Raw genomic sequence first — 68,620 nt, forward strand, 5'->3', positions numbered from 1 at the left:
GCATTTCTCCAGGCTCTGGGAAGGGCTGGGAAAAGGCCTGGCTGCTTCCAGACTGAGGGTGCAGCCCTAAATCTACTGGGGAAGGAAGGAGAGGTGGAAGAAGAATCAGGAATGCTCCCACCTGGGGCTGTTTCTTGGGGAGCAGAGGGGCTGAGAGCTGAGATTCCCGGTGGGAAAAGGGTTTGTCCCCTGATGAAGATGTTTTGGGTGTGTTCCTGAAGGATTTGGCCCTTAGGGGATAAAAAAGCAGGGTCAGAAAGGATCCAGGGACATCTCAGAGAGGGACTGGCTGCACCAGTGGCCAGAGACTGGAGTTACCCGAGCCCAGGGAGGGGAGGGTGACAGATCCATGGCCGGTGTAGGTGGGATCAGATGGAGGGATGAGTTCCTCATCTTGGGAACTGTTTCGCCTTCCCAGAGTCCAGGTGTGGGGGGGGGGGGGGCTCTGGAGCGAGGGCAATGAGTCTGGGAGCAATGGAGCAGCCAGGCTGGATCCCAGGAGCCATTCCCACCTGGATGGGAGTTCCTGCTGGAGGAGAAACACCCTTTGGATCACAGAATCATGGAATGGTTCAGGTGGGAAGATTAAAGCCCATCCACTGGGCAGGTCCCACCATGGCAGGGTGCTCCAAACCCCAGCCAGGGATGGGGCAGCCATGGCTGCTCTGGGCAGCAGGATCCCCTGTAGGGTCCCCTGTGGGGTCCCCTTTAGGATCCCCTGTAGGGTACCCTTTGGGGTCCCCTTTAGAACCCCCTGTAGGGTCCCCTTTAGGATCCCCTGTAGGGTCCCCTGTAGGGTCCCCTGTAGAATCCCCTGTAGGGTCCCCTCCGTGTCTCGCTCCTGGGGAGCTGTTTCCCTTTCTTTGCAGGCCGGGCGTGTGGAAAGAAGCCGGGAATTGTTGGGGATTTGGGGAGGCGCCGCATCGGCGGCACCTGCCCGGCAGAGGGAGCCCGGAGCTCATTCCTGGCCGCTCCAGTGTGCGGATCCCGGGGTGCGCCCCGGCAGCCGTTTTCCTCCGTGCTCCGGCCTCCAGCCCGGACTGATTCCCTGCCGCTCTTCCCGAAATCCCCGCAGCCCCGGCTCCCCGCGCCCCGGGATTCGCCCCTGGGATGTCTCACGTCCAGGACCTCCAGGACATCTGACATGTCCAGTCCTGGAGAGGCTCCAGGCGGGGATGGGATCATCCCTGGGAGCGCCTGGAGCTGATACGGCGTCGCCTGGAGGGGGCTGTGCCGTGGATTCCTGAGGGGCCTGGCAGATAAGAGGGATAAATATCTTTTGATCCCACAGATCCCCTCAGCAGCTCCCAAATCCCCGTGGGGAATGTGCCCCGGCACCCCGGGGGTGACTGATTGAGGGGGATCACTGGAACCAGCCATAAACACCATTATTGAGCCATGAATGGGGAAATGCTGTTAATTATCCCATTTATTCCCGTTTATTAGTTAATTACCCTCTCTAACCCTGGTTTTCCCAGCAATCCTCAGGCTCTGATCCGTTTTTCACATGGGTCTGAGAAGGAGAGCGAAGCCTCAACCCCCCCCCCCCCCCAAGCACCCTCTTACCACACACAGCCATCCCTTTTTCCATAAAACCCGGGATTTTCCATCAACCTCCCCATCCCCCCGCCCCAATTCAGGATTCTTTGAGTTCTTAGGGCATTTTAGGAACCAGCCAGGTGGGATTTTGTGGCATTTTGAGCCAAAACAAGGGACGTGACATTCCTGGCACTTTCTGGGGCTGCCCTTCACCACTGCATCCTTCTCTGTTTCCCCTTTTTATTCACATTCTATCCCTAAGAAAAGGTAAATCCAGTGTATGATCTGGACAACACGGGGAGTGCAGCCAGGACCTTTTGTGAAGGGCTGGGATAGGGATTTGGGGGGGGAGGTCCTAAGCTGATGGCGCTGCCTGGAACCTTCAGCAATTCCCTGGGGAATTTACAGCTGGAATTGGGGCTGGCTGTGACTCTGGGCTAAGAACAGCAACAGGAATTTGCCCTGAGGAAGAGGCTGGGCTCTAATGAGGGAGAGATGGTGGAGGGGCCAGGATGGGCGTCCCAAAGCCATGGATCATCCCAGGCAGAGCTCAGCTCCTGTTAATGGAGGGCAGGAACTCTGCTGGATGGATCCATTCATTCCCTGGTGCCCTCGGGAACTGCTCCGTGGGAATTGAGGCTGGGAGCAGTGGGACAGGGGAATGCTGGGTTAGGTCTGTCCCTTCTGTGTCCCAGAACAGGACCTGAGTCCAGGAATGCCACCAAAATCCCAAATATCAAACCAACCCTTTGATCCCCTGCTGTGGCCTCAGGGATATCTCCCAATCCCATGGGTGGTGAAGGCTCAGAAACAGCAAAAAGATCCCCAAAATCCAATGGCAGGTAGGAAAAGCAGTAGGAAAGTCTCAGCTGAGCCCCAGCCCTCCCTGAGGTCCCCCAGTTGTGGTGTCCCAGGTTCCCATTCCAGCCTCATCTGGGACAACATTCCCTGTTCCTGCTCCTGGGAATGCTCAGGGAATGGGGCTGCTCTGAGCACAGACCCTGCTTTCTTCCTCTCCCTGGGAAAGGCTTATTCCAAGCACTTTTCCCAAGGGCTCTGCAGGCTGCCGGCTCCAGAGGCAGCCCTGCACTAACCCTGCCCAACTGGGAGCTGCTCAGAGCTCCCTCTTCCCCATCCTGCCAGGTTGGGAAATGGGATTTAACTTTTTCCTTTGGTCTGGAATGTCCTTCCCATCCTCTGTGTCCCATCCCCTTGCCCTGGACTGTTGTAGGACACAAAGGAAAGATGAGAGACTCCAAATATTTCAGAAGGCAAAGAGCATAGAAAAAAGCCTTTATTGTCTAATTCTTAGTACTGTTTATAAGGTGTTCCCATACAGACTTAACATGGTTGGTGAATAGGAACGACACCTCTCTGATCCCATTGGTTAAACCAGAGAAACAGCAAAACACCACCTGGAGAAAGATTGTTCTGAGAAAGGAGAGTTGTTTGCCAAGATTGTTTTGAGAAGAAACTTTTTTGAAAAATTTTTCCTTGGGAAAAAAGTTAGCAGCTGTTAGCAGGCTAAAAATCTCTCAGACCCAGAAATATCTGGGCCTGGAGAGCTGCTTCCAAATTTGGGTCCTCCAGTATCCTGAGAGCCGGGGGCTGCTTTGGATCTCCCAGGAAAGTCCCCCAGGGAAACAAGGAGCATCTGTGATCCAAAGGGGCATCTCTGGAATGAAGGGCCGCAGGGAAATGAGGGTGCCCAGGATGGACCTGGCCCAGGTGTGCAGAAATTCCCCTTTGGAGAGGGCAGGGGGAGTTTGGGAAGGGGAAGCTGACCCTGGAAGGGCAGAGTGTCTGCCAGGTGAGCAGCAAACAACAAAGCTGCCCCCACATTTGAGTCCTCCAGCACCCCAGGGAACCTGGCCTGTTTGGATTTCCCAAGGAAGTCCTTCTGGGGATAAAGGAGCACCAAAGGGACACCTCTGGAATGAGGGGTTGCAGGGAAATTCAGTGCCCAGGGGTGCAGGAATTCCCCTTTGGAGAAGGGCAGGGGGAGTTTGGGGAGGGGAAGCTGAGCAGTGCTGAGTGTGTTCCCCTCATTCCCAGAACTGGTCCCCAAGGCCTTGGATCCCATAGCATGTCTGCCCCTCTGGCCCTGCCCTTCATCCCAGGGATGTGCCCAAGCCAGTCCCTGGGAAGCAATTCCAGCCTGGCCTGGCTGCCAGAACTCAGCCAGAGCCCCCAGGTGAGTCCTGCTGGGAAGGAGCTGCTGCTCCAGGTGCCTGTGATGGAAAGCTGGGAGAAAACCAAGGACAGGATGGATTTCAAGTGACAGAACTTTATTGTAACAGCCAAACCCCGCGAGCCAGAGCTGTGCTTCCTATCCTATGGGAATGTGGGAATGGGGACCCAGAATCTGGGAAGTCAGGGGGGGCTGAGTGGCATTGGCTGGAGCCAGGAAGGAAAATACTGCAGGATTCTAGGTGAGGTCGGGAAGAGGCTGCAGGGATGGCTGTGCCAAGGCCACAGCGTCCCCCACTTGGCACTTCCAGGACTGGCTCTGGGAGCTCTGGAGCATCAGGATTGGGATGAGCCAGTGGGGGCAGCTGGGTCAGGTACAAGCTGAGGTCAATAAATACAAAGGCAAGGGAGTTTTCCAGCTTTAGGCTGAAAGAGGGAAGATTTGGATTCAATTTTAGGAAGGAAATTCTTCCCTATGAGGGTGGTGAGGCCCTGGAATGGATTTCCCATAGAAGCTGTGGCTGCCTCTGGATCCCTGGCAGTGTCCAAGGCCAGGCTGGACGGAGCTTGGAGCAGCCTGGGACAGTGGGAGGTGTCCCTGCCCATGGCAGGGGTGGGAATGGGATGAGCTTTGAGGTCCCTTCCCAACCAAACTAGGCTGTTCCCAGTGCAGTTAAATAGGAACCAATACTCCAATTTTAGGAGCTGGAACTGCTGTGGGGAGCCTGAAGAGAGGGGGGGATTATGAAATCAAGAATTTTGAGGCATTTTAGCTTTGGTGAAGGAATGAGGGGCCCCTCAAAGGCAGGGAAATGCCCAGAGGTGGCTAAGGGTTCCCCAGGATGTCACCAGATCTGTCAGTCCTGGGGTTGTTTTCATCCCTCTTCCCCAGTATGGAAACGTGGATGGTGCTTTCCCTTGAAGCCCTGTCAGGGATCACCCTTGGAGCAGGTAAAGAGTTTGGCAGCACCAGGAAAGGCACCAATGGCAGTCACTAAAACTGGGGTAGGGACCCTTTCCTCCTGATGGGCACATTCCAAGGGGTGACTGCAAATCCCCCGGGAAGGGAGCCCTGGAGAGGAAGGTGAAGGGAATGGGAGAGTCCCTAAAGTCCTGGGCTGGTTCCTGCTCTAACTGGGAATGGAGCTGTGAACTGATGGTGGATAGAGATGGGACAGCCTGGACAGGATGCTCATCCTTCATCCCCTGGATGTGGGCTGGAATTCAGGAGGAAGAGCTTCCCAGGTGCCTTGTGTGTGCGTCCATCCCATTCTCCTAGGAACATTCCTCAGGGGCCCCAGGGCTGAGCTTGGGCCGGGTCCCGGTGTCCAGAGTGCCCAGGGCTCTCCCGGGGCTCCTGGTGCCGCCTCCGCTGGGCTCCGTGGCAAACAGCCGGGAATTCCGCAGGGTGCTGGCAGACACTGGGACAAGGGGCAAGGTTAAAACCCTTTCATCCATTCCCCCATTTCCTGGGTCAGAGGGATCAAAGCACTTACGGGGCTTTGGGCGGGAGTGGACAGCGCTGATGACGGTGGGGATGGGCTGCTCCATGCTGGGAAGGGAAGGACACAGCGTGAGGACATGGCTTCAGCTCTCCCAGAGGGGTGGAAAGGGCTGGAATTTGGCCTGGGGGAGTTGGGATAGTGCTAAGACCAAGGGTGTGGTTGGACCAGGAAGAGCTTCAACAGCCCCTGGGCAAAGCACCTGGAGAAGGTCTGGAACCTCAGCCTGGGGAGTGTGACGAAGACTTGGGAGCAAGAAATGGGATTGAACTGCTGGGAACCATCAAGATTTGTTCCTTCTTTGACCAAACCTTCAGCACCCGACTCAGAACTTGGGATTTGGGAAAGCTGGGCTTTGAGGGTGTCCCTGCCCATGGAAGGTGTCCCTACCCATGACAGGGGGTGGGACTGTGTGGACCATCCCAAAACATTCCATGATTCCATGATGTCTCCACCCCCCCAGGTGTCCTGGTGCGTCCCTTCCCCATCTGAGACGGAGGAATCCCGGCTCACCTGTTCTCCTCCCCTTCCATGAGCTTCCTGTAGGTGAGGATCTCCACATCCAGGGCCAGTTTGATGTTCATGAGCTCCTGGTACTCCCGGACCAGGTGAGCCATGTGCTCCCGGCTGCGCTGCAAGGCCTCTTCCAGCCCGGCCACCTTGGCCTTGGCATCCCTGAGGGTGCCCTCCCCCTGCTCGCCAGCCTCACGGATGTGCTCCTCCAGGTACAGGCACTGGAGTGTGGGAAAGGGAGCTCAGGGGGCTTGGGGGAGGGAATTCCACACCTGTCCTGTTATCCCACCCCAGGACACATCTGTCCTGTTATCCCAGCCCAGGATAAAACCTGTCTGGTTGTCCCCCCTCCAGAACACAGCTGTCCCGTTATCTCCCCCAGGACACACCTGTCTGGTTGTCCCCCACAGGACACACCTGTCTGGTTGTCCCCCCAGGACACACCTGTCCCGTTATCCCCCCCCCAGGACACACCTGGCTCTTCTGGGACACAATGCAGGAGCGCAGTTTCTGGATGCGGATGTTGAGATCGGCGATCTCCCGCCGGCCATCCAGGAGGTGCCCCCCGAAGGAGCCGCACTGGGAGCTGCTGTCGGTGAGCTGTGGAGACAGGCAGGGGTGCCCTGGGATCACCTGGGTTACTTGGGGAAAGATTTGGGGCTTGTTCCCGTCCTCTCTGGCTGTGGCTGTGCCAGGCTCACCTGGCTCCTAGAATTATCACATTCCTGCTCTTTGGAGAGCTGGAAGGACATTTCCATCTCCACTGGGAGATGTCCTGGCTTCCTCCAGTGCAGAAAGCCTGAGGTACCAAAACTCCAGATTTACTGTCCGGAGCTGATCTGGGATAGCACCTTGTCCCTCCCTCCATTCCCAGGGCCGGCCCATCCCTCCCATCCAGCTGATCCAGCCATTCCCATGCCAGTCCCTCTTGTCCCTTCCCTGCCTCTCCCAGCACAGAGCACGGATCTGGTACCTTCCTCCGGGTGAGGGCCTCGGCCTCCTCCCAGCTCCGCAGGGCCAGAGCCTCGTACTGGGCCCTGACGTCCTCCACGATCCTGCCCAGGTCTGGCCGGGAGCAGCTGTCGATTCCCAGCACCACGGAAATGTCCTTGATTTCTGTCAGCAGCTCCTCCAGCTCCTGCAGGGCCAAGGGATGGCAGGAAAGAGAACATGGAGCTGGAAATCCATGGAATGGTTTGGGTGGGAGGGAGCCTCAAAGCTCATCCCATTCCCAACCCCTGCCACGGGCAGGGACAACTCCCACTGTCCCAGGCTGCTCCGAGGCCTGGCCTTGGACACTGCCAGGAATGGGGCAGCCACAGCTGCTCTGGGAAATCCATTCCAGGGCCTCACCACCCTCACAGGGAAGAACTTCTTCCCAGGATCTGGTCATATCCAGATTCCCAGTAGTCAGAGAGAGCTGGACCCTCCAGGCAGGCTGTGCTTGGCAGAGCAGCTTCCATGTGGAGATGGGGAGAATTCCCAAGTTTTTACTCTCTGGAGTTGGGGATCTGGTATTATTTGGTCCATAAAATCCAGACTCAGGTTAAGTTGGAGTTTGGGATCTTTGGATACAATCTGGTAAAAATCTGACAAAACTGCGCCTTTGGACTACTCCAGGAGCAGGGAGTAGTCCAGGGGATCCTTAAGGCTGGAAAAGACCTGTAGGATCACCAGGTTCCAACTGTTCCTCAGCACTGCCAAGGCCATCCCTGACTCTGTCCCCGGGTGGCACATCCTCATATTCCTTGGGCACTTCCAGGGATGGGTATGCCACGCCTGTCCTGGACAGCTATGCCAGGGCTGGACAACCTTTCCAGGAAGGAATTTTCCCTAATATCCAACCTAAACCTCCCCTGGCATTCTCTCTTGTCCAGTCAGTTGTTCTCCAGGGGAAGAGCTGGAGCTGATGATCATGACCCAATATCCATCGATATCCATGATGGATGTGAGAGTTTTGGGAAAACAAAGGTAGTGTGGATCATTCCACAGCCTGGGGAGGCTGGAAAATGCCCTTTCCAGGCTCTGCTGTGGGATCCAGCAAGGCTGTGGCTGCTCTTTGGGATGCCAGAGCCTGATTTATGGCTCCTCAGGGAACCAGGAGCCTTCCCTGGACACATCCATGGCTGGCAGAGCTGCTCCACTCCTCTATCCTGGGAATGTCAGCATGGGGGAGGCAGGAACGCCCCCGGGATCACCCACTGGGATATTTGCTCTGGATAAGTCACAGCAGGAGAAAACAGAGCCCAGAGTGGAGAATTCCCCTCCCTGAGCCTGGAAGGGCCCCTGGATCCAGGTTTGTATCCAGGCTTGCTCAGGAGCAGCTGCTCCCTTATCTCAGGCACAGTTCCTGCTTTGCACCAGGAATTCCTTCTCCTCCTCCCCTTCCACTGTCCTTCCCTTTGTGCTCAGGTCCCTTCGGAGCAGGAATTATGTTCCTTGATTCCCTTCCCTGCCTCGCAAAGGGCTGTGGCTCAGGGATAGCATAGAAATACCCCTCAAAAGCAGGATGATTGGGAGATTTTATCCACTGGTGTTTAATCCATGAGTTTCTTTGTTAATCTTGATGCAGGTGAGAAAATTTGTGTTTATTTGGAATATTGGATCATTTGGTGAATAAAACCTCCAAACTGGTCATTTATTACTGAGAAACGAGAGTGGGATTTTCTCCTGATCCATTCCAACAAGCAAAGTTTTCCTCATTTTCCCTCCCTGTGGGAATGTGCCTGTACCTGATGTCATTGAATCCACAGAGAAGATGAGACAGGAGAGGTTGGGGATGAGATTTTTACATGAATTGGGGGTTAAAAAATGCAGCTTTTTGTGGGACCCACGGGAAATGATCTGGAGGTCCTGAAGCAGGGCCTGATTTCCAAAAAAACTGGGCTAAAATTGCCTAGCACAAGGAATAATCTCATTTCAGAGCACATCAGGCTCCCTGGGCAGTTGTGCTGGGAAGCAGCTCCAGCCTCCTCCGTGCCTCAGTTTTCCACAAGGAATGTTAATATTCCTCCATCAGGCATTGTAATTGTTTGGATTGCTGGACTTTAGATAAATCCTGAGTGTTCCCACACTGCTGATCCTGCCAGGTGACATTTTCCAGGCCCTGAGTCAGTGTTCTGATGGAGGCCCTTCCCCCCTGGCTGGAATCATTCCTGACTGGGAACCCCTCATTTTCCTAGACTGTGTTTCAGAGCATCCAAATTCTACAGGTGTCTTGGTTTTTGGGTTCTTCCTGAAGTCTGAACATTTGGCTCACCTGGGCCAAGGTCTGGGGCAAACCCCATCCCTGGGGGCAGCAGCTGAGCCCCAACAGCCAGTTTGGGATGAGGTTGGAATTCTTGGCTGTTCCTGGGGGATCCCAGGCCCTGCAGAGACTCTGGGGTAGAGGGAATGTCCTGGCCCAATTCCAACGTTGTTTTTAGGGGAAGGATCAACTCCTCAGGCCCTGCTTAAGCCATGGAATGGCTGTGACACCCTGGCCAAGCTCCCATGTGGGTGGAAATCCAGGATCTGTCCCCAAAATGCCTCCCCACAGCGTCCCAGCTCTCTCCAGGAGTGTTCCCACCTGCTCGTAGATGGTTTTCTTCAGCTCCAGCAGCTCCTGCAGCCCTTTGAGCTTCACCTCCAGCTCTGTGCGGTGCAAGGTGCTTACATCCAAATCCTGCACGAGGGGAAAGGGATTCATCAGTCCACACTGGGATTTATAGCAAGTCATTCCCACTACTCCCCCTCCCCAGGGAGTACCCTCCTTGCTCCATCCCTGGGAATGTTCCAGGACACGTTGGACAGGGCTTGGAGCACCGTGGACAGGGAAGGTGTCTCTGCCCAGGGAGGGGTGGAATGGGACGAGCTCCTTCCCACCCAACCCATTCCTGGATTTATTAGCAGGGATGTTTGGAACTGCTCTCCAGGTGGGGAGGCTCCTTTGAGGACCTTTTCCCTTTGTTTTGTGGGATTTGCTGGTGGGAGGATCCGCTGGGCTAGGCAGGGCTGGGCCATCCCCTCCCAGCTTTTGTTCCCCACAAAAGGCTCCACTGACTGAAAACTCGGGAGCCATCCATGGGAGTATCCAGGAATGCCTTTCCTGGCTGGGGAGTGTGCCATGGAATTAGCCAGGATGGATATTTGTGGGGAACATTCCCTCTCTCCCAACACCCTTATCCTGCCCCCAAATCGGGGTTTTTGATATAAAATCTCAGTTCCAGCTGATTCCCACTGGCTCCTCCTGGAGTGAGAGCTTTGCCCGGGGGTTGCCCAGGGCGTGGCCCCTCCCCAGGCAACAAAGCAAATCCTTTATCAATTCCAGCCTTTCCCAACCCTAATGGCACCTGGAGGGGACACAGGGAGGAGGGGGCAGCCTGGGAAGGGTTTGGACTCCTCAGGCCAGGAAAAGCCCAGGGTGCAGGGATGGGGACAGTCTGACCAGGAAATCAATCCCAGGATGAAGGGATGGGGACAGTCTGACCAGGAAGTCCCAGGGTGCAGGGATGGGGATGCTCAGTCCCCAGGTGCTCCCGGGGGATTTTCAGGAGCCATTTCAGACTCACTCCTCTGTGGAACTGGGACTCATCCCCTCCCTGTCCTTCTCCAGACCCTGTCCTATCCCAAACCAGCTGAGCCTGGATCACCTCCAGGCCCTTCCCTGACTGTGCAGGGCTGGGTAGAGCCAATCCACCTGGAAACTTCTCCCTCCTGCTGACCTTTTTGAGCTCCATGAAGGTGAATTCCATCCCGCTGCAGAGGCGAATTTCATCCTCGTACCTGCAGAGTGCCCAAAGCATGGGATCAACCACAGGGAAACCCAGGGACACCCGGGGTTGTCTTGAGACCCCACAAAGCACCCAAACTTTCTGCTTTCCCTGCAATGTCCCCCCTCCTTGAGGCATCATGGGCAGGAGTGAGGAGAAGCTGCCACATTCCAGCTGCCCTGGAATACCAGGATCACTTTTGGGATGAAGAATCCCAGAGCAGAGAGGAGGGAGCCTTAACTGGGATTTAATTTGGGAGCTGAGCAGCCTCAGGTTCTTCCCAAAGGGATGGGGGTGGGAATTTGGATTAGAGTTGGGTTTGGGCTCTGCCCAAGCTCAATTTTCCCAAGCCTTTTCCATTCTGCTCATGTTTCTTCAGTTTCCCTTCCAGGGTCAGAGTCTACCCAAGGAAGAAAACATTGGCTTGTGGAAATTCCGAGAATCCTGGAGGGGAGTCACAACTCAGCCCAGGTGATTTGTGAAGGCACACAGGTAAAGGAATTAATGGAAAACTGCCCATGGAGTGGAAGGGAACCAAACCAGGATGGGGCAGAGTCCTAAGTGTCCCTTTGAGGAATGAGCCTCGCAGGTGTTTAAATCCAGGTGAGATAGAGGGCAGGGCCAGGGAGGAAAGCCCCAGTCCATGGATATGAGTGGGAATTAGGGAATACTCCAACCCTTGCTGGCTCCTGCGACGGGGGTGTGGTGATCCCAAATCCCAGGGACATAACCAGGAGAGCCACAGGGTCCATTTTGGGCCCAGCAGTGCTTGGTCAGAGCAGGAGAGCGATGGGATGAGTGGGAGTAATGGGAGTGATGGATCAGAGCAGACTGAGCTCACAGGGAGGTCGTGGCTCCCCTGCTCTTCCATGATCCCTCACGTTCCTCTGAGCCTAAGGGGCATGTGACATTCCGTGGAATCAGGGAATCATAAAGGTTGGAAAAACCCTTGGAAAGCATCCAGTCCAACTATTCTCCCAGCACTGCCAGGGCTACCCCTGACCATGTCCCCAAGTGTAATATCCACACAGCTTTGGTGACTCCACCCCTGCCCTGAGCAGCTGTGCCAGTGCCTGGACATCCTTCCAGTGAGGAATCTTTCCCAATATCCAACTAAACCTCCCCTGGTAGAGCCTGAGGCCATTTCCCTTGTCCTGCTATTCCCTGGGAGCAGAGCCTGACCCGCCCCACCCCCCAGCTGTCCCCTCCTGTCAGGGAGTTGTGCAGAGCCAGAAGGTCCCCCCAGAATCTCCTTTTCTGCAGACTGAGCCCCCCAGGTCCCTCAGGAGTTCTCCAGCCCCTTCCCTTGACCTCCAGCCCTTTCCCTGCTCCATTCCCAGCTCTGGACATGCTCCAGCCCCTCAGGGTCTTTCTTGGTGGAAGAGGCCCTAAAGTGACTCCCATTTCCAGGCTGTGAACTCAGACTTTCAGTGCTGCTTGGACACATCACCAAATAGACCTGGGGGAGGCTGAGACCTTTGGGAATGAGGTAAAATGGGATCTCCCCATAGACTGAGGATAGGAATATCAAGAATGCAGCCATGTGCTGCTGTTTGGGGTCTGGTGCATCCAGTCAGAAAGTTCTTAGGAGCCCAGAATGTTTTTGGGAAACTTCCCTGATGTGTACAAAGTGTGGAAATGGGGAGCTGAGCCTGGGGAAGGGGAGCAGATGTTGGGAAAGGAGGGAAGCTGTGCTCGGGAGCAGACCTGGAATATCCAAAGCAGCTCCCTGGGGCTGCAGCTCCCTCACTGAGGGGACCGTGAGGGCAGGGGGTGTGTGACAGTCACAGCTTTGGACACTCCTGGGGTTCCTCCTGAGCCCCCCTTGGTGCTGAACTTGCCCTCTCCTTCCCTGCTTTTCAAAAGCTGGGCAGCAGCAGCTGACAGGATTTACCTGTCTGGTCCGTGCCCCTCACCTGGAATGTCAGTTCTGCTGGAATACTGTCAGCCAGGCAGGAGTACTGACAGCCAGGCAGGAATACGTCACTCCTGCTGCACTGGGACCAAGCTTAGCGCCTGCCTGCAGCCCCCCTTCCTCCTCCTCACAGCTCAGCTCAGCCCAGCCCCAGTGTGCCCCAGTGTGCCCCCACACCCCTGGGCGCTGGCAGAGCCCTGCTCCCGGCGGGGCAGAGCCGGCCCAGCCAGCCCAACGCGCTCCTGCCACGCTCCAGGACTGTGACTCACCCGGGGCTGGAGCATTCCACGGGCACATCCCAGCGTTTATCTCCTGGGAGATAATCCCGGGGCACTGCGGGAGGGCAAATCCAGCCCTTTCTGCATTTAGCACACTTGAGACAGCGTCTGCTCGCCCCGGGCTCCTTTGGATGGACCAAAATCCAGGGAACCAGAGCTCAGGTAGGCTTAGTTCCCTCCTGGATGTGCCTGTTCTCCATCCATCCATCCATCCATCCATCCATCCATCCATCCATCCATCCATCCATCCATCCATCCATCCATCCATCCATCCATCCCATCGGAATTGCTGGTCCATGGCAGCATCATTTGAGGAGAAGGTGGGAGTGTCCCAGTGAGTCCCACCCAGGTGAGTTTGGGAAGAAGTCCCTGGCTTGGGATGAATTTAGGGCCTTATGGGAGGACTCCCCCAGGCACATTTCCCATCCTGGAGGACTTGGGGTGTTCTTGTGCCCATGGTGTGTTCCAGCCAGAATGCCACAGCCTGGCTGAAGGCATCACTCCCATGGGAAATCCAACTGGTTCTTTGTTTTTCCTCCCCCAGGAGTCCCTGGGGAAAAGAAACCTCCTGGATTTGCCTGGTTTGTAGAGATTTGTTCCAGAAATGCCCCTGGGCTGGGCCAGGGCTGGATGGGGCCTGGGAATTCTCTCCCCAAAATCACTTTTGAGGGGTGAAGCATCCCAGCTGTGCCTTATCTTGTTGTCCAAGTCACTAGAAAAGACACAAGAAATCCACTGGGGAGAACTCTCAGGCAGCCCGTTCCTGGGAGCACCATCATCCCTCAGAAATCAGGTTGGAAAACCTGGTAGTGCTGGGAGCTGGGAATTCCTGCAGCAATTCCTGAGTGCAGATCTGAGCACAGATTCGGGCTGCCCCATCCCTGGAAGTGTCCAAGGCCAGGCTGGATAGAGCTTAGGACACCCTGGGATAGTGGAAGGTGCCCCTGCCCATGGCAGGGTCCTTTTCCCACCCAAACCAGTTTGGGATTTTGCTTCCTCAGGGGAGTGCAGCGGGGGAGGGGGGGGAGCAGGTGCTCCAGACAGGGATGGCAGGTCCTAACCTTTGCATTATCCAAATAAAGAGCAGGCAGGCACCTCCCATGAGGAATTTAGGACTTTTTAGGCACCTAGGTGTCACTTGAAGGACTCCAGGGAGGATGATTTCAGTGTAAGGTAAAGAATCAAACTTCTGGTTCTTATTCCTGTCAAATTCCTCACAACATTCCCTGTCCTTGGCACTGCTAAGGCCCCTGGAATCCTGGGGTTTGGGTACCTCACAACAAGAAAGACCCTCAGGGGCTGGAGCCAGTCCAGAGATGGGAATGGGGCAAGAGCACCAGGGAAGGGTCTGGAGAACTCCTGAGAGACCTGGAGGGGGATGAGCCTGGAGGAGGCCCTGGAGGGACTTTCTGGCTCTGCACAACTCCTGGACAGGAGGAAGCAGCCAGGTGGGATTCAGGATCCACTGACAGGGAACAAAGGCCTCAAGTTCCACCAGAGGAGGTTTAAGTTGGATATTTGGAAAAATTTCCATGGAAAGAGTTGTCCAGCCCTGGCACAGGGTGTCCCCACCCCTGGAAGTGTCAAAACTGTGTGAATGTGACACTTGGAGACTTGGTGACCACAGTTGTGGATTGATGGTTGGACCTGATGGTTTCCAAGGGCTTTTCCAAGTGATTCCATGATTGTGACCTGCCCTGAGCTGATTAAGGGATTTCACTGCTGTGTCTCTGTTAGAAGGAGCTGTCAGCCCTTCCCTAATTTGCAGCCACCTCAAGCAGGGCTTAAGGAGCTGGAGAATCCTTGGCCTGAACTCCCTGGATCGTTTGTGCCTCACCTCAGGACTGGGTTTGGATCCCAGCAAGGATTTCTGCCTCACCAGTCCCTTGGCACCACTTTGGGTTGGACGTCTCTGCACAGCCCAAATCCCCACGGGAGCCTCCAGAGCTTGGGGAAGGTGCTGGGTGTCATGGGGAGGGAAAGAAGCTCATTTGGGATTCTCGTGTGGGATGCAAATGAGCCCCATAATGAGGGAGGCATTGTGTGCTCCTGACCCGGGCATGGCCCAGCTGCTCTCTCTTATCTCTACATCTCCAGAGATAAGAGGAGCTCCCCAGAGATAAGAGACAGCTGCGCCTCCCCCGACCTTTGGCTGCCTCCCTTTTCTTGGTCAGGACCATTTGGGGCACAATTCTGACCTTTTGGTTAAAGCAGAGTTTGGCAGAAATGCTTTGAGTGAAGAGGGAAAGGAAGAAATCCCACAGTCATGGAATAGAATATTCCTTCTTTATGAAGGAATTCCTTCCTGTGAGACTGATGAGGGTCTGGAGTAGATTTCCCTGCGGCTGCCCCACCCCTGGAAGTGTCCAAGGCCAGGTCAGATGGAGCAGCCTGGGACAGTGGGAGGTGTGGGATGGGTGTGTGTGAGCCCAAAGAGGAAAAAGCTCCAGGAAGAACTTAGAGCCCCTTCCAGTGTCTAGAGGGACCCCAGGGGAGCTGAGAGGAGCTTGGGGCAAGGGATGGAGGGAGAGGACACAGGGAATGGCTTCCCACTGCCAAAGGACATGGATAGGTGGGATATTGGGAAGGAATTCCTCCCTGTGAGGGTGGTGAGCCTTTGGAATGGATTTCCCTGTGGCTGTCCCATCCCTCGAAGTGTCCAGGGTTGGACAGGGCTTTGAGTGGAAAGTGTCACCATGGCAAGGATGGCACTGGATGATCCTAAAGGTCCCTCCTAACCCATTCTAGGATGATGAATATCCTGAGTTGGAAGACACCCACAGGAATCATCAAATCCAACTCCTCACCCTTCCCAGAACACCCCAATATTCCCACCATGTACCCAGGATTGTTGTTTTTTGTACTGAGCAGCCTGGTCCAGAAATCACTTTGGGGACAAAGTTCTGGTTTGTGATAATTGTGTGGAGAACAAACATTCCCTGTTTTCATGGCTGTCACTCCAGCAATGCCCCTCCCTGAGTTGTTCTCCAGCAGAGGCTCCTCTCAGACCCTGCTCTCCTTGGAATTTCATTGCTATGGCTTTCCTTTCCAATCTCCTTAACCAGGAGGAGGTTCTGATCCTAAATTCTCAAATCCATACTTCTGTGCACACTAAACCAGGCATATTTCCCTGGGAATCTCAGGCTGGCTGAGTTAACTCAATCCCACACTGTTCCCTGTGCCCCAGCTGAATCCCCCTGGATACAGACAGACACCTACTTGCTCCGGAACGTGTCCATGGTGCTCAGGACCTTTGCCAGCTCCGACTCCAGGTTTTCCTGCTCATAGTTGAGCGCCTTCATCTCCTGGTTCATTTTGCTCATGTACTGCTCGTAGATGGCCTTGATGTCCGACTCAGAGTGGGAATTGTCCTGGTCTTTCAGGAAGTTCCACCTGGTCGTCAGGATCTTGTTCTGCTGCTCCAAGCTCTGGACCTATGGGAGGGGTTTCAGAGGTGTCAGTGACACTGAGAGCCACAATCAAAGCATGGAAGGGCAGGAGATGTTGGACACCTTCAGAGGAGATGCTGGAATCAGCAGATTTCCAGAGAAGAATGAGAAATCCTTCAAAATTAGGCCTGATGATGGAGGGTTATGGAATCATGGAATGGTTTGGGTTGGAAGAGACCTTAAAGATCACCCAGGTCCACTCCCTGGCATGGGCAGGGACACCTCCCTCTTTTAGGGGTTACATGTTATCCACTAATTATTCATACAGAATTTCTGTAATTTCTCAATAGAACACAGTGACATCAAAATAAACATGTTCACATTGGGATAAACACAGTGACATTGCGATAAAAGAGTCACTGGCAGTAGGAATGGTCAGTTCTGTCCCTTTTGCCTGTGACCACAGACTCCTGGAGACACCTCAGGATCACCACATCCAGGTGCTGAGTCCAACACGGTGAAGCCCAGGCTGGGATCCACCCCAGGTCACGCAGGGATGTCCAGGGTCAGCAAAGGGCAGATTTCCTACTCCAGAGAGCACAAAGAGAGGAAACCCTCTGGACTGCAAGTAAGTACAGCATGGAGAGGCTCAGGGAATGAATCAGTTTTATTGCAGAGCAGCTCAGACAAATCTCTGGAGAACACCCCAGGTAATTACAGACTCTGGATAAGCTCCCTGTGCTGGCTCTGAGAGGACAACGCTGCCCTTCCACCTCCTGCCTTTGAGGAACCTGCTCCTCTTTCCCAATATTCCCAATCTCACCAGTAAATGCTGCAAGTTTAACAGTCCTCATCTTCAAAGCTCTTGGCCAACTCCAATTAATTGGCTAATTGCTACCTCTGGGAGCAACCCCAGTCACGTTTTGGCTCGAGATGCTGGAGTTGCCTTCAAGTTTCCTGTGTTGCCTCCTGGGATGACTCAGGGCCGATGCCATGCCGGGCACTGGGAGCACTGGGGGCAGGAGCCATCAGACCTCCAGCCTTGGCCTGGTGTCCAAAGGAGAGGCAGAATTCCAGCTGAAAGATGTGGCACCATCTTTCTCCAAATCCTTCTTATCTGAACAGAGAGAGCAGCCAAGCAAAGCAAAACCATTCCAGTGCTTGGGAGTTTCCAGCAGGAGGGATGGGAGTGTTGGGATGTTCCAGGTCTCACTCTTGGAGGCCTCATACTTCCCTCCTGGGATAGGAATGGATTGTGTTTGCTGTTGTTCCAAGTCCATCTCTGACCTTTAATTAATTCCTGACCTCTTTCCTAACCCTCAGCTGCTCCTTTTTATCCCTCACATTCCAGTTCACAAACCATCACTAGGCTGAACTGGTTCCACCTTGGCTTCCAACATCTGCTTGGAGCTGGATGACCGTTAAGGTCCCACCTGACCCATTCCATGATTCCGTGACTCCTGCAATGTCCCCCTCAGTGGAAATCCTCCCTTGCAGAGCCTTTTAGCAGGAGCTTTGCAGAGGGGTCACCCAGATTTGGCCTCATTCCCTGGAATTTCATGCCTGAACGCAGAAGTGGACAAAGTTTGGTCCTCACAGGCCTTCCCCTCTGGGCTGCTTAGGACAAAGGCAGGGCCTCAAACAGGGGCTCCAGGGCTTGGCTTTTCCTCATCTTCTTTTCCATTTGTCTGGAAAATAAATGCCAGCAGATCTGGAACAGCTGGAAAACCACCAGCACCAAACTCCCGTAGCTGTGTGGTCAATTATCCCTGGAATCACCTGCTGGGGATCAAGAACATCTGAATCCCTGATTACAAAGCCAAGTTCTCTTTGAGAAGGAAGTGTCATTCCCTTCCACTGGAATGAGGGCCTGGGGCAGGTGCCTGAAGTTGCCACTTGATGCAGCTCTTGAAGCCTTCAAAGAAGCTCAGGAGCTGCAGTCAGAGACCTCGGCCCGGGGGCTGTCTCTGTTCCCTGAGCCCCCTGTGCAGGGGGTGTCCCTGTCCCCCAAGCCCCCTGTGCAGGGGGTGTCCCTGTCCCCCAAGCCCCCTGTGCAGGGGCTGTCCCTGTCCCCCGAGCCCCCTGTGCAGGGGCTGTCCCTGTCCCCCGAGCCCCCTGTGCAGGGGCTGTCCCTGTCCCCCGAGCCCCCTGTGCAGGGGCTGTCCCTGTCCCCCGAGCCCCCTGTGCAGGGGCTGTCCCTGTCCCCCGAGCCCCCTGTGCAGGGGGTGTCCCTGTCCCCCGAGCCCCCACTGCAGGGGCTGTCCGGGAACAGGCCTGGCTCAGGCACTAGGCATTCTGTCCCTTTTCCCTACTCCCATTCCTGCTCTGAGGGCCCAGCAAACCTCGACCTCTCCACCTGGACACTCCAAATTCCAGCCTCCACCACGTGGGTGTTTCCTACACCAGGTGTTCTCCAAATTCCAATTCTCCAATGCCACGATCTTGGAAAGGCTCAGAGGCCCATCCATGAGAGCCAGGCCCTGCTGGCACTGCCAGGTGTGACTGACCACTACTGTCCCCTTGGAGACATCCATTGGAGATGTTCCCACGGCCTTCTCCTTCTCCGTGTGAATTCAGGTCCTCGGAGAGTTAAAATGAATCAATGCCGGGCCGCTGGAGGTTGGCAGGAAGAGCTGCATGAAGCAATCTCGGAGATTACATCTGTTTATGGAGCAGGGCTCTGCAGGAACCTGCCTGCTCTGGGAGTTGTTTTCCTTGGAGAAACTTCTGCTTCTCCGCGCTCCGCAGAGATGAAAGCAACGCTTTGTTGGCCCCTCTCCCCAGAAGCTGGGAGGCTGTGGGTGGGGGGTCCCCCTGGCCCCCCGCGCTGCCCAGGTGGAGGTGGGGATGGGACTCTGGGGATGAGATTCCAGCTCCCTGCAGCAGCCGGCATTGGAGCTGCCGCCATCACCGGCATCTCTGCCCGTGGCTGTTTGGCCAGCCCGGGAGCCGAGGCCTCCTGTCCTGTCCCCGGTGCCAACGCCGGGGCTGCTCTGGGGGTCCCCCGGAGCTCCCCGGGGTGACGGGCACAGCCCCCGGCCGCGCCTCCCCAGGGATGCTGCCGAACCCTCGTTAGGCAGAGAGCTTGGAAGGAATAACTAATTGGGTAATTAGGCGGATGTTCCCGGCCTCGCCGGGGGTGGCTTCAGGCTCTCCAGAGCCCGAGCAGTGCCTGCGCCCCCTCCCCACGCCGGCCGGGAGCCGTCCCTACCTTCTCGATCAGGGTCACGAACTGGTTGTTGAGCGCTTTGATGTCCTCCTTCTCCTGCTGCCGCACGGCCTGGAACTCGGTGTCGATGTCCAGGCGCACGGGGCCCGGGATCCTCCCGTCCGCGGAGAACGGGGCGAAGGGCGAGCAGCGCAGGCTGCCCAGGGAGCCGAGCCCACCATCGCTGCCCACCGAGCCCGGGCCGTCGCTGGCCCCGCCGTCGGGGCTGCGGCGCTCCGGGGACGGGCTCCCGGCGGCCGTGCCGCGGCTCATCCTCCCCGACGCCTCCCCGGAGCACAGGGAGCCGCTGGAGAAGGCAGAGCAGGGGTTGGTCATGCCCGGGCCGCGGCTCCGGGGAAGGGAAAGGCAGAGGGAGAAAAGGGCTGGAGGTTTGTGGCTGCTGCCGCCTCCAAGAGAGGGAGAGCAGTGGAGCTCGGCTGCTGCAATTCCCGTCTCCTGGGCTCGTGGGCTGGTAATGAATTCCAAACACCTGTTCTGCGATGTTCATTAAACGGAGGAGGGTGGAACCCTTGATGGAAATCCAGATCAACCTGTTGGCTTTTTTTTTTTTTTTTTTTTTTTTTTTTTTTTTTTTTTTCTTCTTCTTCTTCTTCTTCTTCTTCTTCTCCTTCCCTCCTCTTACTGTTCCCTCCTTTCTTCAGGAGCTTGTTTGTGTGAGGAGGACTCAGGCCCTCGCAGCAAAACCAAATCCTCCCAGGTAATTCCGGGCCCCAGCAGCTGCTTCCCTCATCCTTAAAAGGTGAGGAAAGGAATTGGAGGTGCCGGGCTTGGGAAGGACTGCTCTAGGCATAGCTCTGCACAGGGACTTGGCACAAGGAGTCAGCATCAGCCCCTGGCTGCTTTCCAGTCCAAATTTGCAGGAAATAACAGTGATACTTTTTTTTTTTTTTTTTTTTTTTTTTAATACAGGAGGGTTTAAAACCATAAAGAGTGTGAATTAGCTAAAGAAGGAGTTGGGAAATGCATCCCAAGCTTGGTGTGGCTGGAGCTGCTCCTGCTCTGTCACCACATGGGCACAGCATGGAAGGGTCTGGTGTTTGGGTGTTTTAGCGAGGATAGGTCTGGTTTTAGGGATGTCAGGTCCAGTTTATGGATGATAGGTCTGGTTTCAGGGAAGATAAATTTGTTTTTAGAAATGGTAGGCCTGGCTTTAGGGAAGATAGGTCTGGTTTAGGGAGGATAGGCCTGATTTTGAGACCCCTGGGAGTGGGGTCTAAGAGTGCTGAGGTTATTCACTCATCTGCTCTGGCAGCACCAGAGACCCTCAGAACCTCCGGACACCGAGGTGGATCTCAGGTGCCCAAGTCCATCTTTGACTGCCCCATTTCCCAAAAGCCCTATAAAAGCTGGAGATATCAAACCCCTCTGAATTTCAATGAGTTCTGGTGTCCCACCCTTAAATCCCTGTTTGGTACAAACCCACCCTGGACATGGTTTCCTGCTTTGGCTCCGTTTCTCCTGTGAAACTTGGGAAAGAAGAACTCCCATCTATGCCTTGTTTTGTGGCACCCTTGGGAAGGGGGATGTCTCCTCTGGCCATCCCAATTTCCATTCAGCGGGAAAGCTGCTGCATTGCTGCTCTGCTTCTGCTCCACACAGGAACTTCCCTGCCAAGGGAAGTGAGGGAAGGTGAGGTTGGATCTGTCATGGACGTGCTCTGACAAGAAATGTCTGCTGAGGAGCAGCTGTAGTTTGGGAAGGGGACCCATTCCTGTGGGGTTGACCTTTCCTTCAGGTGGAATTGCAATATATTGTCAGGAATGGGGTGTTTTCCAGCTTCCCAAAACATCCTTTCCACGGAAAATGCATTTGATCACCCGGTCACTCACTCAGTGGGTCCTTGGCAGGACTTCTCAGGGTAATCCTGATGGCTTATTTTAATGATTAAGCCCAAATTCCTGGTTGGGAGCAGCCATCGCTCGTGGCCCCTCCTCAGGGGTTTCTCCAATGGTTCTGTGGCTACAGGCATGGCTGGGATCCCCATGGGCATCAGGTTAGGGGTCACCCTTGGCCTTGGGGCTGCCAGTGGGGCTGAGGGCACTGGCACAGCCCTGGGAAGGCTGGATCCCTCTGAGGGAAGCAGGTGCAGGTGGAATGAGGGCACTTTGGTACAGTAGAGGCTGGTAGCAGGGTCTGCTCTGATCCTGGTGGGATGTTTCATGATCCCAGGTCATCCCATCCCTCCAAGCAACAATCCCTGCTCCTTCCTCCTTCAAGGATCAATTCTTTCCCTCATATTTTTTCTTCCATGAAATGAGATTTCCAAACCTAGGTCCAGCCTGTGGGAACAAGAAGTTTGGCTCAAAGAGCATCTCACAGTCCACAGAGGCCCAGGAAACCTCTCCAGGTGGTCAGATCTAAATGGATCTTGATGTCTTTTGATTCCCAGTTCCTGCACAGCATCGTGTCCTGTGTTCACATCCTTCCCATCCCTGGAAGTATCCAAGGATAGAGCTTGAAGCAACATGAACTAGTGGAAGGGGGTGGAATGGGATGAGCTTTGATGTCCCTTCCCACCCAAACCACTCCATAATTCCATTATTAGATGCTGGAGATGCTGGGCCCAAATCCCTGTGCCACAGAAAGGTGCAGAAGGATGATGGTTCAGGGTGAAAACTGCCTTTAATTCTTGGGAAAAGCAGCATAGAACCCTATTTTTCACTAGGATCACTGGAGCCACTCTGCTCTGAGATGGATGAGGCTTTTCCAAGTGCTGTGTCCTTCCAGCAGGATGGGTTTGATTTGCAGGTGACATAGTATGTGTGGGAAGAGGGTTCAGCCTCTCCTTTCCAGGCTGAAGCTCCTGCTGGCCCACCTGGCAAGCAGAGGGCTCGGTGGAGTTCTGTGGAGAGGGGACACTCTGGGGAACCCTGGTTTCAGTGCCCCTGGTGCTACTCCTATAGGCATTTTTGGTGTTTGTAGGGAAGGATCCTGTGGCTCCCTGGAGAAGGGAGGACCTGCCCCTCGTTCCTGCCCCTGCTGCCCTCCCTGCCCGGGGGAGAGGCTGAGCTGACTCAGGCAGCTCCTGCCCTTCCTGATGTTCTCAGTGCTCCTCCTTGGCCAGGTATTTGGTTCAGTTTGGGATGGGCTGGTCCCCAAAACAGCTTTCCATCCTTCCTGGCTGCACAGAAATCCTGCTGGAAAGGGACAGGGACAAAGGAAGGTGGGAATAAGATGGAGAAGGGGATGAAGGGTCCGGTCCCATCCAGCTGAGCTGCTGTGTCCTCCCTCTGCCATTCCCAGTGTACTCACAGCCCACTGTGGTTGGATGTGGAGTGATCCTGGGATCTCCCACTCTGGATGTGTCACTGTGTGTAGTTTTGTGGGGGGCTGAGACTCAGGGAGATTTAACCATCCCAGGGAGTCTTGAAGGTGCTTCAACCCCCTTGGACAAACCTGGGAAATCTGTGACCCTTCCCTGGACACTGGGAGTTATTGCCAGCACCTGCAACTCCCCTTCCAGGGTTATTGGCTCAGTATGTGCAAGCAGAGTGGAATCATTTATCAAGGCTCCACGAGTAATTGGTGTTTATTAATGAGGAATAAAGTGGGAATCAGCCCCAAGGGATATGAGTGAGGAGGTAGAGCAGGACTGACAGGGCTCTGGAGGGAATGAGAGGGTCAGCAGGAGCCAGGTAAGGGAGCTGTCCCTGGAATGGGAATTGCCCCAGGAGCAGGAGCTGTGTCAGGCTGGTCACACACAGCTGGGAATGGCTGGAACTGTGGGACAGGAAATGACCGGTGCTGTGGCCACAGGTGGGATGGGGAATGGCCAGTGCTGTGGCCACAGGTGGGATGGGGAATGGCTGATACTGTGGGACAGGGAATGGCCAGGGCTGTGGCCACAGGTGGGACAGGGAATGGCCAGTGCTGTGGGACGGGGAATGGCCAGGGCTGTGACCACAGGTGGGATGGGGAATGGCTGATACTGTGGGACGGGGAATGGCCAGGGCTGTGGCCACAGGTGGGACGGGGAATGGCCAGTGCTGTGGGACAGGGAATGGCCAGTGCTGTGGCCACAGGTGGGACGGGGAATGGCCAGTGCTGTGGGACAGGGAATGGCCAGGGCTGCGGCCACAGGAGGGACAGGACAGAGCAGCTCCTGGTTCTGCTGCTGCAGCCTCTCCAAGGTCAGCTCAGGTTTAAAGAAACAGAAGAAGGAGAGGATTTATTTTGTGAAATGTGTGGTTTGGTTTAGTTTGGTTTGTTCAGTTTGGCCGCTGGCCCTGGGCTGGGTGGGGCAGGCATTTCCTGCTCCACCAGGGGCTCTGCTGGCCTTGGAGGTTCCAGTTTGAGACTGGGCACTGCCTAGCTTGGCTTGGGGGCTTTGGGAGCCCCTTCCTTCAGCTCTGCTCTGTTCCCTCTCCGCAGGTCCCTCTGGGGAAGGGAAGGGCCAGGCTGGGGACATGTTCAGGCCATGCCAGGGAGAGACAGAGGGGCTGAGGGAGGTCCATGGCCCTCGAGGGACACTGCCCAGCCCCAGGTGGGCACAGAGGGGGAGCACTGCTGGGACAGGGGTGGGGGATACGATAGGGATGCTGCAGGGACAGGAGGTGGGCACAGAGGGGACACTGCAGCCCTTCCTCCCCCTCTCTCCTGCCCCGTACTGGGATCGGGCTGTGGGGGCTGGGAATGGGAGAATTTGATGCCAAACTGGGGGTACTTTGTGGACCCTGGTTTGGGGGGTAGCTGGGGGGAGCTCTGCCACCTTCCCAGGCTCCTTTCCACCCCTGCTCCTTCTCTCACGTCATTATTCCTTCTCTTACCTTCACTTAATCCTTCTCCCCCCTCCCTCCTCCCTTCTCACTCCCACCTCCTCTTTTCCTTACTTTCTGCGCCTGCCTAGAGCCATCCACATCTCTTCCCTGCTTTCCTCTGCAATCCCAAATCAGGCTCTTTTTGATTCCTGGGTGAAACACGGAGAAGCTGAAACTCAGCCCCAAGCAGGCGTCAGAGGCCAGGAATGTCCCGCGGGGCTGGGACGGCCGGCCGGGACCTGCCCAGGGCAGCTTCACTCCCGGGAACGTTTCCCACTCAGCTGAGCTTTGGCTCGCGGAGTTTCCAGGAAATTTCAGGTATTGAAAAAAAAAAAAAAAAGCCCTTAAATAGGACTAAAGGCAGGGGTGGTGAGGTCAGCGACTCCTGCTGGGATGCTGCTGGCCCTGGCTGTGCAGAGGGGTGGGGTGGTCGTGGCTGTGCCCAGGAGGGTTCCAGGAACGGAAGCAGCTCTGGGGGCTGGAAGTGCCCCAGCACTGTCTCCCTGATGGTATCCGTGGAGTCCTGGAATGGCTGGAGTGGGAAGGGACATTAAAGCCCATCCAGTGCCACCCCTGCCGTGCAAGTGGCTCTGCAGGTGGTGTCTCACCTGAGTTGGGCAGAGGGGCAGGACCACCCTCCTCCCCTCTGCCCACGCTGGGGGTGCTGAGGGGGCTCTGCTTCATCTCCAGACCCTCTTTTCTCACCTGGAATGGCCCCAAAGTCCAGGAATGGTCTTCCCAGAACAGCTGTGGCTGCCCCATCCCTGGAAGTGCCCACGGCCAGGTTGGACAGGGCTTGCAGCAACCTGGGATAGTGGGAGGTGTCCCTGCCCACGGCAGGGGTAGCACTGGATGAGCTTTAATGTCCCTTCCAACCAAAACCATTCCATGAATCTCCAGTGCTCTGTGGTCCATCATCTCCACTCTGGACTGTACTGGGAGCCTGGAGGTTCCCAGTTCCCCCTCCAACAACCAGTGCTGTTACTTTGGCAGATGGCTCCTCCTGTCACATCATCCCGCTAATAAAAACAGCCGGAATGAGAGGCACAGGGAGGATTTACAGCTTGGTGTTTCCCAATCCCCACCGGAGCAAATGACTTCATTCCCTTTAACAGCACCCAGATCCAACTCTGATCCAGACGGGCTCTTGTGTCACCTTAATGAGGCTTTTGTTTTCTCTGGGTGTCACTCCCAGGCTCTGGAGCACAAAGAAGGAGCTGCTGCTGTGGGTTCTGGGAGCCTCTGGCTCTTCCGGAGGTTTAGGAGGCACCTCCCTGTTTTGCAACAGATTCTCTGTGTTAAATACACTGGGATCAGGGTGGTTTTTGGATAAAAAAGGGCCTGTGACATCCCAGTGACAGCTAAAGGAGGATGTTTGCATCTGGAATTGCAGGAACATCCTTTTGCCCCAGTTTGGGGATTTGTGGTCAGAGCAATCCCAGCCTGCAGTGGCTTCTCTCCCAAAATCTGTGTTGCAGCAGGAACTTTAGGGCTGGGATATCTTTGGGTATGGTTTTTTCCCCTGTGAAGATTGGGGCTCATCCACAAGCTAGGAGCAGAGGATGGTGGCAGTGGGAGAGGGGACATGCCACTGCTGGAGGCAGGAGCTGTGAGGACACACTGAGGGACAGTTTCCTGTGGGCTCAGGGTAACAGCTCCTCAGCTGGAGAACCAGGGCCTTGTGCCTGCAGTTTCCAGGGCCACATGCCCAAATCACCAGGAAAAAGGTCTATTTTTCCCATTTTTTTCCTGGCCACTTATGGGAATTGGCTACATCTCCCACGTTTCCCCTTGTGCTACCAGAACCTTTCTGGTTGTGCAAAGTGGGTGTTTGGCCATGGCCAGACCTTACCACAGCACTCCTAGAGTGCCTTGTTGTTGCTTTGATTTTTTAGTCTTCTGATTGTTTTTATTTTTACTGTAGCTTTCTCTCGCTTGTGACAAAAATAAAGACTGATATTTAGTAAACAACACATTCTTTCCAGGGAGAAGGACAAATTCATGGACTTCAAAGTTGACCACTGGGGTCAGAGGGGTGTTCTTCTCGTCCCCTAATCCTTGACCAAATCCCAAAAACTATATAAGTTGAATTCCCAAATAAACTTCCCTTTACCTTTCCATCTCACATCCTGATGGGTGAGTGTGGTTCTTTCGTGTCCTCTTGTGACACCTTGTCCTGCTTCCCAAACCATGGAACTGTTGTGGTTGGAAAGACCTCCAGGATCAATCCTGGACCCAGTGCCCCGAGGTGCCACATCCACTCTCTCTCTGAACACTCTCTGGGATGGGGAAAGGGCTGCACAACGTTTTCCATGGAGGCATTTTCCCAAATCTCCAGTGCTGTGGTGCAGGGCAGAGAGGGGCCAAGCCCCAGCCCTGCTCCAGGTCAGCACTGGAATTCCTGCACAGGGGCACTGTAGCAATGAATCTGAACAACTCGGGCCATTCCCTGCACCAGCCAAACTGTTCGTAGATAAGAAGACACCTGCAGTCTTGTTTTTCAGAATTCTCAAAGATCTGGCAAAGCTACGGGAACAACAACAGGTTTAAAAATAATGAGCAAGAGCCTGGGAAAGTGTCTATAAGAAATGCAAAACTCAGATAGAAGACACACGGCGTGGTGATGGACACTTGGCCAGTTGGCTGCCCTGAAGGGTGTGTGTGTGTGTGTGTGTGTGTGTGTGTGTGTGTGCCTGTCTGATGGACAAATGACTGAGCCAATCGAGAGACTCCTGCAGGTGTGAACAGTCGTGCCGGAAACTGTAACTATGGGTTAATGTAAACAATAAATGGCTTCTGTTGGAATCGTATTGATTTGTTTATTTCAGTAGCCCATTTTCCCCCTGCAGGGCACTCTTGAGGCTGGTGGGTTCCTGGAGCCACCACCCATCCTGGTGCATCTGGGAGGGAAATGTGGCACCATGAATGTGCCCTCAGTGGGTTTGGAGCCTGGGATGCAGCACCCAGAGGCAGAGGCAGGAATCTCCTCCTGCTCTGCTGCTCCTGGCCCCTGAGGCTGGGCTGATGTGGCCCGAGGCCCGTGGTTGTCCCCACGTGTGTGACGTGTGCCAGGGCCACCCTGTAATCCCTGTAAAATCAGAGACCAGGGCTGAGTCATCCCGAATTTTAACTCCTGGGCTCAGATTCTGAGGTGCTGAGTCACACCCAGAGCACTCCAGAACCGGGAGCTCATCCTGCCTTGCAGGGGCTGTTTTGCCCTGTTTTTTTTTTTTTTTTGGGTGGCAGAAACTCTTTCCTGCACTGAGGAGCTCTGGAGCCCAGCTGTGCAGGAAAGAAACATCCTCATCATGGAATTATGGACTGGTTCAGGTGGGAAGAACATTAAACCCATCCAATCCCACCTGTGCCATGGGCAGGGACACCTCCCACTATCCCAGGCTGCTCCAAGCCCCGTCCAACCTGGCCTTGGACACTGCCAGGGCTCCAGGGGCAGCCACAGCTCCTCTGGGCATCATGGAGAACTGTTCTTTTTCCTGGCACTGTTTTTCCCTCTCTCCTTTTCCTGCTGAGCCTCTCTCCTCCCGTGGGAGGTGGGAAGTGCCACAGCTGGAGCTGGAGGCTGGAGCTGGATTAGGGATGCATATGGGTGTGGGGAGGAGGCCGTTGGGAGCTGGGGCTGGAGGAGGGTTCCAGGTGTGGCCCCAGCTCCACGGAATGCTGGCCCTGCTCATCCCTCCCCTCCCAGGGCAGCATCGTTGTCCTCGGCAGTGTGGGCAGGTCCAAGGCAATTATCATTACAATTATAATTGTAATTATTGTTGTCGGCACAGAGTGCATTGATTAGGAGGGGCCTGAGACAGACGGGCCCCACCCTCTGCTCCATCAGCACCAGGGCTGGGCTCCAAGGCTGCAATCCTGCCCTTTGCTCCCACTGTCCTTCCTGGTTCCAGGTCCCCACCCCGGAAAAGACCAGAGCAAAGGAGGGAATGGCACGTTCCTTCTGGTAGCTTCCAGCTTTGTCATCTTTGGGTTCAGTCTGGCCCTGGAGCAGCTTCTGCTGCTGGGATAAAATCCCTGACTGGAGCAGCAGGTGGGGAGGCCAAAATCTCAGATTTGGGAGCTCGGTTCTCCCTAGTTCTGTAGTTCTGCAGAAGCCCCTGTGAGGTGGATTGGCTCCTTGGGAGCAGGGATAACTCAGGGATTACAGCAGCTGTAAAATCCTCGTAAAACATTCTTTGTTTGCTCTGCTCCCGTCCCTCCAGTGCCGCCAGTGAGTCATGGGGTGAGGCATCACTCCTTCCCCCAGCCCCTCTGCTCTCCTGCTCCTTCTCCTGCCCCAAAGTGGGCTCTGGGTTCTCAGCTTGGAGCTGTTTTGGGAAGGTCCTTCAACCCCCCATTGTGACCAGTCAAATATCTTAAACTCCTGAGGTTGCACATAGAAAACATCCGAGGTGACCAAACCCCTGGGTCATCCCTCGTCCTCCTGGACATGGGGCTGCCACCTCTGGAATTCTAGTCCTGAGCAGGAGGAGTTTCCCCTGAAAATGATGGGACTTTTTTCAACATTCCAAGGAATTTTCAGAGCCATGCATTGGTGATGTGTCCCTCGGTGTGTGGGGAGTGAGAGAGGTGACACTGGTTCTACTCCTGCCTCTCCCATGTCCTTCCTGCTGGACAGTTTATCTCCGAGTTCCTTTTCCATGTTATTTTTCTCCCTTAGGAGCATTTACCGGGCAACAAATCCATTTGATTCTGTGAAAGATGCTGGAATTCCCTCCTGGTGACAGAGGGTGAGGAAAAGCTCCATCCCCGTGTCTCCCCAGGGGTGAGGCTGGCGCTGGGTTCTGTGGGAGTTGTTGAGACTCCAAGTCCTTTCCCACCATTCCTTTGCCAAGGGCTGCACACACAGAATTGGGATGGCTGCCAGTGGGAACTGAGGGTTTTTTGGGGGAGTGAGCCCTTAATCCATCCTGGATTTGGAAATGGGATCCACTGGTGGAAAGTGGCTTCATGCCATTGATTCTGCCCAAGGAGAGGAAAGAGAGCTTTGATAAGAGCTTTTTTTTTTTTTTTTTTTGGATGATTCTGCTGGGTTATCTCCCTCCTTGCTCCATTCCTTGCACCGTTCCCTCCATCCTGGGCAGGACTCAGGCCCCAGACACCTGCAATAATCCTGAGCTGTGTCATCCTGGGTTTATTCCAGCTCCCACAAACTGGTGTGACCTTGGAGTGACCTCACTGCTCGGGAAAGGCCACCTGAGTTTGGAGCTAATGGGAGCAGGGACAGGGCAGGAGCTGCTCAGGCCATGGGGGATCCTGGGAGGGACAAGTCCAGCCAGGGAGTGATGGGGACACAGGACCATGGGGGTGGGCTAGGAGCAGCCTCACCTTGGGAAGGGTTACCTGGAGAAATATGGATGCAGAAAGGAGAATTTCCTAATGATTCCGTGTTTTGGGGCAGATCAGCCTGGATTGTGTCACTTCAGGAAAGACACTGAGGGGCTGGAGTGAATTCAGAGATGGAAAGAGGGCTGGGGAAGGGTCTGAAGCATCAGGGAAGGGTCTGGAGAACTCCTGAGGGAGCTGGAAGGCTCAGCCTGGAGAAAAGGAGCCTCAGGGGGGACCTTGTGGCTCTGCACAACTCCCTGACAGGAGGGGACAGCCAAGGGGGGTCGGGCTCTGCTCCAGGGAACAGGGACAGGAGGTGATGGAAGAGTCTCAAGCTGGGCCAGGGGAGGGTCAGGTTGGACATCAGGAGGGATTTTCCCCTGGGAAGGGTGGTTGGGCATTGGCAGGGGCTGCCCAGGGAGGTGGTGGAGTCCATGGAGGTGTCCAAGGAAGGACTGGATGTGGCACTCAGTGCTCTGGGCTGGGGACAAGGTGGGGATCAGGCACAGCTTGGACTTGGTGGTCTGGGAGGGCTTTTCCCACCTCAGGGGTTCTGGAATTCTGTGTTTGTAGCTCAGGGTGTCTGGGCTCTGCTCTGGCTCTGGGAGAATTTAGTTTCCACCAGATCAGTCCCTGGAACCTGAGCACACCAACAGACTCCAAAGTCAGCCGGATTTTGTGAGAAGAGAACAGGAGTTTTCCATCCTCTCCTGAGATGTGTCTTTTCCAGAAAAACTGAGCCCAGCATTCCCAGCACTGGCAGTTTCACCCCAGCACTGAGAACTGAAGTTTTAATTTGTTTGTTTGTTTTTCCTTAAGGCTTGGGCTATGGGAGCAACTCTCAACTTTCATGTCAAAATTACCCAGGTGATGATGATTATCCATAATTATAACTATATTTATCCATATTCCTTCAGGTTTTCTTGTAATCAGGTCTTGTTATTTGGGGGAGAGGGAAACAAACAGCTTTAGGCTCCTGTCCAATGAGCTGGAGAGGGGGAAGTGCATAGCTGGGATACTGGGACACCTTCCCCTTGTTTCAGGCCACGTTCCATGTCCCTGGGAAGGATCCCTGGGAAGGATCCTGGTCTGGGCTGGGTTTCTTGGTGTGTTCAGGAGCTCCTGGCAGTGGGCAGAGCCGTGGGGGTGGAAAAGCTGCTCTGCAAAGAGGGCAGGAGGAATATGGGGCTCCATCCACGGGGGAAGGGCAGCCCCATCGCTGCACTGAGCACCTGGAAGGGGCTGGAGAGAGAGATTCCAGCAAGAGCAAGTCCCTGGGGGAGTCCAAGTTGTTTGTAGAATCATGGAAAAACCTGAGATAGAAGGGACTCATGAGGATCATAGATTCCAACTCCTGACTCAGCACAGGACACCCCCAATCCCCAAATCCAATCCTGAGAGCGTTGTCCAAATGCTCCTGGAGCCCTGGCTGCCTTTGGGGCTGTGACCATTCCTTGGGGGGCCTGGGCAGTGCCCAGTACCCTCTGGGTGAGGGACCTTTTCCCAACATCCAACCTGACCCTCCCTGGCACAGGTCCAGCTGTCCCCTGGGTCCTGTCCCTGGTCCCAGTTCCTGGCAGTGTTGGTGGCTGGTTTTGTGCTGTATCCAGACATTTAGGGCTTTGGTTGATAGCCCTTTTGGGTTGCAGCAAACCGGACAGGTGTAGGCAACTCTGAGCTCCAGGAGCTATTTCCCAGGGATGGATTTCATGGCCAGCAGCTTCCAGGAGTAGCCAAGAGCTGAGCTAAGAACTTCCCAGCCTCAGCAGGGTGGGCAGAGCAAGAGGAGAGGTGAAATGCAGCTCCTGGATGGAATTAGGAGCTTGTGGGAACACAGAGCTGGATCTATCACCCCAGGCAAGCTGAGACAGTGCCCTGGGCACCCTGAGGGGCCTCGGGACTTATGGAGAATATTGAATGATTTAGAAAAAACTTCCTCCCTGTGAGGGTGGGGAGGCCCTGGAATGGATTTCCCAGAGGAGCTGTGGCTGCCCCATCCCTGGAAGTGTCCCAGGCCAGGTTGGACAGGGCTTGGAGCAGTCTGGGACAGTGGGAGGTGTCCCTGCCCAGGACAGGGGTGGCACTGGATGGACTTTGAGGACCCTTCCCACCTGAACCATTCCACAATTCCATGATCCCTTGATTCTGTTCCTGCTGGTCCCCATGATAATTCATTCTTGGGTTTTGCTGTGTTGCAGCATGAGGAATGCCTGGGTTAGGAGATTCCTGCATGAGGAAATTCCTGGATGAGGAGTATCCTGGATGAGGAGATTCCTGGATGAGGAGATTCCTGGATGAGGAGTTCTTGGAAGACTTGGAGCAGTTTGGGTGAGCCCAGACCTGGCTACCTCTGGCAGAGCCTTGATTCCTGTCCCGGTGCAGGGCTGGAAAAGTGGGGAGGAAAATGCAGTTTCCACGTGTAAATCCAGGTGAAGTTGCAGCCTGAACAATGCACTGGCCTCTGCCAAAGGCACTGGAGCAGGGAGAGGCCATGGCAGGGAATTCAGGTGCTTGGAAAAGCCACTTCATGGAATGTGAGGATTTTGGCCCATTTGGTTTATGTGGGATAAGGCTCAGAGGGTGTGACTGGGATGGTGGAAAGTGTCTGGGCCAGGGCATTGCACGGGATAAACTCCAAGGTCCCTTCCAACCCAAACCATTCCCGTCAATAGGGGACTCCCACCAGGCTCACAGGAGTTGTTGCAGTGCTTGGGAAGTGGCAGGGGCAGAAAACGAAACCAGGCACCAATTAAAGGACATGCAATGGACACAGCACCCTGAGTGCTGGTGGGAGGGAGGCACCAACCTTTGGAACCCTGTGGATCAGCAGCTGTTGCCAGGCTGGAAAGGGCACTCCGTGTCGCTGAGCTCTGGGCTGGAGCTGCGTCATTCCATTGAATTTATGGCCTGGTGACACAGGAAATGGGCCTGGTATCCATAAAATCCTGATAAGCAGCCACCTCATCCCAATAATCTGTGCATCAGATGGTGCCTCCAGTTCTGGAGGCTGTGGAATATTCTGAGGAATATTCTGAGCTGGATCCTGAGGATCACTGAGGCCAGCTCTTGCCTGGTGACATCCAACACCTGCCTGTGGGGTCCAGGAGAATAAATTCTCTCTGACCAGTCTCTACTCACAGGAATTATCATGAGCTGTAAATTTTGATTAATGAGGCTGCTTTGATTCTGGAAGGGGGATCTGGGTTCACAGCATGGGGAGATCTTCAGGATCTTGGAAAAGGTGCTGTTTTCTTCCCATTGATTTTGGGTGGGTTTAGCAGGAGTAAGAGCTTGGCAGTGCCATTGGACATCAGGAGAATTTCTCTGGACATCATGAGGATTTTTTCCATGGAAAGGATGGTCAGGCACTCCAGTGGTGGAGTCCACATCCCTGGAGGTATCCAAGGAATGTGGCACTCAGGGATCTGGTGGGGACTGGTCACAGCTTGGTCTCCATGATCTGGGAGGGCATTTCCAACCTCAGTGATCCTGGGATCCTGACAGCCCCAATGCCTCATCCAGGAGGTCTCCATCACCCAGAACATTCTGCCTCCCTGGGCCTGGAGAATGATCCCAATGTCCTGTATCCATTCCCCAGCCGTGAGCCCATGCAGACACTGCGAGGTGTTGGGACAATACATGTGGGATCCAGGGCCAGAGCCCTTTGGATCAGGAACCACCAGCAGGGCCTGTGCAAACAGAACCTATGGATGCTCCTGCTCCCAAAAGCTTTCAATCCAAACATGGAAATCCAGGCAGGCAGCAGGAGGGAACCCCTGGGATAACACAGGAGGTGTGGAAACCACGCAAGAACACATCTCCAACACATAATTTCACTCACCTGCAAAGGTTTTCCTCTTCTATGACAATATTTGATTTTGGTAAATTATTTTTTTTTTGCACTTTCCAGCTGAAATTGCGAGCCTGTCTTGTTTTCCCAAGGATTCATGGAAGGATTGGTCCTTTGTGGGGGTTTGGCTGCTCTGGGAGCATCGGAGCCAGTCCTAGATGTGCAGGGCCAGGGGGAATGTGACCCCCAGCACGGCAGGCAGGGAAATCCCTTCCCCAAAAAGTCAAAAGTGAGCTCAGCGTCACCAAACCCCAGTCCCTGGGGTCACTGACGAGGGCTGGGAGGAATTTACCGGTCGGAGCAGTTGTGGAACAATCCTGGGTTGCCATGGAACAACAACACAACAAACCCTGGGACACCTCTGGTGGCCACGTCTTGCCCTGCCCCACCTGGGCTCAAACGGGGAATATCCACCTGGAAGGGGGGGAAGGGAGCAAAACTGGGAACAGCAAGCAGGGGATGAGGCTTCCTGATCCCACCTGGACTGCTCGTGGTGCAGGGAAGGAGGGCTGGACTTGGGATGAAGATGGGCTCACCCTCACCCAAATCCAGGGTGAAGTCCAGCTCCCCAGTGCTGAACTGGGATTCCTGGAGGCTGCTGGGAGCAGCTTTGCCTTTGTGGCAGAAGGCTGGGATTCACCTGCCTGGATGGATTCACCTGCCCGGATGGATTCACCTGCCTGGATTGCTCCTCCTGTGCCTCTCGTGCTGTGTAAAAGTCCCTGTGTGCTGATCCAGGCTGGAATCCAACCTGGTAACAGCCAGAGCCGGGCAGGAGTTGTTGCCTGACCGTCAATCCCACACTCAGCTTCCATCCCTGTTTTCTCAGGACATCCCAGCACTGTTCCAGGAGCAGCCTGGCTGTGTGAGGCTGGACACTGCTGTTCCCAGCAGGGGATGGATGGATGGATGGATGGATGGATGGATGGATGGATGGATGGATGGATGGATGGAGAGATCTCTGTGCTGTCCTCCAGCCCCAGGGAAGGTGCAGGGCGTGTCTGTAACGCTCCACTTCGTTTACACTAAGTGGATTATTTTTATAACCCCAGAATCAATTAGGCTGGGAAAGACCTCTGAAATCACTGAGTCCAACCTGAGATGGTGGGAGCCAAGCCAGGTGCAGGGCTGGCAGGAATCCTGCCCCGTCTCTCTCTTCCTGGATCAAATTCTCCCTTTTCTCTCTTTACAAAGAGAATTTCCCTTCAGCAGCTAGGCTTCTCCTCCCCCCAGAGCAGGACGGGTGGATTTTGAGCAGGCTGAGTTTGCAGCCAGCCTTATCTCCCCGTCCTGGGGACAGAAAAGCTGAAGGGTGACACTTTCAGGCCAGACTTTGAAATCTCCTGGGGAATTTACAACCTGATAGTGAAGGGCTGAGGCTCTCCGGGACTGTTTGGAAATGGTGAAACCCCTGAAACCAATTTTTTTCTCTGCTTTTTCTTCATAGAACCCCAAAATTCAAGCAGAGACCCAGAATGTTGAGCCAAGATTTTAATCCTGTCTCCTTTTCAGTGTGGACTAAATGTTGGGTGTGACGCAACCTTCCTAACTCACCTCGGTTTTTAGGATATATTTGAGGGGTAGCAGGAGAGGGAAGGACAAACATATTCCCCAGGCTCTGGGTGCTGCTGGCAGGGCCCGAGCAGTGCCCTGGTTTATATTAAACAGGCAGGACCTGGCGCCGGGGCCCCTTTATCAGCTTTGGGCCGTGCCCAGGGGAGAACCCGCCTGCAGCACTTCCAAATCCATGTGTATTCCCTGTGTCCTCCTCGCCCCCCCCCGGCTCATTGCAACACCCGTCTGGGCATGGGGAATCCGCAGGGAGCGGGGATCAGAGCTCGGGGTTCACCGCACAGGTGGCAGAGGAGCAGAGCGGGGACACGGCGCCAGGTGTGTCCGTGTCCCTTCCCCGCGGCCCTTCCCTTTCTCCCGCTGGAGGGTGGGAATGCAGCCAGGCACACCCAGCCCCGAGCAGTAAAATGATCCCTGGTGTGCCCTTGGGCCAAGCCCAGCTTTTCTAACGGATAAAAGGGGAGGCAGCGGGAGAGCTCTCACTCCCCTGGGATCCAGCGCAGCTTTCCCTGAGCTTTGCAAGAGCGAGGCATCCGCACCGACCCCTGCAGCACCATGTCCCGCTCGGTGACCTTCAGCTCCCGCTCGGCCGCCGGGCCGGCCCTGAGCCAGGTGCGGGTCAGCACCGTGTCCTCCACCCGCAGCTCCGGCCTCGGCCGCGCCGGCGGCTTCGGCAGCGCCAGCCTCTACAGCCTGGGCTCCGGCAGCAAGAGGGTCAGCCTGGGAGGGGGCAGCTCCTTCAGCGTCCGCTCGGCCTACGGTTATGGGGGAGCGGGCTTCGGGGGCAGCCTCAGCCCCGGCGGCATCCAGGAGGTCACCGTCAACCAGAGCCTCCTGACGCCCCTCAACCTGGAGATCGACCCCAGCATCCAGAGGGTCCGCAAGGAGGAGAAGGAGCAGATCAAGACCCTGAATAACAAATTCGCCTCCTTCATTGACAAGGTGGGTGCTTGAGCTGGCTCAGAACCCCGGCGGTGCTGAGCAGCAGCTGGGACCCAGAGTTGGTTTAGTCACGAGTGGGCTGAGGATCAGTCCCGGAGAACATGGTGGGATTTGTCTGCTGCAATCAAATAATTCTTATTATTCGATGTATTAAAGTCCTGCTGGGATTGCCAACAGAACAAGTATTTGCCTTGCCTTTGCAGCCCTGATTTACCTGGGATTGCCCAAATGGGGGTGCAGGCTTGACACCCCCACCCAGCACCAAGTCTGGGGAGGGAGAGGCTCCTGGAGAGGCCTGTCCCAGGAGAGCAGATGGAACCAGAGCCTGCCCCGGGTGTTTAGACTGCCCTGCCCAGTTTGGCTCTCCTGCACTAATTGACCTTGTGTAAGTCCCACTCTGGTATCCCCGAAATGTGAGGAATCCAGTCCTGGAGCTGGAGTAATTGGAAGGTTTGAGGTCTGGGGCCAGTTTCTGTCAAGTGTCAGCCCAGCAGAATCTGCTTTTCTTTAATTCATCCAAAGCCTCAAAGTCCCAATCCAGTCCCAGAGCAGCCGACCTCTTTAGCATGGTCTCCATGACCCTCCTCTGATGCTTCCAGTGAACACCCAAATCCCTGGGACAGGATTACCCCCTGCAGCCCAGTCCTGCCATCCCCTGTCCTGTAGGCTCCCCTTCTGTCCCACCATTCCAAAATGACCCCTGCTCTCCCTCCCAGGTGCGGTTCCTGGAGCAGCAGAACAAGATGCTGGAGACCAAGTGGAGCCTCCTGCAGGATCAGAAGACGGCACGGAGCAACATCCCTTCCATGTTTGAGTCCTACATCAGCAACCTGCGGCGGCAGCTGGATGGGCTCCTGGCCGACAAGGGCCGCCTTGAGGGAGAGCTCAAGAACATGCAGGACCTCGTGGAGGACTTCAAGACCAAGTAAAGTATCAGTGTGTCCCCCTGATGGGGTGGTGGAGCCAGGCTGGTGGCTGAGCACGGATATCCCCGGCTCCCCTGCCAGGGTGGGAGATGTTTTCTGGCCAGGGATGAGGTGTGCAGTCCAGGGAAGCTGCCTGGATTCTTCTTGCTTGTTATTTTTAGAACCTTGTTCCTGCATGGGCCAGTGCCTCCGTCTTCATGGCTTTGCTTTGGGGCCTCCTCAGGGTTGGAAGTGGCATTTTGGGGCCTACTCAGGGCTGAAGGTGACATTCTGGAGCCTCCCTGGGGTTGGAGGTGGTGCTTTGGGGCGTCCTCAGGGTCAGAAGTGGCTCTTTGGGGTGGTGGAACTCCAAGAGTTCCGCAGGAGCTCCCGGCTCATTCCCTGGGCAGGGAATGGAGCAGCTGCCCTGCAATTCTTCAGTGACTTTTCAGTGTCACCTGGGAGGAGCCCCAGAAGAAAGGTGGCCTTTGTCCCAGCCCAGCCCAGCCGGGAAATGTCTCTGAGAAAGGAAGGGAAGAATAGGACGGAGCTGGCAAACTGGATCAGGCAGGAACTGCAAACAAACAGAGTTGATAATCCCCGGGGTGTGTTTAGGGAGAGTCAATAGCCAGAGATTCCCAAAGAGCTGCTTGGGAACGATGCTCCCCCCAGCCCTGCCCAGCTATTTCATCTCTGTTACTTCATCCACGATCGCCCTTGGAATCTCTGCAAGGAGCTGGTTTGCAGCCAGAGGGATTAAAACCCAAAGTTTAGTTGCATTTCCCTTGGATTCAGTCCATGGACTTGTGGATTTATTCCTTTAGCCTACAGATCCATGGAAAGCCAAACCCTCTATGTGCTAATGGAAGCAGGAACTAGGAGCTGAGGGAGTGAGGATACAATAACTAGAATGCAGAACCTGCTGCTCCCCATTTATATGGAGAAAATCTCATTTATAGATGGAAAACCTAAACCATGACGTGCTCTGGGGGTGCCTGTGGCCTCTTTCCCATAGGTCTGGTTTCCACAGGAATTCCCAGGTGATACTTAGGGGAGGAAAGGCTCCAGCAATGACACCCAGCCCCTCACTCAGGAATTGCAGTGGGAGAGGGTGTGGAGCCAGCTGGGATCATGCTGCCCACAGGGCTTAGTTCCAAGGGATGAGAGTGTCCTGGGTTTCCAGAGGGGCCTCAGGACAATACTGGATGATTTAGGAAGAAATTCCTCCCTGTGAGGGTGGGGAAGCCCTGGAATGGATTTCCCAGGGAAGAGGAAGCTGTGGCTGCCCCACCCCTGGAAGTGCCCAAGGCCAGGTTGGACGGAGCTTGGAGCAGCCTGGGATAGCAGAAGGTTTCCCTGCCCATGGCAGGGGTGGGAATGGGATGGGCTTTATAGTCTCTACAAACCCAAATCATTCCAAGATTCCATGCTTTATCAGTTCATTGACCAGCTTGGCGGTCAGTGAATTTCCCCAGGAAATGAGGAATTTGATGATCCATTCCGGAAGAATTCAGTGTTTTTATCTCTCTCTGCTGATCCCTTGTGTGTGGAGGTGGCACCTCTGCGTCATTTCCTGGGATTTATTTCTCTGGAATAGCACTGACAGCTCACTGACCTCCAATGGGGCAATGTCCATTGATCCCAGTGTGGATGGGCACGATTCCAGGTTGGAGCAGGAGGGAGGGGCAGGGAGGCTGGGGAGGTGAAGCAGCTCCTGCTTTGGAAGGCAAATTCCAGCTCTGGCCATGCAGGGCCCATGTAAATAAAGAGCCTTAACCTGGAAACAACAATTCCCAAACAGCCGAAGTGCTTCCTGCTCTGTTCCTGGGATGGCTTTGAGGATTCCCAGATCCCCAGAGCAGGTTGGGGCTGGATGTGTGGGAAGGTTGGGAGTGCACAGGCAGGTCCAGGTGGGCTCCAAGATCCAGGTTTGCAAATCAGTGGTGGTCCTGTAAAATCCATGGAGAGAGATTTTTATCTGCTGGAGAACTTTAAGTGAACCCCTGGGGATTTTCAGGTGAGCCCCTCATCTGAGGGTGAACACCAGAGCAGGAGTCACCAAAACTGGAATTTGGTGAGGCTTTGGAGGAGAATGAGGGTAATTAATTACCTTTGGCTTTTCCCAGGACAGTGCCATGTGTTCAACACCTGCAGAATGTTCCCAACAGTCTGGAATAGGGAAGTGCAGAGTGGAAGCAGCTCCAGCAGGTGCTGGGATCAACCCAGAGGAGTTTGTGGGATCTATTTGTGTCTCTCCTGATTTGTTATTGGACCTCAAAGGGTTGGTGATGAAGTGGGGGCACAGCCTGGGCCTTCCCCAAAGAAGGAGCAGGAGCAGGAATCTTCTGAAGCACAGGGAATTTTAAGGACTATGGGAAAGCAAGGAGGGGATGCTCTTCAGGTGATGGTAGTGATGTGGAGCAGCTCATCCAGAGCAGACCTGTGGCACCACTTGTGCACCAGCCCTGGGGAATTGCTGGGCTGGCTCCCAAGAAATGGAAGGATAGAGAAGAGAACTGGGATAACCTTTCACTGAGATGTTTTTCCTTTTATCCAGGCTCTAACTTCACAGAAATCCCTTTTTTTTGGCAGATATGAAGACGAGATCAACAAGCGCACGACGGCCGAGAATGAGTTTGTGGTGCTCAAGAAGGTGAATATCACCGTGGGTCAGGGAATCCTCAAATAGGGTGGGTGGGAAGGGACCTTAATGTCCATCGCAATCCCACGCCTGCCATGGGCAGGGACACCTTCCATGGGCCCAGGGTGCTCCAAGTCCCGTCCAGCTTTGGGCACTTTCAGGCATGGGGCAACCACGTCTCTTCCCTGGGATGGATCATCAGTGTGTGCAGCCCTTTCCCCTATTTTCCTCAACTCACAGTTTACTCTTTGCCCTGCTCAGAGTTTACTCCAGCTCTGCTGAAGCTCTGAGGGGCAGGATTCCATCCCACACCTGCCAAAGGCAGCTCAGGGGAGGCCCTGAGGTCTCCACACACACAGGGAAGAGGTGTTGGGTCCCAGGGGTACCAGAGATGATCCCAGATCTTTCTTTGGGATCTTTCCTGAGGTCTCCATGTCCAACCTGACACTGAACTTGGAAACAGGGATCCAGGGGATCCTCAGGACTCTCAGGATCTGCACTCCAGCAGCATTCAGTGCCCTGAGAGATGATTTGTAGGCCCTGGGGTGCCACTGGGACAGTTGGAGCTGATTTGGGGAGGTCTCCTTTGGAAGCCACCAGAGGCTGGGTGGGCTCAGACATCAAAGCTCCACAATATCAGTGGGTTATTCCTCATTTTTCCAGGATGTGGATGCTGCCTACATGAACAAAGTGGAGCTGGAGGCCAAGGTGGATGCTCTGACAGATGAGATCAACTTCCTGAGGGCTTTCCATGAGGCGGTGAGGACCCTTCTGCTTCTTCAGAGGGGGAGAACAGGGAATGCTGGCTGGAAAAATGAATGTGGGGAAGGTGATGGACTCATGGAGTCTTTCCTTCCATAAGCAAAACTGTGCCTGCATGTGAAGTGATTCCTCTGAATTCCCATGGATTTTCGCACAGAATTCTCCCTGTCTGGGATGTGGGATGGATGGATTGCAGACATAAAGGGACAGACATTTGGGATGCTGTTTGTATGAAAACAAGAGAAATTAGTGGTTTAGTGCTGGGGGAGGTGGTGCTGTGTGACAGGAATGAAGGAAAGCTGCTTGTTCCCAGCTCCTTCCTTCTCTCCATTGTTTCAAAGATTGAGGATTGCCTGAGCTGAACACACATTCCTGGGAGAGGTGCTGGAGTTTGCCCCTCCAGGTTCTGCAGCCAGCTGGGTTGTCTAAGGAATGGGATAATAGTGGGATAAGCAGCCCTGCTGCCAAAGTAGGAATAAACAGCTACATCTCTGCTGTTGGTTGTTGCTCTGAGCTTTCCAAGGTTGGTTCCCTCCTAATTAATGATTATTTTGATGGGATTCTTATCTGCCTCTCTTTTCCCTTCTCTCCTTGGATTCCCTCTTTAATTGGCTTCCAAAAGAGAGGCCCTGAAACCTCACTGATTAATGGCCTTGGTTTTCCTGCAGGAGCTCAACGAGCTGCAGGCCCAGATCTCGGACACCTCTGTGGTGCTATCCATGGACAACAGCCGGAACCTGGACCTGGACAGCATCATCGCCGAGGTGAAGGCGCAGTACGAGGAGATCGCCAACCGCAGCCGCGCCGAGGCCGAGTCCTGGTACCAGAGCAAGGTGAGCTCCGGGAGGGGACAAGGATCCAGGGAGACCTTGGAGCCCCTTCCAGTGCCTGAAGAGGCTTTGGGAGAGCTGGAGAGGTGTCACAATAGGACATGCAATAAGGATGTTTGACTCCAGTCAGGAGGCAGTAGAAATCAGAAGGTTTATTAACAATTCATTCAGCCCTTTTATAACACGCTGTGCTAAAGGCACGTTATTGGTCCATAGGACTGACACGTCTCCCATTGGCTCAGTAACAGAAATAGCAAACAACACCTGTTGTTATGGAAAAGGAATATTGTTTACACAAGATTGTTTTGGGGAAAAGAAAAACTGTTGAAAAGTTTTCCTTGGGAAGAGCTCAGGCTCAGAAAATATCGGGTCCACAGAGAGGGCCTGAAGCAATGAGACACAGGGAATCACTTCCCACTGCCAGAGAGCAGGGATAGATGGGATATTGGGAAGAAATTCCTCCCTGTGAGGGTGGGGAAGCCCTGGAATAGATTTCTCAGAGAAGCTGTTGCTGCCCCATCTCTGGAAGTGTCCAAGGCCAGGTTGGATGGGGCTTGGAGTACTCTGGCACTGTGGAAGGTGTCCCTGCCCATGGCAGAGGTGACACTGAATGAGCTTTAATGTCCCTTCCAAGCCAAACCATTCCATGATCAGCAGCTCTGTCAGCCCCTGTATCCCCTGTGCCATGAGTGGAGTGTTGGGGGGCTCTATCCCACTCATTCCCTGCCATCCTCACCCCATCACTCTGTGTCCCCCTGCTCTGTCCCAGTATGAGGCACTACAGGTGACAGCTGGGAAACACGGGGACGACCTGAGGAATACCAAGAATGAGATCACGGAGATCAACAGGTCTATCCAGAGGATCCAGGGGGAGATCGAGAATGCCAAGGCCCAGGTGAGGAGCTGCCCCTCTCCTGTCCTTCTCTGGCCTCAGAGCTGGGATCTGGCCCTGATCCCTCTGGGAACTGGGGACAGCATCTGAGGGAGCAGCTGGAGCTGTGTCTGGGGGGGGGGTCAGGTTGGATATTGGGAAAAATTTCTGCCCCCAGAGAGTGTCGGGCACTACCCAGGCTCCCCTGGGAATGGTCACAGCCCCAAGGCTGCCAGAGCTCCAGGAACCTTTGGACAACACTCTCAGGTGTTGGATTTCAGGGTTAGTGGGATTTTTAGAGTTGTCATGTGCTGAGCCATGATGGTCCTTGTGGGTCCCTTCCAACTCCGGACCATTCTGTGATGTTAGGGATGCTTCAGGGGTCTGGGTGTCACACAGCACCTTGAACTTGGTGATTGTGGATATCTTTCCAACCTTCACAATTCCATGGTGTGTAAGAACCAGTCCAGGGTGGCTGCACTGCTCTTCCTGAAGGATTTGAGGGGGAGGGGAAATGTTGGGAACAGGGAAGGTGGATTTGGGAGAGGACGAGTGGAAATAGCCCCTGGGACACAGAGGAGCCACCACACACTCCTTGTGCCCTCCTTTTCCTGGGATCATTGTCCACTCCCTTTCCCATGGAACACCATGTTTGGGCACAAACACAGGTTTGGGGAGCTCTGTTTGCTCTCACTGGGGTTTTATCACTTTATCAGGGCTGTGGCTTAGGCCTGGCCTGGAGCTCCACTCCAGATAAACCTGGTGATTCATCCCGGATTATTTGGTTTCAGGGCAGGGAGGCTCTGGCACCAGCTGACAGCTGCCCTGTTGGGGCTCCCTTGGATAGTGGGTGGGGGCACAAAGCCTCTTGTGAGCCCTTCCTGCCAAACACGGGGGTTTGGAGCTGTGGGGGCACAGCTGGAGGTTCCCTGGGGCCCCACAGGGCTGGACTTGGGGTGGATCTGGGTGTTTCGTAGCTCCAGGTGTGCTCCACTCCACACCTGCCCACATCTAAGTTAGCCAGAGACTGCCCAGCTCTGAAAAAACTCTGGGGAAATCAGCCGAGAAAACCTGAGCTTTCCTGAACCCCAAGGGATCTGTGGGATTTGGGGGACTGGGAAGCTGAGGATCACCTGAAAAAATATAGCAACTGAAGAGAGACTTGGTCTTCCTTCTGGGAGACCAAGGTTTCTGCAGCAGAACTGCTTTTGTGTGACCTCAAATAGCTGCTGAACACTTGGAAATGTGAATCTTTGAGTCAGGAAGGAGATATGTGGATATATTCTGTTTCCTCCATGTGTCTGTAAATGTGAATGTTGCTTTCTGTACGGAGATCCTGTGAGATCTTTCCATCTTCTTCATCTTGGAAGGAGATGAGTTTCCATCTCCATCCAGTGCCAAAAAAACCAGGTAGGGATGAAGTCCCAGTTGAGCTCCAGATCCACGAATAGGGGCTGGGCAGCAGAGCCAGAGGTTTGGGGCACAGGATCCTCCTCCAGGGGTGAGGAGCCCCCTGACGTGGCCGCTCTGTCCCCGCAGCGAGCAAAGCTGGAGGCGGCCGTGGCCGAGGCCGAGGAACGCGGGGAGCTGGCCCTCAAGGACGCCAGGGCCAAGCTGGCTGAGCTGGAGGATGCCCTGCAGAAAGCCAAGGCTGACATGGCTCGGCAGCTCCGGGAATACCAGGAGCTCATGAATGTCAAGCTGGCCCTGGACATCGAGATTGCGACCTACAGGAAGCTGCTGGAGGGAGAGGAGAGCAGGTGAGGACATGTGGGAGGATTGGTGAGCAAAGATTCCCTCTGTTCCCTCTGGGAAGGATCCAGCCCTTTGCTCCCTTTGCCTGGGAACACTGTGAGAGCCCAATTCCCATTTCCATACGGAAATGTAGGCAAAGAAACCTTTGAAAATCTGAGTTCTGGTCCTGGAAATGCTTTGGCTGAAGAGCCAAACTGGCAGATTCTGGGGGGCGGGGGGGGAAATGGGGATAATAAGTGAAGAAGGAAAAAAATTGGTTTCCATCATGTTTAATGGATGCTGTGGCAGAACATTTCCAAGTGGAAATCCCTGTGGAATTAGGACAGAACCTCTGTGCTCTGTCCTCCCCAGCCATGGCAATAACAGAGCTGGTAACTGCAGGGCTGGAACAAAGCCCTGAAGGGCCCAGGGATCCTCCCTGGATCAGGATAATTGTATCAGTAACTGATAAGTAACTCCCTGCCTCTGTCCTCCTCCTCAACCCCCAGGACCAAGGAAAGCTGAGTCTAATCCCTTCCCTTTGTTTTTTCCAACAGGTTGGCTGGGGATGGAGTTGGCAATGTCAACATCTGTGAGTGGATTTTGTTGTTTGTAGTGGTTCCACCTCATTCTAAACCCATGGGAAAGGGGGCTCAGAGTGTCCCAGTTCACCCAGTTCAGCCCCTCCTTACTGGGAGCACCCTGAGGCTGGGGGTGGTGCTGAGGCTCCATCCTGAGCTCAGCTCTGACTCATCTGGGTGAAATTGGACTTGGGGCAGCATTGATCTTCCTTTCCTCCCATTTTTGTATGGATAGAAAAGCACTAATGGGAAATACATTCCCTGAGTTGGGAATTAGGGCACAGGGTGTTTTTCCAGCTTGGGAAGTGTTGGATCCTCCCCTGGCCCAGACCTTGGGCAGGAGCTGCTCTCTCAGGGACGCTCCAAACCAGGGGCTCTGATTTTCAGCCCCTTAATTCCTGCTGGGAACTGGGGAACCACGTTCCCACAGCTTTGGGGCACCAGGAGATGAGCTGAGTGTGTTTGTGAAATGGGATTCTCTGTGAATTTTCTAGGGGTTCTCCATGAATTCTCCAAGCTCAGGGGATCTTGAGCCTGGTTGGGTGATGGAGTGACAAGACAAGAAGGAAGGACTTTAAACTGAAAAAGGGGAGGTTTAGAAGGGATATTGGGAAGAAATTCTTCCCTGTGAGGATGGGGAAGCCCTGGAATGGATTTCCGGGAAGATGCCCCATCCCTGGGAGTGCCCAAGGCCAGGCTCGATAGGGCTTGGAGCAGCCTGGGACAGTGGGAGGTGTCCCTGCCCATGGCAGGGATTGGGAATGAATGGGCTTTAATTTCTTCCCACCCAAACCATTCCATGATCCCTTGGGAGCCTTTCCTGAGGGAGCAGGTCCCACGTGCTGACATTCCCTTTGCTCCTCTCCCATCCAGCCGTGGTCAGCTCCAGCGGCGGGGGTGGATACTCCAGCTCCAGCGGATTCCTGGGATCAGGGATCGGAGGAGGCCTCAGTCTGGGATCAGGAATGGGCAGCGGAGCCCTCGGGTTCTCCTCGGGAGGCTCCTCCAAGTCCTACACCATCACCACCACCTCGTCCAGCCGGAGAAGCGTCAGGAAGTAACTCCAAGGATGGAGCTCGGCATTCCCAGCACCCAGAGAGGGAAACCATGGAAAGAAAAGTCTTGGTGCCTTTTTGCAGGATGAATTGGCTGCAAAACTCCTGCAATGCTCAGGCCCTGCCCCTGCCCTACCTGGGCTTGATCCTGCACTCTTGGATTTGAACCATTCCTCTGGGAGCAGGATCAAGCCTGTGGGGTGAAATTTATCCCAGGATGCAGGTGGGGTATCCCTGCTGTTACCCTTGTGCTTGGTACCCCCTGCTCCGGGCTGGATTTCACCCTTGGAAAGGCAAATCCCACATTTCTGCTGTGCTTCTGCAAAAGACCAGAAGATTCTTTCCCTCTTAACAGGATTTGGAAGACTCTAATCCCTCAGGCTCCTCAGCCCCTGCCAACAGTTTACCCTGGGTTGGGTTTTTAAATATACCAGGAAGGAAACAAGTTTGGGTCTCCCCTAATTTTCTTTGGAAATGGGCTCAGTGTTGGGATTCAACATTCTCCTGTGACTGAAGCTGTTTCTGACCAAACACAGCACTGACAGATTGATTTCAGGCTCCTCACAGCAAAATAACTCCTCGAGAACCTCCCACACCCTTTCCCTCTTTTTAAATGAAGCCCAAAGCTTGAGGGATCTAAAAGTGCTTCAAATTCCATGTGTTGTGTCCCAATGAATTGGGAGATAAATTCCCTATTTTTGGGTGTCTCTGTTTACCACTCCCTATTTAAGGGTATTTAGTGATATCTGGAGTCTCCTGCAGTGAGGGTTCAGTTGATGCCCCATTCCAAAAACTCCTTGTTCCTGCCAAAATGCCAAGGAAATTGTTGTTACTGCAGTAGGAAGAGTTTTTAGGGAACTTACTCCAAGAACCTGCTCCCATGTTTTGTGTTGATGTTCAGCCCTGTCCTGGAATTGTGTTTTGAGTTGGATTTTTATGCTTTTTATGTTTCTCATGAGTCCTTTATAGGACTAATAAAAGTTTCCCCTTTAGCTGCATGTCCAGTCTCAGCCAAGTTCTTTGTGCTGCCCTGGGTGCTCAGGAGCTCTGGAAAATATCCAGGAATCACCTTCCTGCTATCACCTGGAGCAGGGCCATGGGCAGGGGCAGGTTTCGGGTTTGATGCCTGCACAGCTCATTCCTGGTAGGAATGACTCTGCCTGGAGTCTGGGCAGAGGGATGGGGAGAGTTCGCTCAGTCATGGTTTGAGCTCAGGACTGAAATAGAATCTGGTTTTAATGGGAGGGAGGAGTGGGATTTTAGCCCTTCTTGCTCATGGATTCCCTGGAAAAAACCAGCAAAAATCCTGAGCATGTAAAAGACCCTTTTGTGTCCCAGTGCAATGCGAAATGTTTCGTTTCCAGCTTTGCCACAATCCACTGTCCCTGTCCCAGCCCTCGGTCCCCTGTGGGAATGTTTGAGCCTCCTCAGAGCTGGGAGATGGGGTCAGGTCATCGGGAACAAGGACACAATTCCTCCTGCCTGCGGGGCTCCAGGGGAGCTGGGCCCATCCCAGGGCAGGCTGTGTCCCAGCTGAGGGGGGACAGACCCTGGCTGGAGCTGCAGCTCTGTGGGGCTGGGGCCAGAGGCTTTGGGGTCACTTGGGAATCCTCTGGGATGTGGGATGAATCCTTGATGGATCCTTCAACTGCCTCTTAACCAGCCCTGCCACAGCCCAGCATCTCCCACCTGAGCCACTCTGGGGAGGAGCTCCCACCGTTTGTCATCCTTTGGGTGGCTTTGGGACGCTTGGGCAGGAATTGTGTGGTTTGGAGACACTTGTGGAGGAGTTGTGGGTCTCACTCTGTGTTACGAGGGACTTCCAAGTGCTCCAGTCCCACTCCTTGAATTTTTGGATCTGGGAAGGACAGTTGGTCTGGGTGGCTGCAGGTGACAGCCCTGAAGGACGGGGCCACCCCGAGGGACCTGGACAAGCTGGAGCAGCGTCCTGTGGGAACCTCCTGAGGTTGAACAAGGCCAAGGGCAGGGGCTGCCCCTGGGTCAGGGCCACCCCCGGGATGGATCCGGGGGGATGAGCAGACGGAGCAGCCCTGGGAGAAGGACCTGGGGGTGCTGGGGGGCGAGAGCTGGACAGGACCCAGAGACCCCCGAGCCTGGGCTGGGCCCCAGCGTGGGCAGAGGGGAGGGGGGTTCTGCCCCTCTGCCCCACCCAGGTGAGACCCCACCTGCAGAGCTGCCCCAGCCCTGGGGTCCCGCACAGGGAGGACGTGGAGCTGCTGGAGAGAGTCCAGGGGAGGCCACGGAGCTGCTCCAAGGGCTGGAGCTCCTCTGGGGGCCAGGCTGGGAGAGCTGGGGATGTTCACCTCACTCCAGAGAGACCTTGGAGCCCCTTTCAGGGCCTAAAGGGGTTCCAGGAGAGCTGGAGAGGGAGTGGGGAGAAGGGATGGAGGGACAGGACCCAGGGAATGGCTTCCCACTTCCAGAGGGCAGGGATGAATGGGAGATTAGAACCCTGCCCCAAGGTTGACTCATAGAAGTGTTGAAGTTCAAGATCATCAAGTCCTGGTTGAGTCTTTCACCTGGTGCTTCAAAGGAATGAAATGGCCTGAAAGCTCCCTGGGCAGGGGGGAGTGGGGTGGGAGAAAGAGAAATTCTCATTCTGGGAAAATTCCCTCTGGGAAGCCTCATTGGTTTGACGAGGTTATAAAGGGCAGCACCACAGGGAAAGGAACTTTTCCAGCCTCTTGCTAGAGATGGTGGGATTTGGTGCTCTTGTCTTCCTGGGAAGAGGTGAGTGGGGTGGGATGGGATGGGATGGGATGGGGTGGGGTGGGGCTTGGGGGTGCCTTTGCTGGGAGATCACCCCAATGAGCGGAGCAGGACCTGGTCAGGTCCTGGGACAAGGAGCTGCCTCCCCTCCCACCTCATTTTAATCCCTGCACTTTTGGGAATGGAAAGACCAGGGAACTATGCCAAAGGATCTGGTTTTAATGGGAGTGATGAGGGATTTTAGCCTTTCTTTCTCCTGGATTCCCCAGAGAAAATAACAAAAATCTTGAGCATGGAAACGACCCCTTTTTTTGTCTCCATGCAATGGGATGTGGGGCTTTGTTCCCAGCACTGATCCACAGGTCTTCCTGGACACCCTTCCCATGAGAGCTGCTCCTGCTGCTCAGATTCCACTGCTCCAACCCCAGCTCTGCTGGTCCAGTGGGAATTTCTGGCTTCTGATCCTGGGGCACTTCCAAATCCAGACTTTGGGATGTAGGTGAGACCTCTCTGGGAGTGGAAAGTGGCTGTAAAAGGCAGAGAAAATGAATCCAGCTTAGGAAATTCCCTGGAGAAGAGGCAGATTTTGGTAGGTGAATATTTCAGGTGTTGGTGAATAGGTGGTGAATAGTAGGTGAATATTTCAGTTTACAGATGTTGATGGGAGGACAGCTTCCCCACAGAGTCTGGGGAGAGTGGGAAAAGGGTCACATTATTTGTGTGTGTGTAAAAACAGAATCACAGAGTCACTGTGTGGGAAGAGACCTCCAAGATCGTCGAGTCCAACCCAGCCCAAAGACCTCAACTAAACCATTTCACAATGAACCACCTGTGGGCCCTGGGCCACGCCCTGCTCCCCCAGGATAACTAGCTTCTAAATCCAGCTAGGAAATGGGGATTACTGCTGGAGCCCTGGGGAAGCCTCTCACCTCTTTGCAGAACGTTCTCAGGAATTCACCCTGCTCTTTCAGCCTTTCCACCTCAGCTTCCAGCTCAGCTTTGTCCAGGAGAACTCTCTCTGTGTTCTGGAGACACTCTGGAGATGGAAAGGGGAGTTTTAGGAGGGAGAGTGGACTCAGGACTGCCCTCAGGGTTGCTGCCATGACCGTGCTCTGGCCCCTGGGATTTGGGGTCTGATTGGAGTTTGAGCAAACCCAGCTTCTGCTTGTACTTGTTTCCTGTGCTGCCTTGGGGAAAGAAGTCACCACAACCATACAAAAAAGAACTAGAAGGGGAAAGTTCAACCAGAGAGTCCCTTGCTCACCTTCCTTATGACAAGTAGCTCCTCCTGGGCCTGTGTCTGCAGGCTCTGCTCATCTCTGGACCTGCGTTGGAAAATGGGAACTTTTGCTGGAGTTCAGCACAATTCCCTCATTCTCTGAGTTCCTTCAGGCCACAAGTGAAACAATTGAAACTCTGATATTTTCCCCTCTCCCCAGACAGTGTTTTGGGCTACGTTGCTCTTTTTTTGTAGCCCATGGGAAAACAAACGTGTTTTCAGAGAGGTTTCTGCAGCAGAACTGCTTTTGTGTGACCTCAAATAGCTGCTGAACACTTGGAAATGTGAACTTCTGAGTCAGGAAGAAGGGAAAGGATAGAAGAGGGATATTCTGCTTCCTCCATGTGTCTGTAAATGTGGATGTTGCTTTCTGTATGGAGATCCTGGGAGATCTTTCCATCTTCTTCACCTCCACCATGGGAATCTACTGGAGCTGAATCTATTTCATCTCCACCTGCAAGTTCTCTGGGAACCATTTGCTACCCTGAAAAGTCCAGTGTTTCTGCCTGTTCACAAATTTCAAGCAACATTTTGAGCTATGAAGTTGCATTTCTCTGTTTTTTACTCACATTTTCCTGTTGTTTTCCCAACCTTGCTTTGCTTCTCTCAGGCCTGTTTGTAACTGGGCTCTGCTGCCCCTGAGAGCTCCCAGTTTCTCCCTCAAATTCCAGATAAAAGCCCTGAGCACGGCCTTGATGCTGCTCTCACTGTGGCTCTGCAGGAAACTCCACTTGGTCTCCAGCACCTTCTGCTGCTCCAGGATCCAAACCTGAATCTCAGAAAGAAAAATGGGAAATGGGATGAAGACTGTGAAGATGGTGGTGAAGGGTCTGAAGGGCCCATATGAAGAGCAGCTGAAGTAATTTGGTTTGTCCAGCTGGGGAAGAGGAAACTGAGATGAGACTCCTTGGGGGCTGCAGCTTCATTTTGAGGGGCAGCTCCAATTTCTGCTCTGGGGACCAGGGATAGGACCCAGGGAATGGCTGGAGCTGTGTCAGATCAGGTTTAGGTTGGATATCAGGAAAGGTTCTTCCCCAGAGGGTGCTGGGGCACTGAACAGGCTCCCCAGGGAATGGTCACAGCCCCAAGGCTGCCAGAGCTCTAGGAATGTTTGGACAATGCCCTTGAGCACGGAGTGGGATTTTGGGGTGTCTGTGCAGGGCCAGGGTTTGGACTGGATGATCCTTGTGGGTGTTTTCCCAGGTATTCCATGGCAAAGTGCTGGTGGGAGCAGTGCTGATGCCCTGGCAGTGGGATGTATTCCTGCTCTTGGCACACCCAGCAGCGTTTCCCAATCCAGAAGCTTTTGTTTGGGGGCACCCATGTGGAAATGCACAAAAAAGCAAAGACATTCTTGAAACCAGCTCTGCAACAAATTTGGGCTGTGCAGAGAGGGCTAAGAGGGGAGTGGAGGGCAGCTGGGACTGCTTTTAGCTTGTTTCCTGCCCCAGCCAGGCCCAGAAGCCAGAGCAGCAGTGCCTGGACACTGAGGCCTTGTGAACCCCAAGGTTCTCCCCTGGAAGCTTGTGCAAGTTCCCTTGATGTCTCTAATGAGTTGTTCTGCCAGGATTCTGTGCTCTTTCCGTGCCCTGTCCATGCCCAACGCCTCCCTTGGATTCCAGACCTTGGAACGAGCTGGGAGGTTCTCAGCTCACCTTGTTAATGAGTGAAGTGAATTTGTTATTGATGGTCTTGAGCTGCTCCTTCTCTTGGTACTTCACTGTCTGCACACTGGGGTGGAGCTGCGGCCAGAGCAGCAGCTCTGGGGAGGTGATGGTGGTGGGATGATGGGGTGATGGGGGTGATGGTGATGAAGGTGATGGTGATGGAATGGCGGTGATGGGATGATGGTGCAGGGAGTGATGATGATGAGGGTGATGGGGTGATGTCTAGAACCAAAGTTGGCACCACTGTAGTCAAACGCTGCTCTGGCTGCACCAAAACCATGTCCACGTCTTGGAGGACACCTTCCACCAGCCCTTCTAGGCCCCAGCCATGAACCATCACAGTTTCTGCTGCTGGAGCAGACCAGGGCACCCCAGGGATGCAGGGCAGTGCTGAGACCACACTAGTTTCTGAGGAGAGCTCCAGAGGAAGAGCCGAAATTCCTTTTGGCATGGCTGCAGACAATGCAGTAGGAACAGCAGGACACGGGGAGTGCTGGGAGAGGGGTTGATGCTGGAAACAGATTCCTGGGCGCAGTTCCCTCTGCAGTGCACCTTTTCCTTTTATTTCTGTGGAAAACAGGGTGAGGCTGCATGAAACTTCTACAAAATGTTTGTGATGTGAAGAATGGGGACTAATTAGCATTTCTTGTGGTTGGCAGCCAGAACAGCACCTGCTCTGTCCTGTTTAGGTTTGAGGAATGATTTAAAGTCACAGGGGCCATAGTTGGGCCTTGTGTAAGGACAACAAAAGTTGGGGAATTTGGGTCAGGTGAATTATTTTCAGGTGAAAAGTCCCCTTTTTTACTGGTTGTGCGAACTGAAATTGAGACTTTGAAGGTGTAAAATGCCTTTTATCCAAGGAGATCCTAATTTTTTGCTGTTCCCTCTGCTTTAGAGAGAGATTAGAAGGAAAGAGTGACTCAACCTGCTGGTTAATAAAACTCTCAGCAATAAATGGGAATTTACTGGGAATTAATAAAGTCTGGCTGGCAGGTTAAGGGTAAATGACCATTTTGTTGTGGGTTCTACCTAGAAAAAAGGTAGAGCACTGCATTTTAACACCAGGAAACATCTGCAGGCCCAAGTTTATTTCCCAAGGTGGTTTTTCTGCACATTGCTGATCTGGGTGTTTTCCAACACATTCATTAATTTGAGAAAATCGCTGATTAGTTTAAACCAAAGCCAATGCCTGGAACGTGGTGGCTTGTTCTGGACATTCATTGGCCAAATCATTGGAAAAGCAGCATCTCCTCGTTCTTCACTTGAAGGTCCCACCTGGTTTGGGGCAGGGCCTTCCCCTCTTACGTTGTGCCCTTGTGGTGTTGGGGTTGGGTTTTTCCTGCTGCACCTGCGTGTGTTGGATCCCTGGAAGGAGCAGATGGTGTTGGAGCTGTGTCCCTTCATGGAAGGGTGGTGTTTTGCAGAGAAAAGGTGGAAAGTTTCAGATGAAGGCTTTGGTTTTGTTCCTCGTGTTTCTTTCCTCTTCCCTGTCCCATGGTTGTTTGGTTTTGGAGCCACAATCCCCAGCTTTGTTGGAGGTGTTTGGGAGTTCCTGGATGCTCCAGGGCTCTTGGACACCCTGAGGGGATCCGGGCAGGAGAAGAGGCTCATGGTTCTCCTCAATCCTCATGTTGCTCCAGACTTTGGTTGTGTTTTGGGGCTCTCTGGCTGCAGTTCCTTTCTCCATGTTTTCATCCTCAGGAATTCCTTCTGCTTTGGATGAGCCAACCAACACAGCCAGGCCTGGGAGTGCTTTGGGCCAGGAATCTGAGAGAGGGGCTGTGGGAAGAGGGGTCTGCAGGGTCTGATCCCAGAGGAGGAGGGGGCAGTGAGTGAAGCTGCAGCTTCTCCAATGCAATGGGGACATGTCGATCTTGGGTAGGAATGGTGGTAGAAACTACACGCAAACCTCTCATCTCCAGAGGAGGGAGAGAAGCGATCTTTAATTTTCACCACGCTTTATACAGACAGTCCTGAGAAAGAAATGCTGTTGGACACTCAGAACAACACCCCTTCAACATTTTTTCCAAGTAAACAACAAGTTGGAAAACATCAGCTCCTAACGGTTTTCACCTGAACGGTCTTTCACCTCCCAAGGATTGTTTTGATTCCTCCTCACAATTTCTCAGGACAGTGTGAGAAAGTTACGTGACTTGATTTCACACAGACTCAGATTCTGCTGTTGCTGCCTGACCTCTTGCTTTCAGTATCCACAGGGATATGTGTTGGAAACATCATCAAATAGACTCCAAAGAAACCCCATCCAAACCTGAAATGTTCTGAATGAGTTAAGCCAAATAGAACTGGGGAATCATGGAATGGTGTGGGTTAGGAGGGACCTTAAAGCTCATCCTGTTCCACCCCTGCCACGGGCACTTTCTGTCGCAGTTCACGACACACAAAAGATGAGCAGGTAGCAGCAGTTCCAGCAGTGAAAGCTCTAATTTATTTTCTGACTCCAACAACTTATATACACTTTGTACAAAAGGCCAAGGATTGGCTAGAGAGGTTACCACCTCATGGACCTCGTTGATGAACATCACCATCCATCACATTTCTCCTCCCAGAGAACAAATATGTAAACACACAAATAAATTCTAAAAATATACATTGTTTTCATGAAGCTGCGTGAGAACCTTGCTACAAAGAGTCAAAGACTCAAAAGCAAGAAAATTCAGGGCAGCACACCTTCCACTATCCAAGCCCCATCCAACCTGGCCTTGGGCACTTCCAAGGATGGGGAATGTTCCTGTTCATCTTGGCTGGGGTGGTAAAAGTGCCAGACACAGCTGTGGCTGAGCCTGCAGCTGGATGAGACCTGCACAAACCTCATCTTCATTCATGGCAGGTCTCCCATTCGGGGAAAACCCTGGAGGTTTAGGATCATTTGATTGGAGAGGCATTTGGGTCCTCAAATGCCTGGATTAAATGCTGGGAAGTGCTTTGGAAAATGCTTTGGGAAGTGTCACACCCTGGGAGGTGGGGTCTGGGTGGGATTTGCTGCAGTCCAGAGGTGATGGTTTCTGCTGAGTCCTCGCTGATGTTACAGGGGGTGTATAACTGATGTCACAGCTCAGGCACTGGCTGTACCAGACCCTTTACTTGGTGCTCAGGTTACTCACAGGCCTGAGAGGTGCAGCTCATCCCAATCCCATCAGCACTGCCTTTATTGTCCCCGTGCTCTGGGAGAGGTTTGGAAAGCCACAATTTGGGATTGCAGTGGACACCTCAGAGTCCTGAGTCATTTTTTCCTGGGCTTTGATGTTTCCCTGTTCCAGACAGTCCCTGGATCCCCTCCACAACTGCAGTCTTTGTGTCCAAGGAGCTGCTGTCATTCCAGTGGTTCCTCTCAGTTCTTCACATGGGGGAGAACAGGAACATGAGGAATACAAACAGAGTGAGATGAGTCACTGATCAAACCTCTGCTGGGATTTTGGGGCTGCAGTCCCAGATCTGAAGCTTTAAGGCCTAACCTTTGTTTCTGGGGACACAAGTGACCCAGCAGCAGCAGGAAGTGGACAGAGCATGTGTCACAGGCAGGGAAACCTGGCAGGGGCTGGGAAAATTGACCTTTAAAAAGCCTTGTTAATACAAATTTGGAAATCTGAAGAATGAAGCCCTTGGCATCTCTCTTTCCCATCAGGTTGGAACAGATTCCTTGGGATCTTGCCCAAATAGTGCAGGAGTAACACCTTTGAAATCTGGAGCAATCGACTGATGTACACTTGGAACACCAAAAATCTCTGGGATTTAGTGTTGGGTTGTGGGAGCCAATTCAACAGAGCCCCTGAAGGGACATAGCAGGGAGGCAGAGCAATGGAAAAGCCTTCAGCACTTTACAGAGGCTCTTCAGTGCCCTTGGATGAGGCACTCCACCTTGGCTTTCAGCTCAGCTTTGCTCACAGAGGCACAATCTGTGTGTCCTGGAGCACTTAAAGGGTTTGGGAAATGGAAAAGTGTTTAATGCCAGCAGATAATGAGGTTACAAATTCCCAGGGCTGCTCTCTTCAAGGACACATTTCCCTGTGCTTTTAAAGCCTTTTAGTCCCTTTTCCTCCCAGGAAGACGATGAATGTCACTGGACACAGAGAGGAGAAGGAAAGGTTTGGGCCAGTTGGGGTTTCCAAACATCCTAAATGAACACACTCGGCTAAAGTTGATCCACTTTAGGTGGGATTCTGCTCTTTTTAATTAAAACCTGGCCAAAAGTTGGCCTTTAGGTCCCTCTAGAGTCTCCGGAGAGGGAGAGGCCTCACCTTCCTCCTGACAACACTGGCTGCTGTTCTCCCTAAAAGCCTGGAATAAATCTCGTGTTTGGTTGAAAGAGCTCTGAGCGCAACAAACTCCTCCTCTGCACATGCCTGGGGCTGGTTTGCTCCTCATACCTGCAAGGGGAGGAAAAAACATCACTTTGCTCCTCATTGTTCATCTTAAATACAGGCCCTCGTTGGGATTCTTGGGATTATCCTGGGCAGGGCCAGGAGTTGAACTGAGGATCTTTTGGGTCCCTTCCAGCTCAGGATATTCTATGATTAAACAGGAACATTAATCTAATCCTCCTCTTCCACCTCCAAATGCCCAACCCCAGCAGCTGCTGAGGGAAGTCACCCACAAGCACCTGGAGCAGATCCCGATCCTTGTGCAGCCTTTGCCATCCCAGAGATCAGTTCCACAGAGTGACACCTCTCATCAGGCAGGAGTGTCTTCCATGGGGAATTGCTGCCAGGAAAACCAGACCTGGGCATTCCTTTCTGCTGGAATTGTTGGGCAAATCCCTATGAGTTTGGACCGTAGATGTATTTATTTTTCAGTGAAAGGGGTGGGTTCAGTGACAAAACTGAAGAAAAGGTGGGTAAATCTTTCCTGGAGAAATTAAATAGGTGATTTTCAGTCCTACCCTTGATGGAATATCAAGAGGGCTCTGTGCCATGGGTGGGACACTCTTAATTCCTTTGGCTGCCTGGGATAAGGCTTAGTCCTGGAAATCCCTCTTTTAAAAGTGCTTTTATGTGATTTTCTTGGCATTCCCATGGCCTGGGAACATGTTCTGCTCCATGGAGGAGAAGTTCCTGCATGCAACCCCGAAAGCCAATCAATGTTTTATGGTGAAGCTGTGTGGGTGTTCTGGGAGTTGAGCACTCTTTTTGGGATCCAGCCTAAAAAGAGCACAGAGAGCTCAGCATTTTCCTGGTTGGGCTCTGGGTGCCTAGGAGAGTTGGCATCTCCTGGGAGGTGGAAGGAGCGGGGTTGGCTCATTGGCTCTGGGTGTTTAATTGCAGAGCTGGGCTGATCTCGGCACCTCCAGCCTGGCTGACCCAGCCCAAACCTTGGCTTGGGAGCTTCTCCCTGCTCTGGAATCACATCCCTGGTAGCTCCTGGCCTGGTGGCTCTGCCAGCTGTTCCGGAGAGGGGATGGAAGACAAAGCTCCACTGCGTTCCCTCATCTGGAATAAGCCTCTCCAGAAGTTTAGCTCTGATCCTTGGGATCCATCTTCCTTGGTTTTAAAAACCTCTTGGAGCATTCCTACTCTTCTGGCATCTCCAGGGAGTACCTAAAGCACTCTCAGTCCATGGAGAGGGGGAGACGCTCCTGGGGAACGACTTTTGACCCCAAATTCTTTCTGCTCATTGCCTGGTTGGGATGGTGGTGTTTATGGCCAGGTGAAACCAGCCCCACCTTCTGGTCTCTGTTGGCTGTTAAACGTGGGAAACCTCCCAAGGTGCTGCTTTGGGATCTCTCCCAATGCTCCAGTGTTCCTCCTCCTCTCAGGACAGAGATGGGGAGGAGTGGGAGATGGGAAGGCTCTGAGCAACAGCCAGTGATGAAGTCAAATCTTCTAAAATTACTCCAAAATGACACTTGCAGGAGTGGCACAGAAACCCTACACTGCTCATGGTTTGATTGCAGTTTATTGAATAAATTTCATAAAATCCATATAAAAAGTTCACCAGGAGCAGAAAATGGGAGGAACGAGCTGGTTATATTTTGGCACAGAATTTCCCAACCCTTTTCTTTGGCTCCCTCCCCTTTGCATAAAAAGAGAAGGAAAAAGCAAAAACCCACAACAACAACAAAAAAAGTAGCTAAACCTGAAGGTGTTAAACCAGAGATGTTTTTCCAGATTATGTAAAATTTATGGTTTGGGTTCAGCAATTGTTATTCTTTCTTTCCCCCCCCTCCCCGCCCCTTCCCTGTGTTTCTAACCTGTCTCCAGCTTTTTGAGAAGGGGAATGATTTTCTGCTGGGACACCTGTGGGTTGTATGGGCTTTGGGATTAAAATTATCCCTTCTGGGTGGGTGAGGAATTAACTGGACATTAGAGAGAGCCCTTTCACCTATGGAAAATGATGGTTAAATTTTGGGATGTAGGTAGAGCAGTGAGTGAGCCAGCAATGCCAGAGGAATTGGGGAATGGAGAAACTGCCTGTGGGAAAACTTTTGTTTTCAATTCCTTAAGAATTTGGGGAGTGAGGGAGGAGTAGGTGGGAGGGAGCACCATGGGCTCAACTCTCCTGGATTCCTGGGCACGCGAAGGAACAGGCTCTGCTTCCAGATGTAAACATAATTCTTGCCCCTCCTCTGGACTGGAGCCGGGGCACTGGGAAGGTGCTAACTGAGCTCTGACGCTAATGAGACTCATTAATTAGACAGCTGATTGTTCCCTGACAAGCTGCACCCGCCAGATGGGGGAGGGATGTGCAGGGGAATTGTTCGGACTGGGAGAGGGAGCGCTCCCACGCCGAGAAACAGCGCTGGGAAGGTTTTCCCTCAATGGCAAAGTGACAAGCAGGGATTTTGAGATGATTCCAGGCTTTGTGCTGGCAGCTGAAGGTGCTGCTTGCCTCCCGTGCTCCAGGTGAGTGGCTCAGCTCCGGTGGCTTTCCCGGGTGGTGCTTTTGACACAAACCTCACGCTGGAGCTGTTTCCTGCTCCGGAGCCAAATTCCCCCATTCCAGGCCTGCCGTTCCCAGCCCCAATGTGTTCCCACCTCTGCACCTGCTCCCAGATGGGACCACGGCTTCGATGGGAAGGCAGGGCACAGGGTTTGTGTGGAAGAGTACAAAGGAATTTCAAGCCTTAGTTTCACACATTTCAGTTTTTTCTTGGGCAGTCTGTCACTGACTGGATTTCACACATCTTATTCTCCAGCTTTTCTTCCTGGCCTGAGGCATCTGAGTCTCCCAAGGGACAATCTCAATGTACAAATCCATTCAAGTTCAAATCTGGTCAAGGAAAATGTGCCTCAGGCTCTTTGGCCTCCCTAGTCCCAGCTAAAGGGCTGGAAAAATTAGGCAGTAAAACTTAAGTATAATAATTTTTGTGCTGATAACTACAGGCTGCATCTTCTTTGTCTTACCCTCAATTCCAGGTACAATCAAAGAATCACTTAATTATATATTGTTTGTGAGATGGATTACTTACAAATATTGACGGCACCAACACCTTCTCCAGCCAGCCTGGAAGACAGGATGGAGAAGTCAGGGCTCCTTGTAAGGATAATTTCAAGCAATATTTTTGCACCAAGGGCCTTGGAAAACAGACCCAAGAGGGGCTGGATCTGATGGGGAGCATCCAAGAGGATTTGGAATGACACCTGTAACTGTGTAGGATGGGGGTGAATTTTCTCTGCAAAATTTTGTGGCACTTTCACCTCCTTTCCAGGCAAAGGTGAGAACATTTCTGGATTTGGATGTGATTTGGTTTGCAGGGGGAGCTCCCACCTGTCGTTGTAGGACACGAAAGAAAGATGAGAGACTCCAAATATTTCAGAAGGCAAAGAGCATAGAAAAAAGCCTTTATTGTCTAATTCTTACTACCTTTTATAAGGTGTTCCTATACAGACTTAACATGGTTGGTAAATAGGAACGATACCTCTCTGATCCCATTGGTTAAACCAGAGAAACAGCAAAACATCACCTGCATAAAGATTTTTTTGAGAAAGGAGAGTTGTTTGCCAAGATTGTTTTGGGAAAAAGCTTTCTTGAGAAATTTTTCCTTGGAAAAAAGTTACCAGCTGCTAGCACTGAAAATCTCTCAGGCCCACACCCACCTGCTCTCTTCGCCCTCCACCTTCCTGTAGGTCGCAATCTCGATGTCCAGGGCCAGCCTGACATTCATGAGCTCCTGGTATTCCCGGAGCTGCCGGGCCAGGTCAGCCTTGGCTTTCTGCAGTGTCCTCCAGCTCCTCGAGCTTGGCCCTGGTGTCCCTGAGGGTGATGTCCCTGTGCTGCTCCACCTCAGTGATGGCTGTCTGCAGCCTGGCCACCTGCAGGAACAAACTCCAGGGACCATGTGATGGGTCTGGATCCTGATTTTCAGGCACCTTCCAGTCAGGGTGGAGATGGGAGTGCCCCATGTTTGGGGAGGTCCTGTGCCTGTGCCAGTTTCTTCACACTGTCCATGTCTGAGTGGACAAGGCAGTTCATCTCTGAGACTTCCACCCTGGTGTTCTGGAGGTCATTCCCCTGCCAGCCGGCCAATGGTGCCTTAAGATTTATCTTTCATGTTTTCCAGACTCTGTGCTGCCTAGAGGTGCAGTTCTGAGCCTCACATTCAGTGTCACTCAGCTCTCTTCACAGAGTAGGTAGACAAAACAAATCCTTTTCCTGCTGGAGACCAAGGACAACTTTCAGGGCCAAAAGCATAAACAATGGTGGACCAAAGAAAGAAAACAAGAAGGATGGGACCTTGCAACCTGAAGCTGTAATTGGACGGTTAAACCCCAATATGCAAATGGACCAAAATTTACAAAAGTGTGAGACCTTGTGACCACTCGTCCATTTTTTGTGACCATTTTTAGTCCACCTTGGGTGTGTAGCCCTGGTCAGGCTCTTGTCCTGCCCAAGGTGTACCCTAAGGGCCTTTCAATAAATATCTACTTTATTCTCTAGCTCTGTCCAGTCTCTGTTTCAGGTCAGCCCAAGGCATCACCAAGAGCTGCAGCTCTTCGTACTGGGTGGGCAGGGAGGTGACGTGGGGGCCAGGCAGAGACTGGCCCTGCTCTGATCCTCTCTTGACCAGGACTTTCCACACTCATCCCACTGAGCTTCCTCTTTCTGTGTTCTTCTGCTCCTCCATCTCTCATTACCAAAGCAGCATTTTCACATAGAATCATGAGGAATCATGGAATCATTAAGGAAAAGACCTTTCAGATCATCAAGTCCAAGTGCCAAACATCTCCAAGGAACTATTTGAACTCCTCTCCAGATCACTTCATTTTACACCTTTTCCCCCTGTCCTCGCTGCTTGTTCCTTCCAGTATAAATCAGCCTTTGGGAAATGCTAAACAAAAATCTCCCTGTTTGTTTTCACCTCTTCACCTTCTCCTGGTACCAGGACTCGGCCTCGGTGCAGCTCCAGTTGGTGATGTCCTGGTACCGTGCCTTGACCTTGGTGGTGATGCTGTCCAGGTTCCAGTTGTTGTCCATGGACAGGCCCACAGAGGTGTTGGAGATCTGGGTCTGCATTTGGGACAGCTGCTGTAAGTCAAACAAATTCATTTTCTGTCCCAAATGTTTCGCAGTTTGTTTGTCATGAGCCAAGGTGTAGAGGAGGGCTGGGGAGGAGCTGCAGCACTGACCAGCTTTTGGGCTCTTTAAGCCTCTGGAGACTGGGAAAATGGAGGAATAGCAGAGTGGGAAATTTGGGATACTCTTACTGCTTCATAGAGGGCTTGCAGGAAGTTTATCTCATCCACCTTGGTCCCCAGATCCATCTTGTTCACACAGGCAGCATCCGCATCCTGGAACGACAACCATGGAGGTTGGACCAGACTTTCTCTGGGTCCTTGAGTGAAATCTTCGTATCTAACACAAACCTTTGGAGTTTCAGATTAAATTAAGAACTGAAATTTCATATTAAACCAGAAATGGAAGATTTCTTGATCTCTGCTCCTTTAAACAGAGCCAAGAGGGAACTGATTTCTCACCTCCACCTCTTTTTGCAGAGGGGAGGATGGAAGATGTCCATGGATCCAAACAATGTCACACCACTGAATTTCCCTTTTCCTGCCACTGCCCAGACAGTTATTTTGTACAATACTTGAAACAGCATAAGCTTCTTATTGTCACCTGCAGGGGCCTGTGGATGCTGGGATTGGACACAAAGGCTGAAGACTGGCAGAGCATCTGGTGAAGGGACAAGGTCTGGATGACCCAGAGCTGATCTGGGGGACCAGATCAGTGGGATCTGAGGAATCTGTGCTGATCTGTGGGACACTGTTGAGTTTGGGGTGAGGGACCTGAAACAAGGAGGAATTACAGCCCAGCACTGCCCCACTGGCACAGCCGGGTGTTTCTGATTCCTGGGATGACTCCACCTCTGCCCGGTGCTCTGGGCCTGGCATTGCTGCATACAAAGGGTGATTTCAATGTGAATGTGCCTTTCCAAAGCTGTCCCTGCCTTGGTGGTGGTGCCTCCTCACCTTCTTGAACACGACAAAGTTGTTCTTTGCTGTCCTGCACTTGCTGATCTCCTCATACCTGTGGGGAGGCCGAGCTCAGAATCCCTTCACAGCCTCCTCCAAGGGCCTGTGCAAATCCCCTCTTCACAGGAGGAGAGACCAAAGGGCTCTTCCTGCGACGTTTACCACCAATCCACAGATTTTTGGAGGGAGCAGCGCTGAACAGACTCCTTAATGGAGCTTTATTGTTTCTACTTCTATGTCGCTGATATTGATGGAAAAGGCAGCACCCCTGGGCTGGAGAGTGGGAGGGGCAGTCTAGAAAAGCTGCCGGCCCTCATTAAAGGCACCTTTTATCCCGTGAATGGGAGCCTTGTGCTCCCGGAATGTTCTGGGTGGAGCCGGGGGTGAGCTCATCGCCACACCTGGTTATTCAGGTGAGCCGGGATCGAGACGCAGCTCCCGCGGGATGGCCGGGGAGGAGGGCGGGGGTGGCCTGGGCAGGCAGAGCCAAGGCCACGCTCTTGGAAAAGGTCAAAACCCAGCGGGAGCCTGGACTGATGCCCAGCTCCAATGGCATGCTTAAATGGGGGAGATGAAAGAGAGAAAGAGAGGAGTTCAAAGGAAGGAGTCCGTGCAGCTAATAAGCCATGGATCTCTCCTGGCCCTTTCATGGGGGAAGATTTATTCCCATCAGGAATATCCATCCCTGAAAATAATTTCCATTAAGCAGCGCCCCGGCTTTGCATCCTTTTGTGGGTCTCGAAGCTCTTGGCCATGTAGAAGTGAAAATTTAATGTCTGTTTTCCAGTTGCTGGGTTAATGTTTGGCCCAGCAGGAATTCAGAACTTCCAACCAGGTTTGGGTTGGAAGGGACCTTAAAGATCATGTCATTCCAATTCCCATATTAGGAAGAAAATCTGAGACCCAAATGTTTAAAATAGATAAAGGTGCAAAGGACAAATTCCTAGGAAGTGGGGCAGGAGCCAATGTCCTTTTGTAGGTGTAGATGCAAGAGGATGGTCCCTGCCCAGCAATGTGTGGGGTGTCATTGAGCTTCACCCCAGAATCTGCTGATCCCAAAGGAATATTTGCCACTTTGTCAGACACAAGCTGAGCTCTAAAGTCTAAACTGCTTCTCTGATGTGACCTTCGACTGTCCAAGGATTTCATGTGTGTGATGATTTCTTTCTCCAAGGAAGTCAAGGATGTTTCAATGCTACTTTGGGGCTGGAGGGAACTTTTCCTGTTGGGAAAGGTGGCACAGAGTGTCAGGCATGTGATCTTCTGGGAAAGGAGAGCAGAAAGATCAGGCAGGATACACATGCCCTTGTTGGGAGGTGGGATGAGGCACTTCACTCCCACCTCTCGTTTTTCTGGTTCCACAGAGCCAGATAAAATTCTGACAGCTGTTCACATCCATTCCCAGCGGATCACTCATGGCCATGGGAGCACACACAAATGCTGGATGGATGTTTTCCCAACAAAACAAGAGCAAAGAGCAGAGCAGAGAGGGAACTCCTGCTCCCAACAGCCCAAAGAGTTGCTGAGTTGAAGCTCTTGCTCAGGATCCTGGCAACTTTCCATGGGGTGGGAGGTAACTCCTCACTTTCCAAAGTGCTCAAACTATCTAATACATTGATTTAGTTTTAAACTAAAATAGATTTTGATGGGGTATTGGGAAGAAATTCTTCCCTGTGAGGGTGGGAAAGTTCTGGAATGAATTTCCCATAGAAGTTATGGCTGCTCCATCCCTGAAAGTGTCCAAGGCCAGATTGACAGGGCTTGGAGCAACCTGTGATAGTGCAAGGTGTCCCTGCCCATGGCAGGGGGTGGGATGAGATGATCTTTAATGTCCCTTCCCATCCAAACCCTTCCATGATTCTAAGGTCACGTTTTTTGGGCAGTCTTGGGCCTCTTCACTCATGCAGGAAGAACAGAATGAAAGAAAACTGGACAGGTCTTTCTATGGGTGTTGCCTACCTGACCTTGAAATCCCCTACTGCATCCTGCATGGCCTTGAGCTCAGAGCTGAGCTGCAGCCTCTCCCACACAATGATATTCCCCCGCACAATGATGTCATCAATGCACTGCAGATGTTCTGGAGCCTCACCCATTTCTAGTGCAGCCTGGATCAGTCCATGGCAGATGGTGGGGCTGTGTTTCCACCCCTGGGGCAGTCGGTTCCAGGTGTATTGCACACCCCTCCAGGTGAAAGCAAACTGAGGCCTGCATTCTGCAGCCAGAGGAATGGAGAAAAATGCATTGGCAATGTCAGTAGTGGCATACCATCTCGCTGCCTTGGACTCCAGTTTATACTGGAGTTCCAGCATATCTGTCACAGCAGCGCTCAGCAGTGGAATCACTTCATTCAGTGCATGATAATCCACAGTCAGCCTCCATTCTCCTTCAAATTTGTGCACAGGCCAGATGGGGCTGTTGAAGGGTCAGTGGGTTTTGCTGACAATCTTTTGGCTCTCTAGCTCTCGGATCATCTTGTGGATGGGGATTGCAGCATCTCAGGTTGCTCTGTACTGTTGGTGATGCACTGTTGAAGTGGCAGTTGGTGAGTGAAGGAGAACTGGACAGGTCTTTCCATGGGTGTTGCCTGCCTGATTTTGAAGTCCCCTACTGCATCCTGCATGGCCTTGAGCTCGGAGCCAAGCCATAGCCTCTCCCCTGCCAGAGCCTCCAGCTGCCACCTTGTGTTGTTGATGTACAACTCAAACGTGGGCTCCAGGTTATTCTGCACAATTTTCTGGTCTTTCAAGAGGCTCTGTTTGGTCTCCAGCACTTTGTTTTGTTGATCCAGGAACTGTACCTGAAACACATCAGAACAATATAAACAATTCAGGATCCTCAACTCAAAACTTGCCTTGCTTTTCATGAAATGGAGGTTTAATATGGTGGGGGTTGTAAATATTTGCTCTAATTTAAAGCATGATTTGATGGGCATGCCACTAAAAGATCATTGGTGGGACGATTTGGGAGCCAGGAGAAATATTTAGCTGCAAGAAAATCTGGAGAAATAGTTTGCTCTGCATCCAGATTGTCAAAAAGATCTGTATGGGCAGTCTGGATATGGAACAGAGTCCTGCACAAAATCCTTAACTCTGCTTTAATGATTTAGAATTAAATTTTTAATGTTGAGAGCTGCCTGACTCCATCTCCAGGTAATGCCAGAGCCGTAGGAGCAGAACATGCCTCACCCTGTTGATGGAGGCAAATTTGTTGTTGAGGGATTTGATCTGGTTCTTCTCCTCCTGATGCATGTTGGGATCAATCTCCAGGTTCAGGGGCACCAAGAGGTGCTGGTTGACCAGGACCTCTTGGATCCCTCCAGAGTCACATCCAAGCCCTGCTCCTCCAGTCCTGCCTCCTGCCCTGGGCCCTTCACTCATGGACATCCTTATTCTCCCCGTTGGCTGTGAAGGCTCCTCCTGCTGAAGGCTTGTCTTGGTTTAGAAAGACAGGTGTCTGCCAGGGAAAGCCAGAGCTGCCCTTGGCATGGAGAATGTAAACCCCCTCCCTCTGAATTATTACAATTTTGAAATGAAGGGGCTTTCAGGCAAAGATATGGGAATAGGAATAACAGTTCTTCACTAGGAATATTAAAAATAGTAGTAGTACAAAAATGCAAACAAACAAAAAAAGAGAAAACACTGACAGAGTCAGAATACGACCTGACTACCAGTTGGTCAGGGTGTTGGTAGCAGTCCAGTTAAGTCCTCCTGCAGTGACAGATGTGGTTCTGGTGGAGCAGAGATGATCCTGTAGAAGGGTCCAGTGGTGCTGAGATGGGTCTGGTCTCCCTCTGGGAATCCAGTGCAAACAGGCTGTGCTGGAGTTCCCAATGCCAGGTTTGATCCAGGTGGGAATGCTGGGCTCCTCCCCCTGGGTGGAGCATCTCCCCATGGGATGATGGAATTGTCTCATCCCTGCAGTGAGCCTGGATGGGCCATGGACAGCAGAGATCCCCTGGAGGGAGGATGGTTCCTGGAAGGGATAAAGAACACGGCCCCAGCTGGTTTGAACAGCTGGGCCATTAACAGAAGACACCTGCCCCCTCCTCCCAGAGTTATGAGGAATGGGTCATAGAAGGGAAGAACACCTCCCCAGCCTGTTTCAACAGGTGATAATAAAATAGAAACTGCTGGTTACATCTTGCATTGCAGCCCAAGACAAGGCTCCACTGGCCCTTCCTGTGTCTCCAGCAGAGTTGTGGAACACAGACATGGGCATGGACACGGGCACAAACATGGACATGGGCACGGGCATGGACACGGACATGAGCACAGGCACGGGCACTGGCACTGACATGGGCATGGGCAGGGGCATGGGCACAGACACGGACACGGAGCTGCAACTGCTGCGCTGGACAGGCATTGCCACAGGAGCAGCACCCAACTCCAGGAGACCCAACACTGAAAGAGGACAATGAGGTGAGGTGGAAGAGAAGCAGGAATCTTTGGGAGTTGGGATCAGGACTCTCCCCAGCCTTTTATGCTTTTGGAGAGCTGGGCTTGACCAGGTCAAGGGAGTGAGCTCACAGGTTTGGTATCTGGCACCCAGCCACCCCCACCTCCTCTAATGCCACAGGCTGGCAGTGACAGCTCATAAAACTTTCTTACCCATATTTTCGAAGCTGTTTTTCAAAGAGGAGATTACTGGTGGGGAAAAAAAAAAATTATTTCTATCCACAAGTTGCCTTTGGGCTTGGTTTTAGCTTGGTTAAAGCGGTTCCTGTTTAGTTTAAAGCTGATGGGACTGAAGTTACCATAATAGGGGAGCCAGAGATGGGGAAAATGCCAGTTTGATGTGCTTTGCTAAAGAAAAAACCTGATTCTGCCCCCAGATATCCAGCCATTGTGGGATAGCTACAACCTGTGCTGATCCAGACAAGAAGTTCCTGTTTTGGTCTGCAGTCCTGAGCTTTGCAGGCAGAATTTCACCTGCACTGCTGCTGGTAAAGGTTGGGATTTTAGGGGCACCAGTGCATTTCTGGGAGCCCAGGTGCTTTGAGTCAAAATGCTGAATGATAAGAATTCTGAAAGTCCAGGGTCCCCTGAGAGAAAACAGCCTGAGGTGTGAAAGTCCTGAAAGTCCTGTGTCCTGTGAGTCACAGAATGCCCTGGGCTGGAAGGCACTCACAGGGACCATCAAGTCCAACTCTTGGCCCTGCACAGACACCCCAAAATCCCACTCCATGCCCAAGGGCATTGTCCAAACATTCCTGGAGCTCTGGCAGCCTTGGGGCTGTGACCATTCCCTGGGGAGCCTGTTCAGTGCCCCAGCACCCTCTGGGGAAGAATCTTTCCTGATATCCAACCTAAACCTGCCCTGACACAGCTCCAGCCATTCCCTGGATCCCTGGTCCCCAGAGCAGAGATCACAGCTCCCCCTCAGGATGAAGCTGCACCCCTGAGGAGTCTCACCTCAGACTCCTCTTTTCCAAGGTGGACAAGCCAACCCTCAGCTGTTCCTTTTGTGTCCCCTGCAGACCCTTGCCCATCCATGTAGCTCTGGATGGAGCTTTGATGGGGAACAGTGCTTAAATAACAAACCAAACTCCAGCTCTGCTGCTGCCAGATGTGGACTGGAGAGGCCAGAGAAAGATCACCAGGTACTGAAGAGGACAAGCCACTTCCTTTCCAGTGCCCTGAGGGTCTTTCACTGTCTCACAACCTCCTCAGGGGACAATATTCTTCCTAAAGAGGGTTACTTTGGGGGTTTAATGGGTGTTTTCAATTTCTAATTATGATAATGCCAGTGAAGGTGCTTTTTCAGTCCCTGCAGGGGTCGTGTGTGCAGAACAAATGAGCTGCAGCACTCATTTTCTTGAGAAAAGTGGATTTATATCCCTCCATGACTCATCCCATTTGATTACAGAGGTTTGGGCATGATCACAGTGGCATAAAAGGCTGAGATGAGTGGAGTACATCATCAGCAGTGACGATGACTCAGACTGTGGATTCTGTAGGGACAATAACACGATGGTCGACTTCCAAGAGCCAGAAATGTCCTAGTGGCAGATCTGTTGTGGGTATCATGTAGGAGTTGAAGGTGAGGACTTTAAAGTGAGTATATTTGTAGGTTCAGTATCAGTGGTGACCAATGGCTTTTAGGGTAGGATCAGGTTCACTGATTTTGTCTATTATGTAAAGGATTCGTAGGGGTGGGAGGGCGTGTGTTATTGGGACTGTGGCTGGAAGGATTGTTCAGACTAGCTCTGTAATGTAGGAATTAAGATAGAAGGACTTTCTCTTTTGCCAAGAAGTAAGGGTAGATCTCTTCACATCCTCATGGAAATGAAACATCCAAATGTTCTCTTCCTGTTGGATATGAGGTCCATGGAGTTGGAGAGGAAGAAGATGTCTCAACTCGTGTGTGAATTTTTTTACCTTCAAAGCAGCAAAGTTACTCTGCTGCACCAACCACCCTTTGCCACAAGGTATGATAAAAGAATTGGAATTAAAAAGAGGATATGACATAATTAATTCCACATGCCTTTTATTAGACAAACATTGGGAAATGAGGAATGTTGAGGGTCAAAAGACAAACAGGAGCACAGAATCTTTTATATAAATAATGGCAGATGGGTTTGCTTTCCAAAATCTTTTGAAGGAGCTGGGTGATGATTGGACCAAAGAGGAACCTCAGCACTGGTGCCTGGAGTCAGTTCCTCAAAAACATCTCCTGGTAGAAGAGCTGGTGGAGGTGGACTTGAAGCTGGAGCTGCTGCCTCCGATGATGCATGAGCCACCTGTGCCCTGTCCGCTCCCAGAGATGGAGCCTATTCCCATTCCAGCACAGAGCCCACCTCCAGCTCCACCACCGAAGCTCAGGCAGCTCCCGCTTCCATATCCTGTTCCTGAAGTGGTTCTGGTCACAGCTGCCAGAGGAAAACGCTCATGAGAGGAATCCACAGGCAGTGGATGAGTGGATGGGCTCTGTGCCGGGGTGGGAGGTAAATCTAGAAAGTGCCAAATGTCTCTAAAAGTTACTTACAGATGTTCACTGAGCCAGCACCTTCTCCAGAGAGCCTGTCAGGGGGCAAAAGAGAGTCAGTGTTAGTTCAAGGGGAACCCGTGAGCAGGATCTGCTCACAAAGGCAGGAAATCTTCCTTAGAATATTTTTGAAAGGTGGGAAGTTTGTATGAAAGACTGTTCCCAAATAGCTCCTCTTCACAGGCACTCACTGGTCTTTAAACAGCTTTCAGGTCTGAGTGTGGGCCTAAACCTGACCAAGGTCTGCAACTCCATTGCACCTCTGAAAGCTGGGGTATGAAATCTCACCCACCTGCTCTCCTCGCCCTCCAGCAGCTTCCTGTAGGTTGCAATCTCAATGTCCAGGGCCAGCTTGACATTCATGAGCTCCTGGTATTC

The 68,620-nt window shown here is 53.1% G+C and overlaps 4 protein-coding genes across 4 annotated transcripts in view; 1 reads left to right on the plus strand and 3 right to left on the minus strand.

Annotated features, from left to right (window-relative positions):
- Positions 1-3,810: 3,810 nt before the first annotated feature.
- Positions 3,811-20,320, minus strand: KRT80 (keratin 80). The gene is made up of 9 exons (XM_083880936.1): positions 19,289-20,320; positions 15,908-16,122; positions 10,448-10,508; positions 9,313-9,408; positions 6,718-6,882; positions 6,219-6,344; positions 5,745-5,965; positions 5,226-5,281; positions 3,811-5,150 (listed from the first exon to the last, which is right to left on the minus strand). Exons 1-9 carry the CDS (start codon positions 19,619-19,621, stop codon positions 5,005-5,007), a joined length of 1,419 nt encoding a protein of 472 aa, XP_083737062.1. The 5' UTR covers positions 19,622-20,320; the 3' UTR covers positions 3,811-5,004.
- A 14,879-nt stretch (positions 20,321-35,199) lies between these two features.
- Positions 35,200-46,153, plus strand: LOC310920875 (keratin, type II cytoskeletal cochleal). The gene is made up of 9 exons (XM_083880933.1): positions 35,200-35,776; positions 36,493-36,701; positions 39,274-39,334; positions 39,986-40,081; positions 40,753-40,917; positions 41,684-41,809; positions 43,325-43,545; positions 44,077-44,111; positions 44,974-46,153. Exons 1-9 carry the CDS (start codon positions 35,390-35,392, stop codon positions 45,159-45,161), a joined length of 1,488 nt encoding a protein of 495 aa, XP_083737059.1. The 5' UTR covers positions 35,200-35,389; the 3' UTR covers positions 45,162-46,153.
- Positions 46,154-58,984: 12,831 nt separating this feature from the next.
- LOC310920955 (keratin, type II cytoskeletal cochleal-like) lies at positions 58,985-64,641 on the minus strand (the record flags this gene model as incomplete). Its single annotated transcript, XM_083881012.1, has 6 exons — positions 58,985-59,098; positions 60,153-60,311; positions 60,491-60,574; positions 61,256-61,313; positions 63,847-64,055; positions 64,444-64,641. The coding sequence occupies 6 exons, from the start codon at positions 64,639-64,641 to the stop codon at positions 58,985-58,987; spliced, it is 822 nt and encodes a 273-aa protein (XP_083737138.1).
- Positions 64,642-67,917: 3,276 nt separating this feature from the next.
- The window catches only part of LOC310920956 (keratin, type II cytoskeletal 75-like), a gene marked incomplete at both ends in the record, with an annotated part of 3,633 nt that continues 2,930 nt past the window's right edge, over positions 67,918-68,620 (minus strand). Inside the window, 3 exons of the mRNA XM_083881013.1 lie at positions 67,918-68,126; positions 68,243-68,277; positions 68,535-68,620. The exon at positions 68,535-68,620 is cut by the window's right edge and continues 135 nt beyond it. Of these exons, the coding sequence (XP_083737139.1) occupies positions 67,918-68,126; positions 68,243-68,277; positions 68,535-68,620 (330 nt within the window). The remainder of the gene's footprint in view (positions 68,127-68,242; positions 68,278-68,534) is intronic.

This window comes from Zosterops lateralis, assembly GCF_965231275.1.
Source record: "Zosterops lateralis genome assembly, chromosome: 32".
NCBI lineage: Eukaryota > Metazoa > Chordata > Aves > Passeriformes > Zosteropidae > Zosterops > Zosterops lateralis.

Excerpts from the sequence above, each read along its gene's own strand:
- KRT80 (XM_083880936.1), bottom strand. The coding sequence starts at position 19,621 with ATGACCAACCCCTGCTCTGCCTTCTCCAGCGGCTCCCTGTGCTCCGGG. Across the intron at positions 6,345-6,717 it reads AGGCCCTCACCCGGAGGAAG|CTCACCGACAGCAGCTCCCA; the intron begins GTACCAGATCCG and ends CTGTCTCCACAG. Across the intron at positions 5,966-6,218 it reads TTGTGTCCCAGAAGAGCCAG|TGCCTGTACCTGGAGGAGCA; the intron begins GTGTGTCCTGGG and ends CCCACACTCCAG.
- LOC310920875 (XM_083880933.1), top strand. The coding sequence starts at position 35,390 with ATGTCCCGCTCGGTGACCTTCAGCTCCCGCTCGGCCGCCGGGCCGGCC. Across the intron at positions 40,082-40,752 it reads TGAGGGCTTTCCATGAGGCG|GAGCTCAACGAGCTGCAGGC; the intron begins GTGAGGACCCTT and ends GTTTTCCTGCAG. Across the intron at positions 44,112-44,973 it reads AGTTGGCAATGTCAACATCT|CCGTGGTCAGCTCCAGCGGC; the intron begins GTGAGTGGATTT and ends TCTCCCATCCAG.